Source organism: Sycon ciliatum, chromosome 1 (genome assembly GCF_964019385.1).
Source record: "Sycon ciliatum chromosome 1, ocSycCili1.1, whole genome shotgun sequence".
NCBI lineage: Eukaryota > Metazoa > Porifera > Calcarea > Leucosolenida > Sycettidae > Sycon > Sycon ciliatum.
Window position 1 is genome coordinate 78,546,526 of NC_088643.1, and position 60,948 is coordinate 78,607,473.

A 60,948-nucleotide genomic window follows, 5' to 3' on the forward strand; every position below is an offset into this window, starting at 1 on the left:
CACCGATCAGTATGGCCAGGTATGGCGTCAGGTACCTGGCCTTACCCGGCAGGTTGCCATTGGCAGCTTTCTTGACGACACCCTCCAGCTGTACGCCCAGCACGGATCTGAGCGCCTTGACCATAACCAGCAGTGCCGTGATGAGCATGAATAGTGCTATCAGCAACATAATCACACCGATAGCTCGCTCCGATAACGAAGAATTGAAGAAGGCGTAGTCGCACTTCTGGACAATATTTTCCACGCAGCCTTCAGCGACTGTTTCGTTGACAGTGCAGTTGCCCTCCTGCAGAATGCCACAGTGTTGCTTGAGCAGGTGAATTTCCTCTGTGTGATTGCCTCTGGCATTCTCAATAATGGCTGACCGGTTGAGCTGGACAAAGAGCTCAATGAATGGGTCAGTCAGCACACTGAGAAACTCCTGATTGTCAGCTTCTTCAGTCAAGGACATTGTGTTCACTATGGCTTCAGTCAGATAGAACAAATAGTGACTGACAGCTTCCACAGGCAACAGAACCAAGACAGAGAGGAAGTTGAACATATCGTGTACGGTGGCGCCGGCAAACGCACGCTTGAATTGCTCGCGGTCGCCAATCTGGCCAATCGACACTATGGTGTTGGTAACCGACGTACCGATGTTAGCACCCATCACGATCGGTATGGAGTATTCAACTTTCTGTACTGGAACGACAAAAAGAAAACACCAGCATTCACCATGTCTCAATCTCCTTCTTCGCCACTTCGGTCTTACACTGCCGGCAATCAGCGTGAATATCTCTCCAAAGTTTCGTCATTGGGGATTCACCAGTGTTCATGCGTGGACAACAGAACTGAACAGGGTACAATTACTTGCCACACACTATCATACTGAGCCACAGTAACAAGTCAGCACACACTATCATACTGAGCCACAGTAACAAGTCAGCAGCAATAACCAATTAAAACAAAACACGCCATGTAGAGCCAAGTTCTAATACATGCCGCAGCAGACTAGTTCGATTGATAACTTTGCTGGTTCAATGCAAGCTAACCTCAGCAAAGCTTATTTATATGTACACAGCTTACGTTCGGGCCTGGTTTAAATCTGGCTCTGGAAAATATATATTTTTCATTGCTATCAGGCTCGGCCTCATTTTCTCTGTGCTGTGCTGATGAGTCCGCAAAGGACGAAACAGTTCTGTCCGCGGATTGAGTATGTACACAGCTTATGTACTCAATCTCAATCCCATAATTATAATAATTACTCAAATCTGTGGACAGCAACTGTTTCGCTCTGTTAGAGCTCATCAGCACAGCTCAGAGGACCGAAGCGCAGCTCTTCGCAATGAAATACGTTTCCGTGAAGCAAAGCATTTTTATAAAGAGCTGCAAACCCAGCCAAGAGTGCTCGAAATGCACCAAGAGCAGTGAGCGTTGCACAAGGCGAGTGGCAAGGGTTCACGCTAAGGTAAGAGTGCTCAACCTAACGACATTGCTGACGCTAGGGAGCATAATTATAATAATTATGTATGTACATGTATGTAGATGTTCAACAGTGTTACTTACTAACTCCTGATGCAGTCAGAGCGACAATGATGGAAGTAGTTGTCGATGAGCTCTGCAAGAGCACTGTCGCGATGACCCCAATCATGAGGCCGGCTAGCGGGTTGACAAACAGCGAACTTTCGCCAAGTGCGTCTCCCGCCTCACGCCCGCCAACCAATTGGAACGCATCGGACAGAATGCCCAGCGAGCATATGAAGAAGTACAACGCCGTGATCAGAACTAGAAGCTTGCCGAGGAGAGCTGCAACTGTCCTTGCTTGCTGCTTCTTGCTTTTATCTGCAATCACAACCATAACAAAAGCAAAGTCAGAGAACAGGGTTATAACCAGGAAAAGTGTGTGTGGGGAGGGGGGGGGGGGGGGAAGAAGGGGAAACAAACAGTTGACCCATTTTCCCATGTTCCACTGCTGCCTAGTCACAAACAAGTCATGTACATGTAGTATTGTACTTCAACAACTGCTTTCCTAGAGCACAAAATCTGCAAACTTGAAAGTGATGTCGTCTGCTGCAGATTGATTTGAGTTAGACCGCCAAGCTGCTGTGCCCAAGGGCTAGAAAGTAAAAAAGTAAAAAAATCTGCATACTGGAATGTACTCTCGAACACACAAGATGATTAGGACTATAAATGAACCTCAAAATGACGGTGGTACCGTTTATAATTTTATTCCCATATTGTCGATTTACGTACATTTCCAATTACTCTTTCGTACTTCCTCCATCGGTGCGAGGGACACGCTCCCGGCATCGCTAGGTTTAGCTTGACCAGCTAGCAAAAACTTGTTCTCATCCTTTTCACCTTCAACACTAGCGCCAGTGGCAATGGGATTGCCTGCAGGCTGTGGCCTCACATCCCCCATTGTCGTTGAGGAGATAGGTATTCAATTCAACAGACGCTAGGAGACTCGTCTTGCTGACGCTGGCGATGTCAATGTGACGAACTCTTTACCGATCGGGTAGGTGGAGACATTATTCCTACAGGAACATTAGCTGTATTCACAAATGGGCGGGTATCTGGTTTGGATGCTTTAGTAACAGTTGATCTACTACAGTCCATTCCATAACTGTGCACTCTTTTCCAGTCAAAGCCTGACAAAGGGCCAATACGGCAATAGTAGTGGCAATACGTGTACGTGTGCACTCTTTTCACTGATGATTCAGTCAAAGGGCCATTGACATTGTGTATGCCCCATGCTGCTTCAAGTCAGCACACAAGCCGGATGCCAGCGCCAGCCTGACAGGGGAATACCCCACGTGGATGCACTTGTCACGTGACCCATGAGCGATCCCGCGGGAAAGCTGTCAAAGCCCACGTGGGGTGATTTGCATGATTTGCTTGGATCTGGAGTGCACTGCAGTCAGAAGTGGTTGTTGCTGTAGCAAATTAGTTACTTGACGGGTCCAGAAGTTGAGATGATCAATAAGTGCATGACTTCTTCAAAGACGAAGCAGCGGCGTAAGAAAATGCACGGAAATCAGCCAGCAAAGCGAGCTAAAAAAATCAATTTTCCATTTTCTCTCTCAAATTTGGACAGATTTTGATCTGGTTTTTTTTTAAGGAGCAGCAAGCAAGCGTGCATTCACTCAGAAAAAATTGCCTTGTATTTGTACACAGTCGTATGATGGGAGCATGTAATAACAGTGCACACGTATACGGTTTAGTGAATGGACTGTAGAGTAGTATCTGTTTACAGTTACACTGACTTTCCGACCACTCTATATGATCTACATCATGTCAGTCATGACTCATCAGATCAGACATACCGTAATGCCATTGATTCCTTCGTGACTCGTGAGTCGTGGTCTGTACATGATGTACATGTATACAGACGGTCAGGGTCAGTGCACACATGCAGCGCATGCTACCCTTCGTTCACTGAGGCTGACTATGTAGTGTAGCATGCTAGCAGTAGAGAGAGATTTTTTATTCACTTTATTAATAGCGGGATAGATACAACTACAGTGAAACCTGTTTAAAAAAATGACAATGTCATTGTGTTGTACATGGACAGCTAGCTGTCAAGTAGGTGGTTTGTAAGTTGTAACTCTCAGTCTGTGACAATCCCTGGCATGCAAAGCGACTGTATCACCACAGATCGACCGTAAAACAGGACTCCAGCAGAATGGTGAACTGAGTTACTTCGGCATAGACTGCCGTGTATGGCTGGAACTTACTTGGTCATAATCTGCAGTGTAAAGTCTGTGCAGTATTCTTCGCATTACTTTTACAAACAATGTAACTCAATCTTCAGCCAGCTACATATACATGTAGGTACTAGGTGGCCAGATATTCGGCTCAGGTCTCATCCAGTCAGTGTACAGTGGATATCGGTTATAAAGTCATCGGACATAGTGATAAACCGGCTATATTGATACAAAATGAAAATATCAAAAGCAAAACCAGAAAAAGCCAGTCAAATTATCATTATAACCAATATATCGTATATAGCGATAAATCGGCTATAAGGATACAGAATCACCATTCAAAACACCTCTTTGTGCAGAAAAATTATCGTCTATAGTGATAGCAACACACGAGTGTGAGGCATTGATGTCTCGATTTGGAGCCACATGTGTGTTGTCATAGGGTATTCTGGTCTGGTGCTTCCTGGATGATGCCTTTGGGCCAAGAAGTTCTTCACTCTAGACTGGAGAAGGTGCAGTAGCATCCATCACGTATCAGTACGCTACATTAGCGCGATCGAGTACCCACACGTGTATAATGTGTATGTATGACGCGAGCAGTTGAAAATCGCCTGTAGTGATATACCGGTTATAGTGATAAAATGTGAAAAATCAGAAGGGCACGTTATAACCAGTATCTACTGTACTTAGTCAAGTTAGTGTAGTAGTAGCTGAGAGTGACTGGCCGGCATAATGAAGCCTAGTGAACAACGACCGAGAAATCGATTCAAAGCACAAAGTTTAAGTCAGAGTCACGCAGCTCTGCAATGTAGCTGTGAGAAGGTACTATGATTGTGTACTATGTTGTCCTGTTAGCAATGCTGTTCTAACTAAAATCTTACGAAAAGCAGACCTAGTTATAAGACAAAGACTTAGCGGTGACTTCCAGTGCAAGTAGTATTTAAAATTTATCAGTTTTCATCCTGGCTTATCCTAGGTTACCTGGGATGAGATCCAGGATGACGGAAGACTGACTTAGCAACTGAGTTCATCTTGGCCTGTACAAATGACAAGCAAACAGAAATCACAGTAACGTCAAGGTTGCATTGCAAAGCCGCCTGTGTGTCTCAAAGCTCCAATCGTCATCGTGGTTCCAGGACCTGTTGCCGTTCAACAGCCTGAGGAGAGCCGCTTCGCCGTCCCTGGCAGTCTGCATCTGTTTTTGTTGGTATGTCTATTGACTCTGGGTTCCAGTCACCGGTAAAGTAAAAGTCCGATTTTACTTCAAGGTCCATGTACCTGCCGGAGTGTATCTTATTCTAGGCTATCAAAGCAGAATGAGGTATACTGCCCTGGAAGTTCCCCCAGGAAGTGTAGAGTCTTGGCTGTCCCATTCCGATTTGTACTCCGTGTAGTGTAGACCAGTCAGGTGTGCATCGGGGTCGCCGAGACTCTAAATACGCGGTGTCCGCATTCAGATCTTGCTCCTTACGTTATCGTGCTATAAGAGAACATTAAATTTTGTTTTAATGTACATCTGGTCAAATACATAAAGTGACTCTCCTCCTCCATGCGCTCTAAAGTCGACCATTGCTACCCTAGGTAGCCATTACTCACATCAATAATCTCAAACAACGCCGGAACGGGTCACGGGTAAAACATGTCCTTGTGACCGAGCTGTTTCGCCGCGTAATTTTGCCATGTCAATTACAATATCCAGTACATGTACCACCTTCTCTGAAAGAGCCTTTGATAGGCGAAACAGCTGTCAGAAGGAAATATTTTACCCGTGACCCCTTCGTTGTATGAGGTTATTGGTGTGAGTAGTAATGGCTACCGAGGGTAGCAATGGTCGGCTTTAGAGCGCATGGAGGAGGAGAGTTTGTTGTATTTGAAAAGAAACAGCCGAATGGTACTACCGTGCACAATTCTATTGATATTCGTACATATAGGTATTTGCAATTTTGCGAGCTTCTCTTGCCACATAACAGGCATACATGTACATTGTACATGGTGCATGCTGTGCCACCGGTATGTGCCGAAGTGTGTCACGGCGTGTGTGTTTATATGGCGGTGTATCACGATTCAGTCGTCACTAATCAGGGAACCGGGAAATCACTTACGCCCCTCCCCTAGACTGACTGTGCTCAGCCACCGGGTAAGTTGAATCGGAGCAAACGTGGCATGACCCCATACGGTTCATATGGTCACAAGCTGAGACCGGAGTCACTACCAACCAGTGTCTGGTTGCAGTCAGCCGGGCCACTATTGGAGCGGCTTTCCAGTGCCGGCCCGGTGTCGTCCGCCTTGTCATCATACTCGTACATGTACTCGGAGTAGATCTACTCCCTCCCTGGCCCTGACTCGTCAAGTCAGCATTGTGGCAGTACTGGTGCGGCTTGTGAGAGACTGGTCAGGTCCGGCATATCAAGACTTTGTCAAGGGCACATCATACGGTTACCCCCCCCCCCCGGGTGTTATGTACAAGAGGCTCTTGGTCATATCAATGGGGTTATGTAAAAAAAAAAAAAAGTAAATTATCGTATCCGTTCCCGAAGGGAACTCACGACAGCCGCTAACACCCGATAAACCCGCTAAAACCCGATAAACCCTAGTGGGGTTATGTACTCTTGGTCATATTCATTCAGTGTGTGGAAGTGGTTGGCAATCACCCACTCTCTTTAACATTGGCCGGTGTTTCCACCGAGTCTTGAGATGTTGTAATAAATATATATATATATAAGTGCCGGCTAATCTGGCCCTGCGGGACTCGATGATTAGAGGAAAAAGTTTCGAAAACTTGCGCAAGAAATTGCGGCAGAAAACAACGAAAAGTGCGGAAAGATGCGGAACTTGCCAGGAATCCGCGGAATTATTTGCAGAAAACTGCGGATTTGGGCCAAATCACGAAATTTGTTGCATCTGTAGAATCGCTTTTTGGGCAGTAGATCTACATGTACTCCAGGAAGTCGTCAAATACCAGGGAGTCGTCAAATATGGTATTTGGTGACTCTCACTCTCAGGAGTAGTAAGAGTCTAGTCTATGCAAAAAAATCAACATGATCATGGAAAGCACAGCGGGAAAAGTACAGAAGAATGTTTGAAAAAGTGCAGAAAACAACAACAAAACGCGGGAAATCGCGGATTATGCAGAAAAACGCGGGTTTGGGCCAAAATCGCGAAATTTGTTGCATCTGTGGAATCGCGATTTCCTGGAGGGACAGGCTTATACAGGCGCATAGCACCGCCGTTGGAGGTGATCCGGGGTCTCCCCTGTGAAATTTGAAATTTGGGTGCAAAATCCTGCATTCTGGGCAATTGGTATTCCGCCAAAGCCGGACCGGCTGCTACGCCCCTATAATACTAATAGTATTACCGGTATAGGCTATTCTTCTACACCCCCGCTAGCCTGGGAGTCTCTCGCTCCAAAGCTGTTTTTCTTGTCAACAGTCATGTTGCTGTATCTGCTGCTAGTATGCTAGCTGAATGTCGCATATCAAGAGTACATACATGTACATGTACATGTACATGTACATGTATGTACTCTTGAGCATACAGATACTGCACATAATAATCTATTAGAGTGAGACTAAGGCAGGGCGCGTTCGAATTGTCTTCATCAACTGTTCAAACAAATTTTATAAAGAGATTAGTTGAGGTGTCCCATTAGAACGGTTTCTATCAATGATTTTTAGAGTTTTTCAGTGAAATTGTCATGGCGCCGTGGAGCCCGCCCCTTAAGGCCTTGTAACAGGATTCTCGTGATCCACGTGATTCCGCCAGACATGTTGTATGCATATTCTATTTTATTTTATACTTTGGATGAAGTTTTCCATTTGTCCTATTGGTATTGTTGCTAACAGCTTTTGTTGACGTCACTTCTGTCATTTCATTGTATCGTATTACTCTTCAGACATCAATCCTGAATGGCATAAGCGAAAGTGGCACCCCCGCCGCCTACGCGGACATGCTTTTAATAATAATAATAATACTCAATAATACTGGTCCAACGCAGCGGCATCAACACCAAGCAACGTCACCTCACAATTAACTAGACCACCAGAAAAACAACCGGACAAGACACCTACTGGCGTGGCAGTGACAGGAACCGCATCAACCAGAAGAATGACAAGATCGGCAACGGCGGCGATGGCAGCGACTAAAGCACAGACAGAGGCAACGGCTAGGGTCCACTCGACTAGCCATGTGAAATCGGATATGTCCACCGCACATGCTGATTGTTCTGATGTTAGTTCTGATAAGTATGAGTCGTCCATTGCTAGTCATTTGTTTGAGCATCCTGATTGTCGTGCTGTGTATTCAGATGATTGTTTTTCGATTGTGTCACGCTGAATGTTTTGGAAGCTGTATACATGTACATGTACATCCACACAAAGAAACCCAACCTTTGCAAGCAGAAACAAATCAAATTCACACTCAGTAGGCTGTTAGGTAGGTCGTCAAAACCTCATTAGTTGCATGTATGTCCAGTGGTTGTCTCTTGTTGTCGCACTACATGTCACGCGTATTGAGTTTTCTCGCATTTGCACCTTTGTGTCATTATTGCAATTCTCGCTGTTTACTTTAGCTATCTTCTTTCTTTTTTTGCGCTGTTTTACCACCTTCTTACTGTATTTAATCCACTGTTCCTGTTCCTTTTCCCTTACCTGTATTTCACCTGATGAGAAAGCTTGAAAGTATACTTGTGAAGACAAAAACTTTCAAGATGTTTGTAATGAGCCTGAAGTGTGTCCTTTTTATGAGTATTATCGCATTTTTGTCTCAGAGGAAACTGTTTAATAATAATAATAATAATAATAATAATAATAATAATATTAACTGGTTTGAGGGAAAGAGACAAACGGGAAAAGTCTGAAGAAAAAATTGACTGTCACCACCAGGACTCGAACCAGGGACCCTCGCTTGTAGCCAGCGATGCTCTAACCACTGAGCTATGGTGTAGTCGTCATCCCAGCAGAGGCCGTTCAACATTTTCTTCAGACTTCGTAACTCACACTTCCTGTGAATCCACACAGGCGGGTGGGACGCAGCCCTCACTGTAACCCACACTAATCACACTAATTATTATTAATAATAATAATTCAAACAGTAGTTAAGCCAACTCACCATGTCTCACATTAATATATGTAGTCTCAGAAACAAGGTCCATCACATTCACCATCTCCTGCACCACCATAAGATCCACGTGCTATCAGTGAATGAAACCCACCTAAACAGCAGCATACCCGATTCTAGTGTTCATATACCAGGCTACGATCTATATCGCAAGGATAGAGATCTGCATGGTGGAGGGGTATGCATTTATGTCCATTCTGATATTCACTCTATCAGAATTCCCATCACTGAGCTAGGAGTGGAGTGTGTCTCTGTTCGTCTTCGCCTGTGTACCAAACCTAAGGCTATTGAGCTGGCTGTGTGCAGTATATATCGTCCACCGAGTGCAACTGTCGACTTCTGGAACCTGTGCAGTCAGCATCTTGACGTCATCAGCCGTAAATTTAGCAGAATTATTGTACTAGGGGACTTTAACACTGATGTGCTACAGCAATCATCAAATAACCACCATTACAAGCACCTGTCCAATCTGTGTGAGGAGTTTCACCTCCGCAATGTCGTGACTTCACCAACGCGACTTGCCAAGACATGTCTGGATCTAATACTCGTTTATGCTGCCGCACCACATGTTAAGACAACTGTAGTATCTGTAGACGGCGTGAGCGACCATGATCTCGTTCTGACTAACTTCTCCTACAAAGCCACGCAGCAAGCTAACTCCCGCCTCAAATTCGTGCGCAAACCGCTCCCACATGCAATTGACCCCGCTACACTCTGCGATGATATCGACAGCACTCTGGAGCCTCTCCCCAAGTCAGCTGATGTCAATGCACAAGTCACCCAGCTTTCACACTGTATTACTCGAGTTTTAGACAAACATTCACCGATCTGCCCCGTGGTCTCACCAGCTTTCAGTAAACCGAAGCCTCAGCCATGGGTGACACCTCAGTTGAAACACCTCCTCCAGCAACGAATCCACCTACATAGAAAAGTACGCACTCACCCGTCAGATGAACAGCTTCTGCAGAGGTATCGTGCAATACGGCGAGAAGGCACTCTCCTCAACAGGCAGCTGAAGTCACAGTATTACATTAGAGAGTTCAAAAATCGTCGCCACGACCCACGAGGCCAATGGGCCATTATCAATAGCTTGTCTGGTAGAACAGCAGTGAGGGCTGCCCCAGCAGCCACACTCGCCGATCTGACAACTACCTTCGCCGAGATCGTCCATGACCCTGCCAGACCAGTCGAGCTGCCCCTACCCGTTGCAGACCCCAATAACACTACTCTTTTGGAGTTTGATACCGTCAGCGTCGATACCATCACCAAGTTGCTTGAATCTCTGGTATCCAACAAAGCCACCGGCTCCGATGATATTCCGTCCTGCATCCTGAAATCCTGCAGAGATTCAGTCTCGTATCCGTTAACTGTTATCGTCAACCAGTCTCTTCGCTCTGGCATCTTTCCTGCTGCCTACAAACATGCCCATGTCTGCCCTGTTTACAAATCTGGTGATAAGACCTCAGCCACCAACTACAGGCCAATCTCACTGTTGCCTATCGCGGCCAAGATCCTAGAGAAGGTTGTCCACAAGCAAGTCACTTCGTATTTCACCCAGAATCCAGACCTGTCAGCCATACCAGCTGAACAATTTGCGTACCGCTCACACCATAGCTGTGAGGATGCCCTGACACTTTGCATAGACAGATGGAACAGAGCACTTGACAACGGTGACCAATGCGGAGTAGTCTTTGCGGATATGAGCAAGGCGTTTGACCGTGTGCAGCACACAGGTCTGCTGGGAGAGCTAGCCACCACTGGCTTAGGCGGCACTGTCCTCAAGTGGTTCTCAGACTATCTCACGAACCGCAGCCAGCAGGTTACTGTCAATGGTGAGAAGGGTGACACCAAACCCTGTACAAGAGGGGTCCCCCAGGGGTCTGTTCTTGGGCCTTTGCTTTTCTGCGTCTACATTCGCCGGGTACCCGATATATTTCACCAGAGTGTCGTGCAGCTGTACGCTGATGATATTGCGTTCTACGTATTCGGCTCTGATGTGGCTACAATTATGCTACGCTTGCAGGATAGTATGCGGTTGCTAGAGCAATACCTTGATGAGAAAGGCCTTCTGCTCAACCCCACTAAAACACAGTTCATGTTGATACGGCGTCCTGCCCTGCCTGCACTGAGCCCAGCCCTGTACCTGACCTGTAAAGGCATTGTCATTTCCCCTGTCTCTACTGTGAAATACCTCGGTATACTAATCGATGAGCATCTAACGTTCCGCCCACAAGTAGAAAAGGTGTGTTCAGTGGTCTTCGCTAAACTAGCCTGTTTTGCTCATGGCCGTCGCAATTTATCAGCTACAGCTCGGAGAACTTTCTTCTTGTCAATTATACAGTCTACTCTAGAATATGCAAGTAATGCGTATGTGCACTGTTTGAAAACTACCCTATATAACAGGCTTGTAACGGTCAGCCATATTGCGATGAAGAAGGCATTTGGTTTAGATAGAATGACCCCAACTGCATTAGTTTTACAACGGTGTCATCTGTATTCGTTTGAGCAACGAGTTAATTTGAAACTATACGTTTTGGTCTATCGCTGCTTGTCATCAATTACTAGCCCCCTCCTTCAGTCACTGTTTCTCCTGCGTTCAGTTGGCCCGCACACAAATGCTCGTACTCGTGGCCAGGATACAGCTGCCTTAGTATTACCTACTGTACATATTGGGTATGGACTGCGCTCAGTTTCTTTTCTGGCGGCAGGTCGGTGGAACACTCTTCCTCCAAACTGTCGTCAGGCACAATCTGCTGGTACTTTTGCTCACCTCACAAAGATTCACCTAGGGTTCCCTGTAACAAGGCCATGCCTGTTGGGACTCCCCTAGTCAAATAATAAATACTACTACTACTACTACTAGTAGTTTGGAGGCGGTGGGAAAACAGTTTCGTAATAAGTATTTGCATGCAACGACGCAAATCCACACAATTCAGTAGACACTTCTTTTCTATCAAACGTTTTCTTTCCCTTCTCTTCAGGATAGTACAGGGAATGTTGTAAATTTGAAAAAACACATAACTATTATAGAGAATGAAAGAAAGAAAAAAGTCAACACTTCAACATACATGTAGGTGTCAAAATGATTAAAGTGTTAAAAACTCAAAAACAAACAGCTGCTTGTCGTAAGTTGTATAGTGATGATATCTTTTCGATTTTGACTCGTGGAAGGTCTAAGTTACATCTTGCTGTGTTAGAAGCTCTGTATATTCGTAAACTAGATCCAGAACTATGTGTACAGAAGGAGAATGTGTTATCGTTGCAGTTGTTTGGTGTCACACCTCGTGAAAGCAGTAGTAGTAGTAGTAGTAGTAGAATTTATTATTTTGATAGGGAAGGCCCTACAGACGTTGCCGTCTTGTTACAGGGAACCCTAAGTGCTCTTTACAGAGCGAAACAAAAACGGATAGATGCTCAACCTGACGACACGAGACAGGCAGAGAATTCCACCTATCAGCGCCAAGGAAAGAAATGGAGAACATGCCATATCTAGTGTGACAAGTGTTCCCTGATGTGTTCAATGTGTTTGTCTACAACTTGCAGCTGTTTGTTTTTGAGTTTTTAACACTTTTAAAATCATTTTAACACCTACATGTATGTTGAAGTGTTGACTTTTTTCTTTCTTTCATTCTCTATTATAGTTATGTGTTTTTTCAAATTTACAACATTCCCTGTACTATCCTGAAGAGAAGGGAAAGAAAATGTTTGATAGAAAAGAAGTGTCTACTGAATTGTGTGGATTTGCGTCGTTGCATGCGAATACTTATTACGTATATAATAAATGTAGAGCCGAAGGATTTATTGCAATTACATACCAGTATAAAAACCGAGGTCCCCCGAGGTTTTATAACTGGTATGTACTTGCAATAAATCCTTCGGCTACTACATTTATTATACATATGTTGACCTTCACTTTCCCTAAAAAGGAGTATTTTATAAACAGTATTTATTGGCCTTAGTGGTATTTGGGACAGAGCTTTCGGCCATATTTTCAATTCATTGCATTCCCAAATCATCACAACCACGCGCTCTTCAGCCGAACCATACAGACACCAGCAAGGACACTTCCGTTGAGAGATAATATTGCTCCACGCCTCTAGACAGCTGTTTCGCTCCCTGTCGGAGCTCACTGGTGTCTGTATGGTTCGGCTGAAGAGCGCGTGGTTGTGATGAGTTGGGAATGCAATGAATTAGTGGTATTTTATAAACAGTATTTATTGGCCCAAAAGCCAATAAATACTGTTTATAAAATACCACTAGGCCAATAAATACTGTTTATAAAATACCACTAGGCCAATAAATACTGTTTATAAAATACTCCTTTTTAGGGAAAAGTGCAGTGCTGCATGGAAAAGTACAGTGGTATTTATTGAGTCAACTAATTTATTCGAATTTGATACCGTTGATGGTGTGGTCACTAATGAGTGTGGGTATTTATCAAAGGTCAATACCGTATTTTTCCGGTTGTAAGTCGACCTTTTACGACTAGAAATAGAAGGAGAAAGGGTGGGGGTCGACTTACAACCGGGATTCGACTTATAACAGGGAACTATCAGAATCTTACAAAAAATGACCAGCCCTGCATGCATGAGTGCACCATGTGTACACATGTTTGCCAGTTTATTGGCCTTTTTCAAGGATTGGGACGTTATACCCTCCAATAAGGAATGTTTACATGATTTGTTGATATGTTAGTAGCAGGGAGTGGTTGGTATATAACGGTAGTGCTTCGTTGGGTGAAAACTTTAAAACGCAGAATTGAGACCTCCGGATACGGGGGTCGACCTACATGTATAACCGGGGTCGACCTACATGTATAACCGGGGTCGACTTACAACCGGTAAAATACGGTATATGAAATATTAGAATCAACTCGTAAAAACTCCAAGTCAATCTCCCATTGACACAAACCTCGTTTATTGAACATATTCATATCCTATCCAATAAAAACAGTTCATAAAAACAGTTCATAAAAACAGTTCATAAAAACAGCTTTTTAGGATCGGACCCAATCCGCATAACCAAGAGAGCTAGCTCCCTTGGCTGCTGTTGGAATATGCAAGAATGGGCCTTCCAGATAAGGTCTAACAAGGAGCAGTGGCTATAGTTATGAAATGAACACCGGTAACCATGGAGACAGACCACACTCTCATTATAGATACTGGTTATAAATAGACCGAATAAGGAAAATGATCTGATAGCCTATGAAGACTAAAAGAAATTGAACCAATGACAACAAATACTCGTCCAGCACACGGGTTGTCATAGCAACACAAATAACAGCTGTCCGCTAATTTTGTTGTTGGAGATTGAGTAGGAGTTTTTACTGGTTGATTCTAAATACAATAAATGCTCCGGCCTTGGGTTTATGACCAATAAAAACTAATTATAAAAACCTCGGGGGACCTCGGTTTTTATAATAGTTTTTATTGGTCATAAACCCTCGGCCTCCTCATTTATTGTATACATAATAATAATAATAATTCAAAGGATCAGTCGGGGAAGTGAACTGCCTGAAAAGAGAAAAAAACGCCAGACCCACCAGGACTCGAACCTGGGACCCTGCTTGTCATGAGCAATGCTCTAACCACTGAGCTATGGGACCAGGCTGAACCTAGAAGGCGCTGACAAGTTTTTCACTCCAAAGGCAGCTCACAACACGTGCCACACATACTGATGGCACTTGGCCTTGGGTCTTTTTCCCTCCCCCAGGGGACCAACCACGGTCAGTTTCTGGAAACTACCAGAGGTGAAAGAAAGTGATTAAATGAAACTGACCGTGGTTGGTCGGTCCCCTGGGGGAGGGAAAAAGACCCAAGTGCCATCAGTATGTGTGGCACGTGTTGTGAGCTGCCTTTGGAGTGAAACACTTGTCAGCGCCTTCTAGGTTCAGCCTGGTCCCATAGCTCAGTGGTTAGAGCATTGCTCATGACAAGCAGGGTCCCAGGTTCGAGTCCTGGTGGGTCTGGCGTTTTTTTCTCTTTTCAGGCAGTTCACTTCCCCGACTGATCCTTTGAATTTGAAGTTCTCCCAATCCTTTCCAAAATAATAATAATAATAATAATAATACCGGTAATCCTTCTTGATGAATGCATGATGAAAAAAAACAGAAAAATAATAAGGCACCCATTTTTATAGTCCAGGGTATTCATGGTGCAGTGTACGTAGAGCTAAAAATACGACGTCGTCAGGTTGCTGAGCATCTATCCGTTTTTGTTTCGCTCTGTAAAGAGCTAGGGTTCCCTGTAACCATGGTAACAAGACGGCAACGTCTGTATGGCCTTCCCTATCAAAATAATAAAATTTATTTATTTTTTTAATTTAATTCTACTACTACTCCTGTACTACGACTCTGGTCACGTCTGATGCGCTCGTATACCTGGTATACAATGCCCAATTTCAATGGTAGATCTACACGCGTAGTCGTATTATGCACGAGTTGTAGATCTACTGGCTGTGCTAGCTGTGCGCACGCGCGGGAAAGACTGTGACGTAGGGTGTGGCCATGGCAACAAACACGTTGCAGATATGGCGTGTGTGCGTCAAGGGGTTTCACGTCATCACGGTCGGTGCTACTGCGCTAGCTACGATCTACGTGGATGTACGTGCAGAGATGGTCGATCTCCGTGAAAATCGTGATCCCCACTGAAGATCGCGATGCATGATCAAGACACTTTTTTGAAGGAGAAAAGAAAGAGGAAAGAAAGGAACAGTGTGTGCGTGGGTATTTGGCTTTTGAACGAATGCGTTATTTGCTGCTCTTTGCTGGTCGAGATGAGAAGCTGAATCTAGGAAATTGGAAATGTTGGCCAAATTTGAATCGAAGAGTGCTCGCGTGAAGGGCCTCGCTTTTCATCCGCACCGTCCCTGGGTCTTGTCGAGCCTGCACAATGGAAATATCCAACTTTGGGATTATCGTATGTGCACACTGATTGAGCGGTTTGATGAGCATGACGGACCTGTTCGTGGAGTTGATTTTCACCGCGACCAGCCACTGTTTGTTTCCGGAGGAGACGATTACAAGGTCAAGGTCTGGAATTACAAAGTGAAGAGATGCTTGTTCACTCTCCTCGGTCATTTGGATTATGTGCGAACGACCAAATTCCACCATGAGAGCCCATGGATCCTCAGTGCGTCTGATGACCAGACGATTCGCATCTGGAACTGGCAATCACGCACTTGCGCCTGTGTAATGACTGGGCACAACCACTACGTCATGTGTGCCGATTTCCACCCCAAAGACGACTTGGTGGTGTCCGGCTCTCTTGATCAGACTATTCGCGTGTGGGACATTTCTGGTCTGCGCCGAAAGAACTACTCACCAGGCAGCGGTGTATCTGCCCCATCCGTTCTGTCCAGCAAGCTCCCCACATCGCCTGACCTGTTTGGCGTTACGGACGCGGTGGTGAAGCACGTCTTGGAAGGACACGATCGTGGTGTGAACTGGGTGGCATTCCATCCCACTCTTGCTCTGATTGTGTCCGCAGCAGACGACCGTAATGTGAAGCTGTGGCGAATGAACGATGCAAGGGCATGGGAAGTGGACACGTGCCGTGGACATTTCAACAATGTGTCTTGCTGCCTGTTTCACCCGCGCGAGGAGCTGATTCTGAGTAACTCGGAAGACAAGACAGTGCGTGTCTGGGACATGACCAAGCGCACATGTATGGCAACGTTCCGCCGCGAGAACGAGCGCTTCTGGGTGATGGCCGCTCACCCCACTCTCAACCTGTTCGCAGCAGGTCACGATGGCGGTATGGTTGTTTTCAAGCTGGAGAGAGAACGACCTGCGTATGCTGTGATGGGCAACTCCTTGTTCTATGTCAAGGACAAGCAAATCCGCCACTGTGAGCTCGGCACCAGCAAGGATGCAGTGGCTCTAACCATGCGTCACGTCTCTTCCATTCGGCCTTGCCACCTGTATTCCATGTCCTACAATGCCAAGGAGAACGCCATTCTGGTGTCGTCGCAGCCTGGTAAGGGCGATGCATTCTATGAGCTCTACGCTGTGCCTAAGTCTGATCCCGGAAGTGTCGAGCCGCGTAAGGCGAGTGGCCACAGTGCTGTCTGGGTGGCCCGTAACCGCTTTGCTGTGCTGCGCAACAACGAAATTGTCATCAAGAACTTGAAGAATGAGACGACCAAGAGCCTCCCTGCTCCCGCCGGTACCGTGTCTATGCACTTTGCCGGCACTGGTCAGGTGCTGCTGAGTGACGCCGAGTCGGTTACACTGTACGACGTGCACCAGAAGCAGTCCCTGGCTAATGTCCGTAACAACAGGCTGCGTTATGTAGTCTGGAGTGCCAACATGGCGTATGTTGCCCTGCTGACCAAGCACACCATCACCATCTGCTCGCGCAAGCTGGAGAGCCTGTGCACGGTGCATGAGAACGTGCGCGTCAAGAGCGCTTGCTGGGACGAGAGTGGTGTGCTGGTGTACAACACGTCTAACCACATCAAGTACTCTCTGACCAATGGTGACCATGGCATCATTCGTACTCTGGACGTGCCTATCTATCTGGCCTCCATCAAGGGTACGAACGTCTACTGCCTGGACCGTCAGGGCAAGATTCGCATGCTGAACGTCGATGTCACCGAGTTCAAGTTCAAGACGGCTCTCGTTCAGCGCAAGTACGACGAAGTCCTGCGCATGGTCCGCACGGCCTCACTCGTCGGCCAGTCCATCATCTCGTATCTGCAGAAGAAGGGCTATCCAGAGGTGGCCTTGCATTTCGTGAAGGACCCGCGCACTCGCCTGAACCTGGCGCTGGAGTGTGGCAATCTGGAAGTGGCGCTAGAGGCTGCCAAGACGCTTGATGACAACTCTGCATGGGATCGCCTAGGTGCCATGGCTCTTGCACAGGGTAACCATCAGGTGGTGGAAATGGCCTACCAGCGCACCAAGAACTTTGACCGTCTCGCCTTCCTCTACCTGCTCACCGGCAACCAGGAGAAACTCGGCAAGATGCAGAAGATCGCTGAAGTACGCAAGGACACCAGCGGTCAGTTCCAGTATGCACTATACAGCGGCGATGTGCAGGAACGTATCCGTGTCCTCCGTTCCATTGGTCAAGTTGCGCTAGCGTACATGTCTGCCAAGACGGGTGGTTTCGACGAGGAAGCTGCACAGCTGGAATCTGAGTACCCACACCTGCAGAACCTGTCGGCGTCCGGTGAAGCCTTGGTCCCGGAGCAACCGGTTGGCAGTTGTCCCCCAACATGGCCTCTGTTGACTGTCAGCAAGACCATCTTTGAATCAGCCATGGGTGGTGATATGCCGGCTGTGGACATGGACGAAGATGTTGGTGATGCTTGGGGCGGTGAGGCTGACATCGACCTTGACAATCTCGACGACCCCATGGCTGAGGCTGATGCACCAGAGATGGAGGGCACGGGCGATGGCTGGAATGTGGACGATGACGACTTGGATCTGCCTGAAGATTTTGACGCAGGCCCAGTCGGAGATAGCATCGGTGGCTATGTCCCCCCACAGCCAGCACCAAGCCAAGCCAATGTTTGGGCTCACTCTCGGTTACCTGGTGATCTTGCCTGTGCTGGTGCCCTGGATGCCATGTTTGGAATCCTGAACACTCAGCTTGGTGTGGTCAACTTTGCGCCGCTGAAGCCAGTTGTCATGTCACTGTTTGCACAGTCTCGCACTGCCCTTCAAGGCTTGCCCAACACACCCGGCTTGAAGGGCTTCCCACATCGCAATTGGCAAGAAGCAGGCGCCAGCAAGGGCCTGCCTGCGTACGGCCTGCGTTTGGACCATCTGGCTGGCCGTGTTCAGTCTGCGTACCAGATGACAACCGGTGGCAAGTTCAGCGAGGCAGTCGTTGTCTTCCGGTCTCTGCTTCTATCCGCTGCCATGCTCAGCGTTGACAAGCGCAAGGATGTGGAGGAAGTGCGCCAGCTGATCTCAGTATGCAGGGAGTATGTCCTTGGTCTGATCATGGAGGTCCACCGTAAAGACCTGCCCAAGGGTACTCTGGATGAGCAGAAGCGTCTATGCGAGCTTGCTGCCTATTTCACCCACTTCAACCTTCAGCCCGTACATCTGATCCTGACACTGCGCACGGCTCTCAACCTGTTCTTCCGCCTAAAGAACTTCAAGACGGCAGCATCATTTGGCCGGCGCCTTCTTGAGCTTGGCCCCAAGCCGGATGTCGCTCAGCAGGCTCGCCGCGTCCTGGCCGCGTGCGACAAGAACCTAACTGATGCCCACCAGCTGCGCTACGACGAGCTCAACCCGTTCTCCGTGTGCGGCTACTCTTATGTACCCATCTACCGTGGCAAGGCGCAGGAGAAGTGCCCGCTGTGCCAGGCCGCCTACCTTCCCGAGCACAAGGGTAAGGTCTGCACTGTCTGCGAAGTCGCTGAAATTGGCTGTGATGTGTCGCAATCACACCTCTCTGTATAAACACACCGCTTCATGCCTGCTACCACCCATGCTTCTGAAACTTATTCTGCCCGCTGACTTTCTCACCATTTTCATGTGTCAGTACGTTGTACGTCATGTCGCGCGTGCATCCGTGCTTAGGAACACAAGGCCCTGCATTTTGCCTATTCTCCCTTTTTTTTTAACCAAAACATAATAACATTCATGTAATTTGATCGATGTCATTGTGTTTGTACTTTGTACCATACATACATACATACATACATACATACATACATACATACATATACTGTTGGGTATACAGGTGATGCCAGTATCCAAGATTTTTTGAGAGATTTTCGTACTGAAATTGCGAGTGAATGTGAGTTGGCTTGGAACGCGGGAGACCTACCCAAATTGTAGTAGTGGGTATGGTACTCTGCTTGGAACAGAGAACAAGGACCACACTGTTACAGTGCATGTATCTGGTTATGCTCCAGATGTGCACTGAGTGGTATTCTACCATACTCCCTGATTCAGACGCCCACTGAATTGAAAGAGATAGGGCAGTTGCACTGAAGATTTTGACAATAGAGAGGTTCCGGGGTACGATTTTCCGTGCCAAAATCCGTATGGGCGCTACGGATTTTTTCCAGGCGTGCTCCATACGATTTTTCGGCACGAGAATCCGTGTGGACTGGCTTTCATACGAACCATGCTTCGTATGGAGATTTTGCGTCTTCGGGTGCAGAAAGATTTTTCGCGTACAAATTTGGTACGAGAAACTTTGATTTTTCGCGGGAAGTTTTGATTTCGGTACAAATTTTCAAAATAAAAAGGCATAGCGCGGGAATGTGACGTGTTTGCGAACGTAACCTAGGCAATGACGGCAAACACATAAGTTCCGTACCCCGGAACTTTTCACTGCTCGAAAACGACGTATAAAAAATCCGTAGAGCCTCCACGGATTTTGGCACGAAAAATCGTACTCCGGAACCTCCCTAATGCTTGTTGACCTTCATGCAGAAATCTGTAATGGCAAACAGTATACGTGGGCTACTGATCGTACTGTAGTACTTTCGCATAGAAGGGCGTGCTCCCATGACTAAGTACTTTTCGCATAGAAAGGAATACATGTACTCCCATAACTGGATATTTTTGCATCATGAAATGCAAGCACTGACGACATTTGACTTGCAGTGGCTTTTCCAGCAAAGGCACCTCGCATTTCATCAATAAAATTATAAGCCGGGATTCATTGGATGAGTATCCAGGAAATTTTTCTTTTGAGGTAGTTCGAAATTGTATCACACAACTCAATAAATCGAGGCCTCGTCGATGCATGGCACAGAGTAAGTCAGCATGCCCATGTGCACACGGTGTGCCACAATCTTCAGTGCATGCATACTATCGGTTACTATCGGTTATGTACTCTTGATACTATCTAAGTGTAATAGTCTTCAAAGAGGCCAGCAGTACAGCGATCTGCAACCCGTACACACGAGCAACACATTTACAGAATCTGACGCACTTTTAATTCACAGGAGCACTGGTAGCCCGAATAAAAACAACTTTGGCGGTAAGAATTGAAGAAGTCCGGAGCAGGCAACTTTTTCTGACATAAACAAGCTACAAGCAAAGTAACCACGGGTAAAAGCAAGTAAAACTACCTAAAAAAAAGCACCAGGTGCATATTGAACATTCCCAGCCATTTCGCCATGTGTGTCTTTACATGCATGTGTTATTCGACCATGCAAAAGGCAACTGATAAAATAACGCAGTCTAACTAAGAGAGCTTATACCGTAGTTACCGGTATGTCTAAATCGGATAAGAGAATCCAGGTTACCACTAGAAATAAATATAAATACTGAAGAAGGGTGCGAATAAAATAATGAAATGTCGCACGGTGGAAAGTATAGTTTTCATAATTTTGCAAATCTACAACACCGTACCGAGGAAATTCGTCCTTGGTTAGATGTTGCATGTTGCATTTCCTCGCTATGGTGTTGTGTAGGCGGGCAAGCAGCACAGTGTGGAGTGGTGCAGTGTTTCAAAATGTCTGCAAATCTAGCACCGCAAATTACACATAACGGTGAATTTCTTCCGAATTGGCAATAGAGCCGATGCTGTCGAGCCTTTTCCACCATGTTGTCAGCAGGTTTTTGCCGATCAAGTCAAACCAAGGTGTGACAGGAACGCCAGATGCTTTGCACTTTTCAAGATAGTTTGGGAAATCATCCAGCGACACATACTCGACTTTCCTGACCTACACAAAAAAGAATAGAAAGTATACCAGAGTGAAGCATTAAGGAACAACCAAAACCCACGTGAGAGGTTCAGAGCACACACACACACACACACACACACACACACACACACAAACACACACACTGTACTTGCTCACTGCCAAAACTGGTCACGTGGGTCTCCCCGGGAGAGGAGAAAGACACTCAAAAGGAATCTGGGAAAGATGAGTCAATTGGCTATGAACCGCCCAACGGCTGACACCCCCTTAAATCCCCAAACTCGGCGGACTTAGAAATGATCCCACTCACGGCACACACACACACACACACACACACACACACACACACACACACACACACACACACACACACACACAAAGGGTTCTACAGCAGAGCAACAGTGGTGCATTGATCCACAAAGACAAGACTTCCCATTACCAGGGTATGCACAGCCATTAATAATAATGCAGGTGGAATCCTGATAATTCGAATCTCGAAATGCCAGGAAAAAACTTCTAATTACCCGGACATTCTAATTATCCAAACATGAACCCACAACACAATATGTATATCAAAATGCTCTCATGGTCATGCAGAGTTGCGCTATGGACCTTAGACACAGATTTCACGGATACTGAACTGACCGGCACAGCCTGCTCATGCAAACTGAACTGACCAGTACAGTGTACAGTGAACTTCGAATTACACTTTGCTAACTTTGAATTATCAGCACAAATCCCACATATGTTCGATGTAAGTGGAATCCGTGGAACTTCGAATTAACCGGACATGTCTGGTTCGAGGTTCGAATTATCAGGAAAATTTATGTGGGAATCGTATTAACAGAAATCGGTCCTCGAAAAACTTCTAATTAAGCGGGATGTTCGAATTAAGCCATATTCGAATTATCAGGATTCCACCTGTAATAATAATAATAATAATAACAGCTCGCATGTACCCCATGTGTGAGATCACCCATGGGGCTAACGCATCTGTCGGCAAAAAGAGTTAGAGAAAACGAGAAATACATGACATACACACCTTCTCCATTCTGTTATTGCAGGGAAAAACTACCTCGATTCCACCATGAGCCATTAGAACCCCTAAGTTACCTTTATCCCCCCCCCCCCCCCCATCAAGAATACTTTTTTATGGTATTCAGACTCCACTGCAGCCAAGTAAAGACTACAATGAGAAATCCCTAAATCCGCCACACCGATGCCAGCTCCTCCATGGTTTGCCTGATGGCCATAGCTGTCACGGACGAGTCGGCTATTCTCCCATCAACAAAAGTGAAAACAGGGTTTGCTACTAAGGATGCCCGGCAGCTCAGCAACGGCAAGCAGATTAGCCAATTCCAGTGTCACAACCCGCGCGTCCATTGCAAGGACAGTGTTGTTGCACTAGTACTGAATCAAAAGAAATGCCATCATTGCCATTTCCGCAGCTACCTCCTACTATCTGCCTTGACCCATGCAAGACGGCCCGGAAGATAAAGAGTGTTTGCACTGCTTTTAGCGAGACCATCAGAGGAGAAGGTAGGGTGTTCGTCTGTAAGGATATTCTTCAGGAGTGTGGTGGCTTGCTTCCCGGGCTCTGTCATCCCGCTGCAGCAGTCGGCATATGCTATGTTCGTCCTATCTCTGCGGATGCTGCGGGCATTGGGCAGCTGTTTTGGACAGCATGTATCGCAGGATGAAGGACAAGATTGCTGAGGTGGATTCTGTTGCTTAAGAATAGGATAGCCTTGCCAGCGCAGTACCATGACTGTAAACTATTGTAAAGTCTAAGAAAAGAAAAAGAAAAGAAAAAGGAACGGGCAGGCAGAAGCTCACCTCATTATCGTTTGGCGCCAGGTCTACATCCTTCTGCATGAAGAGTACATAGTCCATCTCATGCTCTCCCCAGTCTCCGCCGGACATTGCTCGGTAGTGGACACGAGCGAGGAAGTTGAATGACTCCAGAGGTAGCTACATCACAAGAACGTGCATGCACGCACACACACATACATACACACACACACACGCGCGCGCGCACACATTGACACATACAAAGAAGGATTGAAAACTGCTCAGCTGAAACTGTGATGTAAAACAGTAAAAGTGATCACCAGACAGCACATTGCACTTCTTTGTAATGTATATATGTAGCGCTCTGTATTATCGTGCTTTGAGTACTCTCTTGAGCTGCCACATCTCACTTGAAGTGAAGATATGTGTACACATTAACGCACTATGACACACCAGGGGCATGTTGAACCTTCCGATTCCACTCGGCAAACCTGGAGGAAAGCACCACTTCCTGCTCAATACACACTGTTTTTCCGGGAATTAACGAATCATCAATTGAGCTTGAGCATGCTAATGAAAAAGCATTACATTTTATAGTGCCCCAGCAGCCCAAACAACATTAGGCAGGCATCGATTTATCCGGGTTCGCATCGCAGTTTGCGAATCAAAATTCACTGGCTGCGATTCGCTTTTCGTTTTTTATCGCCCAAAACCATGAAAACTGCGATGCACTGGCCATGCATACCGGTATGTACAAAGACCATTCTGTACTGATTGTGTGCAGTTTACATGCGACTGTCACTACTGACTAGGGAGTAGTATTTTACTTCTCCAACCAACTGGCCTACCCTGTTTAGTCCGCACGCGGGCGCGGGTCGCGGATCGCGCTCTGTATGATTTTGGACACTGCACTAGCACTGCAGTCTTTGGAAGTTAGTTTTGTACACTACACGGCGGCAACTTTCCCTGAAGTTCTCCTTTCTTCTTTCACTGTCAAGCTCAATTCAGTTTGTTTCTGTTCGACAAGACACAGCTGAAGTGGATGGTTCTTAGTCCCATGTGACCAACATGTCAGTGAATCTGATCACTGTCCAGAAGTGAGAAAAAGAACTGGACGCGCCAGGAATGTTGATTCGTTTCGATGGAGCAAAGCGAAAATTCTGGACACTTTGCACGGAATGTTACGATCGTTTGAGCGCTTTCCTGAGCGTTCTTTGTCGAAGGAATCAGTGGAACTACCCTGTTGAAGGATACTGTGTTGTGACGAACTAACAAGTCGGGTGAACGCTGAACATGTAACAAAACCCTGACGTAAATATTCATGTCGACCGTTCGCTTGGAAAAGCAAATAGCAACAGCAGCTATTGTCCACTTCTGTACAAAATCTTGCTATCGTACAGATATGCATGATTGTACACTTTTGATGAAGGAAAGCTGCTAATCAATACTGGGAGTTGCTAGTCAATTGCAAAACTGTGTAGCAGTGACTGCTATGCAAAAAAATCAAAGTAAATCGATCCCTGTTAGGGATACCATATTACACCGTTTCCAGCACGACAAACATCTCGTGAGGCCCCAGGCAGCAATGTGAATCAATGTTGCTCACGGAGTGGCGAGAAACAGACGCCGAGAGCTATTAGTTGTTCACAAAGCTGTCACCTTTACAAACTAGTTGCATGTCCGCGCAAGGGGGATAACGGAGGTTTAGCAAGACGAATTTAGCGTTCGAGTTTTTTTCGGGTCGCGAACCGGAATGTGAACTTCCGCACATTAGGTCCCTAGCACATTTCACTTGAAAAAGCAGTCAGAACACGAATCCGCTAGTGAGTCATAAAGTTACTACGTTGTACTGTCTGTACACATGTATGACCAGTCCACGCCGTGCAAGCACGAATTTTGTTTGCTAGTCCTTACCACAACGCAAACTCTGTGAGTTCAGCTTTCATTTAAGTGCGAACTTGAACGCGAAATTTGTTTTGCAGAACCTCTGTAATACCAACTTGATGTAGCGACTTCGACAGTAACTTTCGACAAAGTTGGGTGCTCCTACGTGGAGTTCACGCTTCCTGCCGAATTACTTGCCAATGGCCCTCGGTATCTGTTTTTAACTCCTCCACGAGTGACATTGACTAACTCTGCTACCTGGGGCCTTACAAGGTGTTTGTCGTGTTGGAAACGGAGCGTCACTGTAAGTTTGTATCCCTAATGATGTTTCGGCTGCTGGAGCGCTAAAAAAAGTAGCGATTTGGAGCAAAAGGTTCATTAGCCTCTGAAGCTCAACTGAAGAGAGGGTGAATTCCCAAAAAACACTGTGAGCAGGGTGTGGTGCTTTCTTGCAAGTGTGCCAAGTTGACATGCTCCCGGTGGCGGACGGCAGTCGCGAGTCGGTCAAATGTCAAGAAATTTGGCAAGAAGTGCGAGCTCCACATTGGAGCAACCATTGAACCTCATCAAGTATTACCGCCGGGGTCGTTACTTCTAACTTCTAAGTTAAGCTTTCTTAAAATACAGCTGTATTCAAAACTCACTTGATCTAAAGGCACTCCGAGTTCATAGTTAACACGTCTCTGAGCAGCTCTCTTCACACCCAATGCCAACGGCTCATTTATCATTTCGTCTTCAACGTACAGCGGATGACTGCAGCATGTATTGGTTACGTAGCCTGGAAAAGTTACTTTGGAGTCTGCCCTCTCCTGCAGGAGTAATTCGCCTTTGCTGTTGAATAGGAATACACTAAATGCACGATGGAGCATACCATTGGCCTCGATATTCACCCTACGATGGCAGTCCAGCTTCGACGCGTGTCCTACGATTTCGTCATTCTCATCAACAAGTAGACACTGCTCCTGCATCAGTTTTCTCTGGGTTGGATCTGCAATGGTGTCCGCCATCCTCGAGGTTGTTGTCAAAGGTCTTTCCACAATTCTTGAAGGAAAAAACAGATTTCTGCTGAGTGAGCGTGTAACATCAACTGACCTACAAGCACTTGTAAGAACACCAGTGACAGATCGTCTGCATGATGCCAGAGCCATTCTTGCAGTCGAGATAGAACAAAACTCCCCACAGATCTCTGTCACCTACAAAGCGAGAACTCCAAAAAAAATCACTGACAATGGTATGATTTGATCAGCGCTGCAGCGCAGTGCAGAGAAAAAAGCAAGGGCCAGATTTTCAAAAAAATTAATAGGATCAGAACAGCCTGGCACGCATGCCACGCGTGTCGATATGATGGCCAGATGGATGCACGTGATGTGGCTGGATTGTGGCATTTGTCTTTGCAAAGACAAATGTCTTTAGTTTGGCTATTTAGCAGGCAATAGCATCATTGTAACTGCACATGTACATGTTATTGTACACAGCTTAGCGATGCAACGTGCCAGCTTGCAAAATACCTTGCCGGCTTCTATGACATGAGTGATCGAATCATACGAGTAGCGAATGACTGTAGACTACCGGTATGCTCTCGCCATAATCGAAACGACATGCAGTAAGGCCCAAGCTCGATGGTGATCGTGGAGATGAAGCGGTGGTACATGGTGCCACGATCTCTGACAGTTTGTGTCATCAGTTGTCGCACCATAACCCGAAGGTAAAATACTGTAGTACGAGTACATGTACGTGCATGTATTGGGATAAATGAGACCACCAGGAAAACTAAGTTACGGTACTTTGAAGTTTCAAGAAACAGTTTACTGGTTTAAAATGAATTATAACTTAAAGGGGAAGTATACCCTAAAATCAAATTTCACCAGTTGTAGTCTTCGGGGTGCTGAGTCGAATGGTCTTGGTCCGAGGAATAAGAAGCTGAGACGCTCCTTTCCTCCTTTATTCCCAATCGAACTCGCGTACTTCCACCGAAACTGGGTGACTGCGCCCTACTAGATAGGAATTTGTATGGAAAAAGTCACTAAAAAGTAAAAACGCCGTTTCGTTCTTATAAAAGCGCGGATGACCGCGATTGGTCCATATGTTGTAGTCTTTTGGCCGCTGAGTCGACTGGTTTTGGTCCGAAAAGGCCGTTGCGATGCAGCATTCGGCCCTTATTCCCAATCGAACGCGGTTGAGTAAGCGGTCACGTGCTCATTTACAGCCCGTTTGGGCTAGGCCCAGACAGATCCTGCCGGCAATTCTTTCGGTAAAATATCGAAGAATTGAAAGAGCGGAAATTGCCGGCAACATCGGAGCAAAATATCGAGATGTTGGGCAAAATCGATGCCTGATACTTGGATTTCCGTGTTTCTTACCCGTTCAGCAGGGTACACTGCCCAGGACGAGATCATGTCACCGAAATATCACTGGGATTCACTGTGGATCGACATGATTTTGGAAAAACTTAGGGACACGTGCGTGGAAACCCGTGTTGAGAAACCGACCCTGCGATTTTTATGAAACGTACGGGATTGTACGGGAAGTGGATAAAATACACGTTTTCCGGAGCAAAATGGAGCAAAATATCGAGTTTCCTGCGCCAGGCTCGGCAAAATATCGAAGATTTCGCAGCAACATTTTGCGGCGAAATATCGAAGCGAGCGGAGCAGAATCTGTCTGGGCCTACTTTGGGCCCGTTTATGTCACTCGAGTTGAACCTTTGAACCAGGGAGTCGTAAACGCCTCTTACGACTCCCTACTTTGAACCTTTGAGTTGAATCTTGATGTGAAAAATGTACTCTGCAGGCACGTGACCGCTCACTCAACCGTGTTCGATTGGGAATAAGGGCCGAACGCTGCATCGCAGCCTTTTCGGACCAAAACCAGTCGACTCAGCGGCCACAAGACTACAACATATGGACCAATCGCGGTCATCCGTGCTTTTATAAGAACGAAACGGCGTTTTTAGTGACTTTTTCCATACAAATCCCTATCTAGTAGGGCGTAGTCACCCAGTTTCGGTGGAAGTGCGCGAGTTCGATTGGGAATAAAGGAGGAAGGGAGCGTCTCGGCGTCCTCGGACCAAGACCATTCAACTCAGCACCACGAAGACTACAACTGGTGAAAATTTGATTTTAGGGTATACTTCCCCTTTAACCCTTTGGAACTGCACTGATCACACGACGTCAGGAGATAGCTGCAATTGCAAGTATATTCGTTCCAATTTCCATCATAACGCTGGTTCTACTTCACCGATTCTGACGATCTTGGGCTCGTTGGAAAGCTCTTGGAACGAGGATAACAGCGAGCCCAAACTCATCCAGGAGAGCGATTGCTGTCTGCTACCGAATGCCAGGAACGCCAGCTGAATACCAAATCCAAAACGGGAATAGTCCTTGTCTCGCCATTTCACTCGTGCTAGCTCAAAATCATTCAAATTTTTTCTAACAGGCTCACAAAAGCCGGGACAAAAAGCGCTGGGAGTGATGTCACACGCTGCGTGGGCAGGAAGAGGGAAAATCCCACTTTTGAACGAAATTTGCACTTCGCTGACGCATGAGAAATCGAGCGAACTTTCGAGCACTCGCCGCTCTGTTATACTAGCTCGTATCGACCCCGGAGTTTTTCGAGCCGACAGCTTAGATTCTCTGCTACCTCGTAGGTATTTCGATTGTTGAATTCGGTTGAGATTTGACTGAGTTGTGACTCGTTGAGTGCACTTGCACACATGACATTGGCATCGTTCGAATTCGAACGATGAGCTCCAAAGGGTTAATATAAGAGTTTGTGTGCTAGAAACTCTTACAGGTACTTAGCAGCATACATGTACATGTCAGTTCACTACTGTACATCAGTGTAAGGATGCATGTACAATCATGCACATGATCAGATGTGCATTATGACAGTAGTGGTTGTGCGCCTCAACTGACCTAGTAGTATTAGACTACCGTGGACACCGACTTTGCCAGGCCTGGCCATGCCATGCGGCAGGTGGAAATAGCTTTTGCTAAAAGCTGCGCATCGTGACTGGTTACTAGTAGTGTAGTAGTAAGCCATCTAGGCTTTCTAGGCTTTCTAGGCCGCTGTGCCTATGTGGTAGCCTTTCATTGCAAGCCTGAGGAAGTCCAGAGGCCCAAGCATGCAAACGCCCAATACTAGTGACTGCAAACCGACAACGCACGCCAGGGTGAACACCTGCTCTCAGTGACCACCCATGGAACCTGGGCCGTGCAGCCGGCCCAGTGTGGTCTTGAACATAGGTGACGCATGCTGATATCCGAAAGTAGCATCTCCTAATTCAGCTACTAATTGTACATTCACCACATTGAATGGGTGAGTGCAAAAGAAGAAAAAAAAGTGATCATACCGAGACCAAATGCATGGTTGCTAAACCCGGCTTGACGGTCTACCCATGTAGGAAAAAAACGCAACTCACTCCTCATCTTGCCAGTACCCAGTGCCAGTACAGGTACCGTCAGAATTCAGGGAATGGATTGCTATAGTAACAGGATGAAAGACAATGATGAAAAGACAATAAAAGAGAAAGACAATAACATTCACCCACCAATCGTACAGACTACAGATCAGTGTTACTGAGGCGGCATAAAGTGCAGTGAACAACAATGGAAAGCTGTGTTTAGAAGTTGATTATAAGTTGAAATATCAAACTGGAGCGAGATGAGCATGCTATTAAACAGCTGAACTAAAAGTTTCATTGTACTGTAAGGATCGCCAATATAATACTTCGAAGTAGCAAGAGTCATGGAGGGGGAGGGGATTATGGACTCTTGATAATAGACACAAAGCACATGTAGATTCGTGTTATGGAAATCGTTGATCAATATCGGGCCTACGGAGTAATTTGTAATCAAGTTATAATCTGCTGCAGCAAGGCAGTAAAGCCGTACAATGAGTCACCGTGTGTAAACCTGTAGGGTATAGATAGTACCATTGGTCATTGGTCATTCAGTGTGGCAATCATGTTGATGCCATCACAACAGGCTCTTGCTACACTACATCAAGGAATAGAGCGGCCCCACTGACACCAACGTGGGCCTCAACAGATTTTACTTGGCCTGACTGGAAGTAGTAGAGACATCTGGGAAATACGGTAGATCATTAGATGCAGAGATTGTGAGTGTGCGTAGGTGTGCCGAATGTAAGTGAAAGTGGGGCAAGGGGTACCCCGCACGGATAGTTTTGATACTGGTAGTTTCTAATGTAGTAGAATTAGCGTATGATTACGGGAAGTGCCGGCACCCTAGTGCAAGCCATTGTGACATTTTTTAAGTTACCGTACATTAGCCAACCGGCACCATTAAACTATTATTTATCTTTATTATTTATGACATGAGCGAAATGAACTTGTGATAAGCCGGTTGTATAGTGATGAGTGTTACATTCAAGCTCAATTGAAATGATTAGCGCTAACTGAGTAGCAACAGCAATCTGCACTCAAGCCAAGCAGCAGCGGCAGCGGCGGCAGCAGCAGCAGCAGCAGGGAACACTTTGGCAAGCATGAGAGCAACTATACCAGGGTATTCAGCAGCGGGTCTATGTCTTCTTGAGGTTGTTCAACTGTTCTCTCCACAGCCATTTCTGCCGCATTTGCTTCCAACTCGGCATAGACAGGAGCGGGCTTGAAAATGATGTTGGTGGCATCCAGCGCAGTGTTTTCGCCTGTTGGCAGGTGTAGATCTGCAACAGCAGCTTCCAACTCTCGGTAGATCGGAGATGGAACGTCTTTGGGTACAGGTATTTTCTTCAGAGGTTGTGCGTAGATATTGGACATGCCGTACTGCATGTACGGACTTTTCTGCACCGGTGCTGGAGATCGTCGGTCCATAGCCAATGGAAAATGCTGCCGAGACGAGCCGCTGTCTGTGCTGCTGACTCGCATGGCCGGGTTGTGCATCGAGGCACTCCGAGCATGTCGCGGGACAAGGTTCGGTTTCAGCGGGATGACGATGGGAAGGTAGGGCAAGGATTTTGCTGATGATAACGTCGTATTATTGAGGCCAGGAGTCTTACTGTTATCCTCGCTAGTGACTGACACGGTGGGCATGCTCTGACTCGGAGACAGCTCATTGCTTTGCGGCATTTGCAGTGAATGAGACCGAGTATGACGTACCTCCACATGCTGTTTCTCCTCACCAGCAAGCACGGCTTCCTGGGCAGCTTGGACCGGGTCTGGCTTGTCGGCAGAAGATGCCGGCGAGGGGCTTGGCGTTTTGCGAAAGCGATTGAGCAGTCCGCGGCTTCTGTGGCGAGGTGACACCGATCGTGGTCGACTTTGATTCTTGTTGTTGAGCCGTGGCGATGTGTGGGTCTGGGATATCTCTGGCATGTCATCCCAAGATTGGCTTAGGACCTCAACCCTACAATACAGATAGAGGAGCACATCAAGTGGGACAGCAACAAATCGTGGATACGAACAAGGCAACGCCGATACCGTGGAACCCCGTAAAAAAAGTACCTATCTATTTTCAATTGTAGTGGTCACACCCGTACTCACTTCCGGTCATGAACCAATTTCCAGACCTGACTTGCGCATCGTGGAGAAGTCTTTTTTCTCAAGTGCATGCCATAGCATGCACATGTGCATGGCACGATGCTACCTACATTCTGCATGCACCAACCATACCAGTACCGTACTTTCCGGAGTATAAGCCGCACTTTGAACACTCAACCCCCCGCCCCCCCCCCCCAAAGGGGGGGGTACGACTTATACTCCGATGATCAAAGTAATGGCGATAAATTTAATAGGATAGATGTCTGCGTTTTGAGGCAAAAACGAGGGGTGCGGCTTATGCTCCGGAAAATACAGGACGTATTTCGAGCAGTATTTTAATTGGACTAAGCCTGACTTCAACAGACAGAGTCAAATGATGAAAAGTATATTATTTGGACATGTACTTGTTTTTGTTGAGGGGCCCAGGTATTTACTTATTTACGCGCTTTTATAGTACATGTATAGCATCTACAGTAAGTTACATTGCTGCTGTGCTTGGTGCAAAAGCCGAACATTTCAGAATTTTCAGTATCGTATCATCATCACGTAGTATAGGGTCAACACAGAAATCGAAGGGAACAATCTCGTATCATATTATCATGTTACCATCCCAACGTAGTAATTGACAGTCCATGCAGTGCGATCTTATGGAAGAGTAACAAGTAAGTCATTACATGTAACATGTAGCTGTTAGATCCAAAGTTTCTACACGCTCTTCAGTTTAATCAGTACATGATTTTGACTTCGGGTGAGCGCGGCTCGATGGAAGATTGGTTCCAACCGACCGGTTCTTTGACCAAACCGTTCATCCCTAACTAAAGTGCACGCTTGGAAGTTGGAACATAGGAAGCAAGGTGGATTTGTGGCTGGCTTTTCACAAACACAAAGCCCAACAAATACCCTAGAAAATACGGTGCCGCCTGGCTTACTTTGGTGGTGTTGATGCATTGCTTGGAGGGCCATCGGCATCAAGGACCAGAGTGGTCGGCCGGTCCTTGCGAAATGTAGGACACGAGCCGTGTCTCTGCTTGCCGTCATTCGATGGCAATGTGGCTGACCTGTCGCTCCCCTCGGTCGTTATCGGAAAGTAGACCGCGCCACGACTGTCACGAACGCGAGCCCTGCATACACAAACCAGACACGAAACCAAAAAAAGAGTCACAATCGAGTACAGGGCACGTCCCAAGTTGTCACCGATGCTGCTAGCATGTTGTAAACTTGTAAAACTTTAAACCAGTTAGCTTTAGCAGTGTTCGATGGTATGCACACGATGAAGAATCCATCACGTCTACTCACAATGCAGTACTCTGCCGTGGCCAAGTCCTTGCTTCCTTGACCGCCTCCAAGTCTTCATAAATATCTGAGACCTGCTTAGCATCACTAAAGTACACAGTGGGAGAAGAGAGAGAGAGAGAGAGAGAGAGAGAGAGAGAGAGAGAGAGAGAGAGAGAGAGAGAGAGAGAGAGAGAGAGAGAGAGAGAGAGAGAGAGAGAGAGAGAGAGAGAGAGAGAGAGAGAGAGAGAGAGAGTAAGCTACATTTATAAAGACAGGTAAGTCTAACAAATGAGGACTGAGATCTCTACAACAGGGTCTTTACGCCTGAAAGCAGGTGCATGATTTAACAAGCAGGTTGTCAGTCTAGATTAAGAGAGAGAAAGAGAGAGAGAGAGAGAGAGAGAGAGAGAGAGAGAGAGAGAGAGAGAGAGAGAGAGACAGAGAGACAGAGAGACAGAGAGACAGAGAGACAGAGAGACAGAGAGACAGAGAGACAGAGAGAGAGAGAGAGAGAGAGAGAGAGAGAGAGAGAGAGAGAGAGAGAGAGAGAGAGAGAGAGAGAGAGAGAGAGAGAGAGAGAGAGAGAGAGAGAGAGAGAGAGAGAGAGAGAGAGAGAGAGAGAGAGAGAGAGAGAGAGAGACAGACAGACAGACAGACAGACAGAGAGACAGAGAGACAGAGAGACAGAGAGACAGAGAGACAGAGAGACAGAGAGACAGAGAGACAGAGAGACAGAGAGACAGAGAGACAGAGAGACAGAGAGAGAGAGAGAGAGAGAGAGAGAGAGAGAGAGAGAGAGAGAGAGAGAGAGAGAGAGAGAGAGAGAGAGAGAGAGAGAGAGAGAGAGAGAGAGAGAGAGAGAGAGAGAGAGAGAGACAGAGACAGAGAGAGAGAGAGAGAGAGACAGAGAGAGACAGAAAGAGAGAGAAAGAGAGAGAAAGAGAGAGAAAGAGAGAGAAAGAGAGACAGAGAGACAGAGGGTGAGGGAGACAGAAAGAAGCGCTTACAAAGGATCAACATGGCACGATGTGTACTAAATCAGTGCTAACGCTGTCCAGGCCGTGGCAGCAACAAGTAGCACATCCGATTGCGATGGTTATACACATGTTAGTGTACTGGTATTGCAAACATAGACCAATTTGCTCGAATAACAGAGTTTCTGCTTAAGCAACATACCATTTCACATCTGGATGCTGCTCAAGGGATTTCTCCAGAGCCTCGTACATTGTCTTCTGTCGTTTTCCTGGCTGATTGTCGGTGACGGTGGTGGCTGCGATTGTTATTCTGGCATCGTCCTCATCGGCCATAATGTCCGCAATCTCCGCATCACTTTCATGTCCTGAAGACGGCGGCGGGGGAGTCGTCTCCTTCTTGTTCTTCAAATCCTCCATCTTGATTTCCAGCAGACGTGCGAGGAACAGGCGCCGCACACCCTCGTAGCCCTCCAGATCGCTGAGACGTCGGTACGCCGGCATGCGCCGCAGTACCTGGTAAACAGGATGCCAGCGCGTCTGGAACTGCTGCGTCAGGTCCATCACAGCACCGGACAGTTCTCGTTGCAGCTCACGGATTTCCGTGTGACGTGCCGCGTGTGCTTCCTGGTAGGACGACACGCCAACGGACGGGTCACTACCCGTGCCGATTTCTACTCCAAGCGCTCTTGAAGCTAGCAGCATGAACAGCAGGTCCACGTTGACCCCGATCTCGGCCGAAACGTGCACGACGGGAAACGCACGATTGCGCTGCTGAAGGCACCGTGCTAGCTCCTCGTGTTCCTGGGCAAGCCGGTCGAGTTGACCACCGGCAAGAGAGTCACATTTGGTGATCGCAAGTATGATTGGTAGATCACGAGGCAGTCTCTCGACCAGCTTTGCCAGCAGTGTAAGCTGCTGCTGCTTTCGGTCGTCGCGTGCGGTCGGATCGTACACGAGAACGTAGCCGGAGAGACCTTTGCTGGACAGGGCTGTTGGTAGAGGCTTTGCACCCGATGCCATGCCCGCACCAATGTTACCCCGTCGTGTATAAGCAATCTTGCCTGGTGACTGCAGATATCTCATGGTGGCACGTTGCAGGTACGTGCCAGGTGTTGGATACGCTGTGTGGCCAACTGATACCTCGTCCAGAAACTCTGTCTGCTCCACGACGTGAATCACAGCGGTCGTGTTGCCTGACAGCCTCCGCGCTGAACTGCCATAGTAGAGGAAGTGTTCCTGGTTGATCTCCGGTTCGACGAAGTCCATCCATGCCAGAACCGACTCGTCCACGTCCGGCTTCACTGCGTTGTAAGCATCCAGGCCCGGATTGACGAAGCGCGCACACAGCGCCGACTTTCCAACGCCAGTTTGTGATTCCGAGCGCGGTCCACTGCACCCCAGCACGGCAACGTAGCATGACCTCGGTGGACCACTGCGCGGTACTGGATCCGCACTGGTCCGCTGTGACGATGCTCTCCGCCTCATTGTCAACGGAGAAGAAAGCATGTTTCTCGTCCGAAACGGCCCGCTTTGAAGGCCCTAAACTAGCAAGTTGGTAGGTTCTAACTGGGACACGGCTCACGAGTCACGGCTCGTTGACCCAGGAGCTCCGATCCGGACCAAAGCTCAGCGAGCGGTGGAGACAGAGCAACACCAGGAATGCGGCTGTCGGCGGCGGCCAACACCTGTTTCACGACTGCAGACTGCTAGCCTGGTGATCCGTGCACCGTGCGCAGCAGTAGGGACCATACGGCAGGTCTGTCACTGCAGGATCTAGGAGTTGACGACAATGACGCGTGGTTTAGCAGAGCGTTACAACCTCATCCGGGTGATTGTCGTTACTCGAGTCGAAGTAACACTAACAGTAAACAATGTAGTTAGTTAGACACCCTCGACCTCACCCACGGCCACGCGCTCTGCAGAAAACACAATGATGATGCCTGATGGCATGCACAGCTGGGCCAACGACGTTTGTAGTACACGCTGCGAATAGAAATGAAAGGGCAGGTCAATCTTCCAACGTACAGTGTAGTAAAATAATACGAACTGAAAAGCAGTTTAGTCACAGCAAACGTCGGCTTTGCACGGCATAGCTAGTATTATAGATCGGCATCTTTTGTTACTGTTAGTCCCACTCCCAGGCCAGGAAATGAATGCTGGTGACCGGATCCGCGGACGCACTGCGCGTGTGACGTAGATCATGACTACTCGATCCAGGCCATGCGCAAGGAGACATACTGTCTGTACTGTATCAGTGTACAGTATGGTATCATAATCATTGTACTAAATTATTGTAGGAAGCCGGGTGCATGCACGCGCCACGCGATCAATATTGAGGCTATTTTTCTAGTATTTGAGCGTTCATATCATGGACAGAAGAACAGAACATCCTTCGAGCCGTTCGACATCTTTTTTAGGTCAGCCACTGATTCATTGGCCCGAGTACTATTGCAAGTGAGCCCAGAGAAGGCTGTGTGCTTCGCGAAAATGAAGGGCGATTCTAGGTTTAATAGCGTTGAATAGCAGGCGCTGGGCTTCTTTCGGTTTCGAGTCTTTCGACCTTTCATCGGGATGAATCACGCGAACAGAGACTGTAACTGCGTCGATCTACGCATTTCCTTATACTAGCTAAGTTTTGTAGATCTATCACTGAGCCACAGTATACTAGTCAGTTTTGAGTACAGTCAGTACAGTCAGTAGACAGTACTAGCACAAGTCATTGCGACTCATAATCAACTGAGAGTGAGAGCTGGCTGGTGAATGAATTCCAAAGACCAAAGGTGTGAGGCGAGTGCTGAGGCTGCTGACTCGGGGTAGACTTTACCATGCCACAAACATGCAGTCATCAACGTGTTTGGAATACTTTCTGAAAAGACTGGGGGGCTTTGTTTCGGAGTGCGGTCACATAGTCAATGGATCATCATGATCATGCCTTCATGGAGTGTACTGGCAGTGTGTGTACGTGGACCTATTAAATTTTACTAGTGCTACTGCCAGTGCCCCGTGGAGGTGGCGAAAGCGGAACGACTTGTGGTCAAGTGCCTTCACGGCACCCTGCAGCTTGAGTTGAGGCAACTGTCACAAACATCCTTGTATGTGTGGCACCCCCACCCCGGCCCCGTACGCAATGCCATACCGATATACCGCCTGCTGCAGTGCTGGCTTTGCCGGTGTTTCCTCCACTACTGCACTAGAGACCAGTTACCAGTTGGCGGCTGGCAAGGACTTAGGCCTGTAGAATCTGAAATCATGTACTAACTATTACTTACTGTTCCTGAGGACCTCTTATACTGTGTGTGTGTGTGTGTGTGTGTGTGTGTGTGTGTGTGTGTGTGCGTGCGTGTGTGCGTGTGTGCGTGTGCGTGCGCGTCTCTCTCTCTCTCTCTCTCTCTCTCTCTCTCTCTCTCTCTCTCTCTCTCTCTCTCTCTCTCTCTCTCTCTCTCTCTCCCATGCCTCACCACGCACAGTCGCACTCCCTATGCAGCCTTTGTCCAGGCAGTAGGGTGGCGCGCCACTGTATGTACTGGAACATTAGACCAGTCACCTACCACTAGTCACTCACGCCTGCCACGCGTGGCCACAGTGTGGTGAAAGAATGAGTCAGCCATTTGTGGCCCCATAATGATGCACTTCCAAAGGGAGGTATTTCCCACCCTTCCGAAATATTTTGAAGGTTTTTTTCTGAGTGTTCTGACACTTGAGTGCATGCTGTGCAGTGCAGTGTACGATTATTCTGTGTTTATTTGTTTGCCTGGCCGGCCCACTGCCTGAACATCACGACATGATCATGTCAAGTAACTGTTACTTAGTTGTCAACCACTCACACTCACAAGGACAGCGCTAGCGCTAGGGTTACAGTGTCGGAACTGAACTGGAATAAGACATGTTGTGAACAGGACACGCCTCCGTAATGGCGGCCAGGCCATTCTGTGTAATAGTAATACAATCACCTCGGTACTAATAATGCCAGTAATGGCCAATGAGCTCCTTTTCCATTCAGGGCCATTGTTCCCATGCCCACCCTCATGGAGTTACATGTATGCCGTCACGGAGTCGGTGTAATACCGGTACATGTTGTGCTTGCTGTACATGATAACACTACACCTGGTCACGCGGCATAATACCGGTACAACATCTCAAATGAAGCACATTGAATATTGGCCAGAAAAAAGTGAAGAGATTGGCTGTTGGCCAAGCACGGCGGTGAAAGGAAGGGCATGGCTGTGGCAAAGACTGAGACTACATGTAGTACGAGTAAGAGTGGCAATCACAAAGAACTATTACTAGATCGGGTTGTTTCCAGCAACTGTGTTTTGGACTTGCCCCGATTTCCTGAAGCCTCAAGGCCCCTCCAAACTTGGACCAAAGCAATGACATGGTGTCACCGGGGTTGCCAGAGGCTTCATGGCGAGCACTGAGCGTGAGCAGCGTGTGTTTTCTTATTTTCGTGCTATGCATCTAGCTACTTCTTGCAACATACTCGTACATGTACATGTACACGTGAAAACACCCAAATGGTCAGTCCTTATTATTAGCCTATTGTGTGGTGTGTGGACGTGATAGATGATGGTGCATTGAAGAGCCGGGGCCGCGCTGACCACAAACATTCGGGGATTCGTGGGACGAGGAGAAGAAGGGTGCGAGCCGACAGAACGCATTGCTCTAACGTTGACGTTCCTAGCATTTCAGGCTGGACGTTCTTGGGCTCCACGACCACAAACATTCGGGGATTCGTGGGACGAGGAGAAGAAGGGTGCGAGCCGACAGAACGCATTGCTCTAACGTTGACGTTCCTAGCATTTCAGGCTGGACGTTCTTGGGCTCCACGTTCTTCAGCGCCCGACTCTTATCTACTGTAACCAAGATTACATAACCAGTACTCTTGCTGTAACGTAATGAAATGCGCTACATGTACATGTATATGGTGGCTCACACCAGTTCTGTATATGGAGTAATGTTCAATGCCTATTGTGCTATGTCCAGTCCTGGCTACAGTACTGAAGTACAGTCAGACCTCACTTAATTAATTAACCGCAAACATCCGTTTTCCACAAAAATATCCGGATAGGCGAGGGAACCGGATTATCGAACACTAGGTACATACTGTATGTATGCATGCCATGTGGGCCTCTTCGACTTGCAAACACGTAAGGAGGTGGATACGATCTCGAGTGTTCGATGTATAAAAAAAGGCCCTCGCTCCGGTGGGTAATGATTATTGTTACTGTATGAACGGATACTACAGTACTTAGTTAGTAACTTAGTAGTCTTTGCGATGTCATCTGCTGGAGATGAAACAGTTTTACTTTCTGAAAGGAGCACAGCTGTCAGTCACGAGGTCAAGGAAGTACAATGATTATGCAGTTATATCAATCATGACTTCTGAAGTAAGAGTATTTATTACACTTGTAATTTATTACTGTTCACTATCATCTGATCATGCCGTGGACTGTATCGCACTGCTACGGTACCACTACGGCACTAGTCACTTACGGAATTACCTGCAGGGCATGACACACCTGCAATAATGACCGTCACATCAAATGACCGTGATCCGACATCTATTTATTCAAAGTACTACCGGCAATAGAATCTGATGATTTCCTAAGAACTCTCCAACTTACTTCACTGCATCATTTTCTTTCAACTTGCAAATACCTCCATCCCGAACATGTTCACAGTTGCAAAACATAAAGAAAATTTACTGCCAATATTTCGCCCATTGGGCATCAGGCACCAGCGAGCCTGTTAGGGATGGGCGTATTACATTTTTATATTTGCAAGTACAACTACAAATTAGTTTTGTTTCATGCACATGTCACCACAACTCTAAACGTACTAGCAAGCAGGGAGTCGTAAAATACCGGTATTTTACGACTCCCTGCTAGCAAGAGTCCACAACCCCATGCAGGGGTTATGGACTCTTGGTACAGTCAGACCTCGCTTATCCGGTCCTCTTTTATCCGGATCCCTCGCCATCTGGAAGAAAATCCTTGGTTACCAATTTACAGCATACAATATGCCATGCACACATACAGTTTGTGTGTTCGATTATCCGCTTCCCTCGCCTATTCGGATATGTTTCTGGAAAACGGATGTGTACGGTCATACGAGGTCTGACTGTACTATACGTACTAGTGCAAGCAAGATGATTGTACTGTACCACGTGATGCTGTTCTTCTATTCAACATGCAAGAGGGTCTATACAGGATACGTCAACCATACTGTACATGCACGTGTTATACATCATGATGTAATCGTAAAGGGACTGACTACTCAGTAGAGTCAGTAGAGTGAGTAACATTACTAAGTCTTGTACTTGTACTTGTACTTGATAATCTCCAAATGTCCACCCTTGTGCCATTGTGGCTTTATGAGGGAGTTTAAGAAAATAAAGCTAACTCAGTTGTAGTATAAGAACGATTACTGTGAAGTAAGGTTGCATTGTAGTGGATCTACTACATGTAGTACTGAGAAGCCAGCAGCATAACCTCGCATACCAGGATGCCACAGCACTGAAGGCTGGCCGTATCTCAGAATCGTACGGACATGTACATGACATAGTACATATAGTACATGTATCACGGAAATACACCACGGGGGGGGGGGGGGGGCATTATGGATATCATATGACACATCAGTTTTTCCAAGTTGGGTTCACTGAACCAATATCGATAACATTCACACGCACACACCCATACACAATAGGATTTGAGGGTTATGACCATTAGTGTTATGATGGCCGAAATGACAAGGAAAGCATTTTCAAGATTTGACTGCTGGTACAGTACCTTGCGCATAAAAGCGTAGTCGGGATAGTAGAGGTTCTTGAAAAGCCAAAATTGAATTTCAACCATTGCACAAAATGTGGCCATTGGGCTACTAATATTCTTGTACCACATGTACAATACAATACAATACAATACAATACAATACAATACAATACAATACAATACAATACAAGGGTCCGATGATTGCCGCTACCAGGCTGCGATGGTCTCTTGTAAAGTCATTCCCACCCCCAGGCTGCAAACACGAAGCCTGATGCATCATAAGTTACAAGCTATGACCAAGTTGCTGGCCGAGTTTCACGTCTGCGTGGTCATACATCATGTGAGTGTACTCATACTCTCTCATAGTGTTACCCATAGAACGCAAAGAAGGGCTTCTGTCCCCAAAAAATATTAATTTTTTTCGGCAAGTTCAGAAATCCTGGAATAACATACAGTTCAGTGTACGTATACTTCTGTAGTCACTGAGTATTAACTTTTCTAAGCAGAGAAGAGTGTTTACAGTAAATGAAAGATCTAACCGTGCCAATGCAGGCCTGGATTCAACGTTCTTATACGGTTACATAATGCAGAAATACTAGAAACGGGCGTGAAACTATGCCACTAACACTGCCACATGTGCTACACAGGATCATGACCTCAATCAGTGGTGAGACACACCCAAAGCTGCTGAGCGGCTCATGCTGCTGTTGTTACGTCTACAGCAGGGGAAAAACAGACTTGCCTGCCGAAATACTGGCAAACATTTCATATAAAAGAGACTCACATGCAATATGTTGTAATCAAGTTTACGCACGGCAAAGTTTGGCAAGTATGGACTCGGGGGTAGTGCAGAACGAAGTAGTCAAAAGGGGCACTTACTGTTCAGAGTCCGAACAGGTCATGTTTCACGGAATTCTTTAAATAGAAGTCACCACTTCAACGCCGCTGGGCTGTTGAATGCTGTGGAGAAAAATAGCTGGAGAATTAGATGGGTACCGGGTTATAGAATTGGCACAGTGACTGGCGGCCAATTTCAAAGTGGAGTCGTATTGGGCTGATGTACTCGTAGGTATTCCACTGATGATGGAAGCTCTGCGTCGCTTTGTCTGCCAACAACAGAACTCCGTGTGCTTCTGGGCGCAGCTACTGGCATTACAGGCGCGGGCGCCGCACCCTGTGGCCCAACGATGACGATGGGCGTCATCGGCCCCTCGGTCACGCTATGCCGGTGCATATTCAACACCGGTCCCGGATAGGGATTGTCCTCATAATCTGTCTTTACATCGGCATCGGGATTGTCATACACAGAGGTGTGGGGATGATGACCATTGGTCCTGGTCTCGGTCATGAACCGTCTTGACGATCTGGATGAACACATCAAGCAAACAAGCGGGGAACAGTACAGGGAACAGTACAAAAACATTTCGTCCATGTTTGTCACGTGCTACAGTGTTTCCCCAAACATAGCGATCCCTTGGTAGTCCATGGCAGAATTTTTCCTTGACATCCCTGTTTTCAACGGTGGCCACGTCACGGGCTGCACACTGATGCCATCATGCGTAGCTAGTGATGAAAAAATGCAAAGAACTTGCGAGTGTCCGCTACAGCTGCTGAAATAGACCTAGAGATAGTGGATTCATGCGTCTTAGATCTGATGAGCTACACCGCAGCGTACATTCCCAGCCTGAACGCATGGGAAAGGTCTCCGCATCTGATCGTACTCCCACTAACATGATGCAGTAGAAACATTCCGCCGGGCTGAGACTGTTCCCAGCTCCAGAGAACTCTATAGGTGTTGCACACTATGCTCCAGAGAACTCTATAGGTGTTGCACACTACGCACACTGTACAGTGCCCAAGTTATGCTTTTTACCGTGTTGGTTTTGGCTACTCTTCTTTGCACTGCTGTTGATATCACATCTCTACCGTATAAAATACATAGTTGCCCAATGTCTCTTGCTCAATGTTGGTTATGGAACTCCTGATATCATGCTAGTGTCTAATGTTCTCCACCTGTGGGGTGATGCCATGTGTAGATAGAGAATAGCTGAAGTTTGGAGATCACAATTTACAGACTGTGTGTTGCTCTCTACCAGTTTGTGCTCCCCACACACAATTTCTCAAGTATTGCCAAAGTCGATACAAGCCTCTTCTTCAAACATTTGTTTACACTTTAGAGGGACTACCTGGCTCCCAAGCATACTGTGAACCAGTCTGGCTACATCGATCCCTGCAATGCAGCTCAATAGTGCGATTGGCTGCTGTGGAATACATCATAGGGTGATTCGGTACAACAGACATGCTTGATCTGTCTAGACTGACATACGGTAGGGTGATTCGGTACTACAGATATGCTTGATCTGTCTAGACTGACATACATCGTGTGTATGTTTTGGCGTGTACTCTACGCAACCGCCGCCTGGTGATAGCTACATTTCTATTCTATTGTCAGCGGTCTTGGTACTTCAGAGCATGCTTCCAAAGGGAGCCCAGAAAAGGAATGCATTCTTTTGTGCAAGGTTGGTCATGCTTCCATTGTGTGACAACTTCATAAGCAGTGATAGACTAGGCGACTGCACCGTGATTCCAAGGTCTCACCTCTGACGTGTCTTCGCAGAGGGATACTTGACCCGTCTCTGCTTGGCACGCAGTCTCAGAACAAACATGAATACTGCCACAAGGAGCATGAGGACAAACAGGGCAATGGCGAGTGGCAGTTCGAACGCCAAGAGGTCTGAACTGATGCTGCTCATCTCCAGCGGTGGCAAAGCGGTGTCTGTCCCTATTACGGACGATGGTGATGATGATGGCGACAATGATGTTGTTGTTGATGATGGTGAGGAGGATGATGGACGTGTTGGCTCTTCGCCTAGAATCTCCCTCTAACAAACGGACAACAGACAAGCAGAATAGCACCGTGGGTTGTGGTAGCACACAATGCTGCGCAATATGCACCCAGTGCTTTGCGATTGGCAGATAAACTCATAATCTCAGGAGAAGTGTTTGCAATTTTTCGAGTGCAATCTACCAGCGAACCTTTCCTACTGCACTACCGATGCTGAATGCACTAGGATACCCAGCAGGGAGTCGTAAATAGGTATTTTACGATTCCCTGATACCCAGGATCAAACACACCAAGATGCTCAGGATGCTCAGGCTCTCCAGCCGGCAGACATGCAATGTGTCAATCAACAACGGAGTCTACTCGCAGGAGTTTTGAACTGTTACGGCCGTTGCTGTCGTTGTTCAAGTATCCCGCACCCTGCACAGCACTGGCTGCATAGCTCAGGCTATAGACCGTGCACCTGTCTACTTGCCGGCTGTAAGCCACCTGTACATGCATACTATACTGGCTGACATTGAGCAGTAACGTCGTCTGTGCCACCAATACCCTATACAACCGCCCGGGGGTGGTTGTGTAGGGTGTTGCACAGTGCATTACTGATCCCAGTGTACTCAAGCACTCCTTTTCAGATGCCCCCCCCCCAAAAAAAACCCAAAACCTTTCTGATGCATAACAGGTGCCAGTATACACCATAATTATTCACTCGATTAGAATCGAGGGGGGGGGGGGGGTCAATTTTTTCAATGCCCATCTTCAGGAAGCTTCTATTCAAGAGGGACTGACTAGATCAATCCACACCGGCATTAACGTTATCTCTGTATCTATCTGTGTATGCACAAGCAAGAGAATGGCACAGTACCATCATGCAGTAGTCACGTTACAAACAGCAGTGCGGAGAGAAAATCGCCCTCGGGTTTGTTCACAAGCACTGGCTGCGTTGACCTGGTCATGCGCTGGTATGTATGTGGTATGTACATACATGTACATACATGAGATGTTTTGTACGTGTGTATACCACACAGTATATGGTCCTGGAACTGCTTTGTCACCCGGGCCATGCTTTGTGGATAGTGGTGGTCTGCGCTTCTATTCGAGAGGGACTTGCATTATTTTGAACGTTCGTGGCAAGGGGGGGGGGGGGGGATTATTCGAGAGGGGATTCTAATCGAGTGAGTTCGGTAATGTGTTTGTTGTTGTCTGCTCATTGCCCTTTGGCTTTTTTGCACGTTGTCCGCAGCTTATATTAAATGTTTTTGTCATCTTCATAATTGTATCGAAACGGTATAGTGGGCAAAGGAAGCTTGGCCAGTGGTGTGTAACTGCAATGAATGATCATTGGCTCAGCCCTCAAGGTATATCATAGTGCGCCTCTGGTGTGTGCGTGTGTGTAAGTACACCATGTCATGATAACATCTCTGCTGTAATGCATGGCCAAACCTCTTCAGGCTTACTGGTGTGAAATGCATGACTACCACCAGCACCAAGCTGCAAGGGACCAACAGACTTTTAAAATACTCAATAACAGTGTGAGTTCTTATCCATTGTTCATGACCAGCAAGCATACAGTGCCAAGAAAGTTGCAAATACTAGGTCTTCTTTTTTCGTCTTATCTACGTACGTCTTAAGTTATTAACGGGGTTCCATAGCACAGATTTTCGAAGGAAAGAGAAACTGCCTAGCGTTAACTTACATAAAGCTCAGGTGAGACAGGCCGCACATCATGGATGGTGACTCGTAGCTACAGCAGAAAGCAACAGAGAGTGCACATTATTAGTCAACATAATACTACAAGAATTGTGTGTTGCTCCCTACGTGGGAGCTTGCGCTATTCCTGTCGACATGAATTCTCATTTGACTAACTCACGGCTGCCATCCAGAGCACACGAGAAGTCGCACCAACCTCTTCTTCATAGTACTTCAAGTAATATTTTTTTATTACGCACACTCGGTAATCCCAGGGGTATACTTGCTACCGGTAAGACGTGTTACTATAACGAGTTGCTAAATTGACGATTGTCCAGAATCCATATAAGTAGGCAAATGAGAGGATAATTATCATGTTAACAATCTTGCAGTCTTCAGACATAGCCGCACATGACACAACAATGATTACTGTAAAACCGGAAAGTCTAACGTTTTAACGACCAATTGTTTTTCGGTATTTGAAAAAAACCTTATTTCTAGTTGTCTGAGTAAAGATGCGCATACAGATGGGTGGCCAGGTAGCCATCGTTAAACTTTCTGCACGTAATCATGCCAGAATTACAAGAACGTTAAACTTTTTGGTCATTAGACTTTCCAGTTTAACAGTGTGATGCCTTACAGCTTCAACAGAACTTATTACAATAATTATAACCGAGAAATGTCACTCGTTAAAACGTTAGATTTACTTCCTCGTTATAATTGCAATTCTTACAGTATGTCTTTTCAAAGTTCCATTGTAGGTCAATACAGTCACCTGTATGGCATACTTGTAGATCAGAAGTGAAGCTCTAGTCAATTGCCAAACAAACTTTATGCTGTCAGGCCACGGTACAATTCCAGTCAACTTGAAGGCCACAAGTGAAGCTCAAGCTCAACATTGACGTGGCACTCCCTGTCAGCTAGGAGTTTGTTCAGCTTGAGCCTCACTTCTGGGATATTATAAGCCAGCTAATTGTAATAGAGACAGTCGTTGATTGCCATTTCACTGGAATTGTTAAGAGTTAAGACTTCATTTCTGGCATATTCCCATAATTGGAGCTGGGGACTGGACAGCCAGTTCGGTGCAACCCACAAATATAGAGAGAAACATCCATGGCATACATATTTGTGTTCTCAATAATCACACTCGTTCATGATCAGAAGATTTCAATGTTATCATACGGTCTTCTTCACTTGGATTGTGCGGTGTCCGCAATCAATGCACCGAGCAATGTGCATCCGGCGATTAAGATTAGAGGGCGTGTGTGTTGGTCGTAAAACTAGTGAAGTTATCAATTCGGTCTTGCAAACACTTCCTACTTGATAGTGGTCCTCAGGCTAATAAGATACTCAGATACTCAGTACATGGTCTAAGGCCTCTGCAACACATCGTTACCCAATCAAACAGGGTCCAAAGAAAACAGCACTGGCCATCTGTCGACCGATATATAAGTATAGCAGGCTCCCACCTTCGATCTAGGCAATTCAATTCGGTACCCAGAATACAAGTTCGGCCCATAGACTACATGTCCTTCAACGTGGCTCTCACCAATTTTGGTTCCATTTTTTATTGGCTTCCATGGCTTGCTTCATTGGGTTTTGTCATTTTTTTTAAATTTGAAATTGCAGTGTGACACAAACCTAAGCCATGATGGCGATACAATGTCGTCGTCAGGGTGACCTCTGAGAGGTCACAGCAAGGACTAATTAACAGTCATGTTCAATGAAACGCGGACCTGTGGGCAATCTGCTAGTGCATTGCTCCAGTTCATGGCCCAGTATTTTGCAGAGCTGGACCCCACGACAACGGCTAGCGCGAACAAAATTCGTAAGGCCCAGGTTTCATTGTACTTCCGAAACCTATTGTACGTGAAAAATAGAGGTACAGTGAAGATTGTGCATCAACAGTCCGGCCTTCGAGAGATCAAACACAAAACAAATACAGTCCCGGGGCTATATTTGATCTGTCACTACATATAAACCTGATCTTTGGAAAGGACTTGCTACAGGATTTGGGCAACAGTAATTATTTGTTAGAAGAAAAAGGTTGGTGCAACTTCGGTGATACTTGGGGAATTGTGTGTTGTTCCCTTTCGTGGAAGCTCGTGCTTTTCCTGCAGACTTGAATTCTCACTTGATTGACTCACGAGTCACGACTGCCATCCAGAGCACACGAGAAGTCCATCGAACCTTCCACTCGGCAAACCTGCAAGTTTCCTGCTCAATACACAGTGTTTCAGGGAATTCACCCCTCATCAGTTGAGCTTGAGTAGGCTGAGGAAGATTGTGCCTGAAGAGCACCACTTCTATAGTGCGGCTCTCCAGACCAAACCATCACCAGGGATATAAACTTACAGAGACGCTCTGTTTCCAGCGCGACAAACACCTCGTGAACACCAGCTAACAGCGAGAGTCATTGTCGTTCTTGGAGGTGCTGAACAAACGCTGAGGACCGTTGGCCATTCTAATTACTATGAGTTAACGAGTCAATTAGCTATGCACAAAAGCTTATTCACGTAGTTAATTAACTAGTTTAAAATAAATTGCGTCGGTGCTGACACTTCTTTCGAAATTGGATACGCCTCCAATTTATTCCTTAGAATTAATTAATCTGAGGAAAAAGATGCGAACGGGAAACGTCTGAAGAAAAATTGACTGTCACCACCAGGACTCGAACCAGGGACCTTCGCTCGAGGCCAGCGTTAATTAGTAACTACCTTTTGAAGTACAGTGCTGGCAACTGAACCCCCCCCCCCCCTAGCGGTGCGCTAGCCGCGTTAGCGATTCGTAGTACGAGACGCTAGGGGGGTCGGATTTCAGTTGCCAGCACTGTAGTAATTAGTAATATCTTGAGATTTGTAGTTTCTCTGTCCCTGATAAGCGTCCTGTCTCCAAGAAAGTTTAGTAGCAATCAGTTATAAAACTCAATTTTGCACTATGCGCAAGCTCATCATATTATCTAATCTCCATACATCACATTGCACCGGCAGTGTAACTCACCCGATCCTGAATCATGCGCCGAACAGGCAGTACCCAGTTCAGCACGATCGGAAACTGAGAATTGTTCACGAGCGTCCCGTTGAAGCGCACGTAGAAGGCCATCTCGATTCCCTCGCGCTCGTCGCTCATGTTGTGCAGGAACGGAGTGCGGTTGACTATCTCCACAGTGCTGCTGTTTTGCAGAAGCCGTGCCTCGTCAGTCTCGCCATGATAGAGGTAGCTCTGCCAGATAAGGCCCAACTGTGATCTGCACACAAGAAGTAAGTATATGCCATAAGGCCAAAACAAATAATGACCTTGTTTCCGGTCGCCCGACCGGGCCACTTTTTCCCAAATTCTGAAACTTTTTTTTGGTCCCAAATGTATACAAACGGTGGCCAACGAGTCATAACTCAGTCAAATCTCAACCGAATTCCACAATCGAAACACCCACAAGGTAGCAAAGATTCTCAGTTGTCGGCTCGAAAACCTCCGGGGTCAATACGAGCTAGAATAACGGAGCTGGAAGGACTCGAACTGTTTGCTTGATTTCTCAGGATGTACGAAAACAGGAATACACCACATGCTGTACAAGAACAGTGAGTCAGTCAACTCTGACATTGATCCTTGCCATGATATATCTACAATGTACATGTGCAGGTGCTATTGTCCATCAATACCAGGAACCAAAAAAAGTATCCAAAAAAGGTTTCATTCCGGCCGACCGAGTCTCCTTTTTGAGGGGTTGCCGACCGGAAACAAGCCTATTTTTTGTTTTGGCCTAACGCCTATGCGCTTAATACAGTCATCATCATTCGACTCGTTTCGAATGGAATGGCATGAGTACTAACACGAGTTTGCCACTGCATTCCAAGCACGTCACGTGCGATGATCAGCCATGTGCAGATTACACTGTAGTGTAGGCTGGTGAGTCAATAGGTGGTGTGCGCACATGTGTACGTGACTACATCTCGATATTATAGGGCAGGAGACTGGAGTAAAAGTAAAGTAAATTAATCAGCGTTCTAGCCAAAGGGGGGTAGGGGGAGCAGCCCCCCCCCCCTCCTACTCTGTTTGCGCAATCCCCCCTGTGAAGAAGTGCCCCCTACTCATTTTCCGATTTTTGTGTTTTTCATGCAATTCAACGAAAATGCAGTCAATAGTCAGTACTACAGGTGTAGAGGGTTCATGAAGGCACATTTGTCTGGGGTGAAGTCAGGTGTTTGCCCCATTTTCAGTTATTTTGAAAAGGGGAAAAATGAGTTACGGGGTAACTGTCCCCCCCCCCCCCCCCCTACTATTTTGACCTGGTTAGAACCCTGTTGATGCACATGTAAAAGCTAAATATCCCGGCCAAACACATGCACGGTGAATCACATAGAATCATTCATCAACAAAGTCCATCGACTACAACATGAATACTTCAAACAATGTGCAGTGAGGGATCCTAAACCCTGCGGTAGCGTCCAGAGGATAACCAAACTCTATCTGAACGGCCAACTGAGACACTACTGCTGATGGGACCTGTCTTTTTGGCTTTCACAACTTACTGAAAGTTTTCCATCCATCTACTGGTGTTGATGAAGCTGACGTTGCTGTCAACAAATATGTAAGAAATCGACCCATCAAGTAGTTGTCGATCCACGGCATCCGGTGGTTGTGCCGCCGGCACAGTTGACGGCGTAGGAAAAGTCGGCTGGTCCGTACTCCGGTTACTTGCTGGTGTTGTCTGGTTCAGTTCGGTTGTTGTTGCTGATATGTTAGTACTTGTTTGGCTTGACGGGGTCGTTGCGGTAGATGGTATTGTCGTTCCTCCCGGGTTTGTTGGAGGAGACGTTGGAGGGGACTGCATTGTTCCTCCTTGCGTTGGAGGGGACGTGGTGGACGACGGAAATGTTCGAGTTGGAGGGGACGTTGCAAGGGACTGCATTGTTCCTCCTGCAGTTGGGGGGGATGTCATGGACGACGACATTGTTCCTCTTGGAGCTGTCGGAGACGTTGTGGATAGTGTCGTTCCTCTCGGATTTGAGGGAACAATTGTTGATAACGTGTCATTTTCTTCGTCCGTTGTTGTTGTCGGTAGTAAGCTGGGAGACGATGTGCTAGTGTTCATCTGTAGCGTACCTGTTCCTGTCGTGTTGGAGGTGTTCATGGTAGTCATGGAGACCGATGGGGATGGGCTGCTTACTCCACTCGAATCGACAAAGCTTACTGATGATGTAATCTGCTCAGCAAGCGTTGTCATGCCGACAGTCGGCTGCTGAGGACCTACTGTTGTTGTTGGCGTTTGTGTGCTGCTGTGGCTGTTGTTTGAGCTGCTTGAGTTGGGAGTTACAGACTGGAGCATTGGTGTTGTACTGCCTGGAAGCATTGAGCTGGATGCTGTCTCCTCCGTCTGTACTACTGATTCCGTCGGAACCGATTCCGTCGCATTGAAAATGTCTGTTGAATTGTCAGCATCGATATCTTGACTGCTGTTGATGCTCAGTAAGCGACGGTTCACCGATCGACTACTAACACGTGCATACTCAACAGCAGCGGCACTACCGATGACTCCGTCGCCTGTTCCAACAGAAGCACGCCGCTGTGGCGGACGCCCTGAAACTCCTGTTGCACACCTCTCGTCGTAATCAATGCAGCAAACACCCTCAGTTCTACATGACTCCACGCACGAGCATCCACGAGCGGAGTTCAGTTCCACATTCCTCGCGTCGCTCTTCCCGTTCCCGACCACATCCTCGGTTGTTTTGTCGACCGACAGAACTTCCGAGACGCCACACATGCCCTCACAGGAGCCCCACAAGACCTCGAGTCTCGTACTTGAGCTCGGCACGACCGACAAACAAAGACGTACCTCTCCAAGGCAAAGCGACATGAAGAGGATTACAATCGGAAGTCTCAAACCTTCCATTACCCGCTAAGCACTTGCAGCACCATCGCAATCAATCACGGCTTCTAGTCGTTTATCAATATTGCCGGATAAACTATGACGGGCACTGTCTAACACTGGTGATAGAGTATTGAGGCAGAGGAGAGGAGGCACATTTCACCGCAGGGTAGCCGCGTGCGTCTTGCAGTGTCGGAAATGCTCGCGTTCTCCCATTGCCAAACTTACTTTCGACTTTCGTTTTTAGAACGCTGAGGAAACTGACGGCTGTCAGCTGTATTTTCTGCAGCTCGTGGCTAGACAAGGGATAACGGGCCAGTTACGATCACCTCAGCTCCCCACGCTCACCCTCTCTTACTTTCGCTACTGAGCCTGTGCCGTGCCAGTTACTGTTTGAACGTTACCGACTAGCGCCAGCACATGCTTGGCCTTGCACGCGATGGAGCTTGGAGCTAGCCGTAATGATGGATGACCGAACTGCCTTCACTTCAGACAGCTCAGTTCCCGTTGTCCACGTCCTAACGCCACAACTGTCTACACTGCCGGCCACACTACAAAAATGTTGTATCCTACACTACTGATCTGAGCTGAGTACTGTAGCAGCAGTAAGGCTAGCTGGCTGTACAGGTACTAGGTGTTGCCACTCATTAGAAGTAGGACCTAGGAAAAGTCTCGACTGTAGTCTGACAGGATCATGTCACTATCAGTTCTACTATCTTGTTTTAGCCGTCCGGATCGTGGAATCCGCGCAGAGACTGACAGAGTACAGAGTACACAGGGGGGTAAATCATCTCCAGGTGCAGGTGGCGCGCGGTCATCGCGGGCGCTGCAGCCTGAGTGCAGGGCTGATTGCCAAGTCAGATTAGGCTCGAGGTGGCTTGCAGGTTTGTAGATCTCCCAGTACCTTTTTGACATTATGAATATGAGTTATCTGGCTAGGGATTTTCTATGTCACTGTCATCCGATCGTATCATACTAGAGAGGTTCTGCAAAACGAAAATGTGTACAAACTTTAGTAGTATGTGAGAGTGGTCGTGCTGACGCGTCGACGATCAGTGACTTGAGTGAGTGCTCTGTATCGCTCTCTTTCTCTCTCTCTCTCTCTCTCTCACTCTCTCTCTCTCTCTCTCTCTCTCTCTCTCTCTCTCTCTCTCTCTCTCTCTCTCTCTCTCTCTCTCTCTCTCTCTCTCTCTCTCTCTCTCTCTCTCTTCTCTCTCTCTCTCTCTCTCTCTCACACACACACACACACACACACACACACACACACACACACACACACACACACACACACACACACACACACACACACACACACACACACACACACACACACACACACACACACACACACACACACACACACACACACACACACACACACACACACACACACACACACACACACACACACACACACACACACACACACACACACACACACACACACACACACACACACACACACACACACACACACACACACACACACACACACACACACACACACACACACACACACACACACACACACACACACACACACACACACACACACACACACACACACACACACACACACACACACACACACACACACACACACACACACACACACACACACACACACACACACACACACACACACACACACACACACACACACACCACACACACACAACACACACACACACACACACACACCACACACACACACACACACACACACACACACACACACACACACACACACACACACACACACACACACACACACACACACACACACACACACACACACACACACACACACACACACACACACCACACACACACACACACACACACACACACACACACACACACACACACACACACACACACACACACACACACACACACACACACACACACACACACACACACACACACACACACACACACACACACACACACACACACACACACACAACACACACACACACACACACACACACACACACACACACACACACACACACACACACACACACACACACACACACACACACACACACACACACACACACACACACACACACACACACACACACACACACACACACACACACACACACACACACACCACACACACACACACACACACACACACACACACACACACACACCGTGAACCTTGAACGTGCCCATTGCCGATGGCAATGATAGCGAAGGGACAATCTGCTAGCTTTGTATTGCAGTAGATCTACGGAGCGTGGCGCTTGAGATCCTCGGGACTACGGCAGACCTTTCCACACGCGCAGCGGAAGCCAGAGTCAGGATCAGGGGGAGCACGGGCGGGAGGACGACGATGAGCAATCTGCCTCCAGGCAGAGCGGTCCTGGGCAGCATCAAACCAGCAGTCAGAAGGCACAGAGGGCACACACACACACACACACACACACACACACACACACACACACACACACACACACACACACACACACCACACACACACACACACACACACACACACACACACACACACACACACACACACACACACACACACACACACACACACACACACACACACACACACACACACACACACACACACACACACACACACACACACACACACACACACACACACACACACACACACACACACACACACACACACACACACACACACACACACACACACACACACACACACACACACACACACACACACACACACACACACACACACACACACACACACACACACACACACACACACACACACACACACACACACACACACACACACACACACACACACACACACACACACACACACACACACACACACACACACACACACACACACACACACACACACACCACACACACACACACACACACACACACACACACACACACACACACACACACACACACACACACACACACACACACACACACACACACACACACACACACACACACACACACACACACACACACACACACACACACACACACACACACACACACACACACACACACACACACACACACACACACACACACACACACACACACACACACACACACAACACACACACACACACACACACACACACACACACACACACACACACACACACACACACACACACACACACACACACACACACACACACACACACACACACACACACACACACACACACACACACACACACACACACACACACACACACACACACACACACACACACACACACACACACCACACACACACACACACACACACACACACACACACACACACACACACACACACACACACACACACACACACACACACACACACACACACACACACACACACACACACACACACACACACACACACACACACACACACACACACACACACACACACACACACACACACACACACACACACACACACACACACACACACACACACACACACACACACACACACACACACACACACACACACACACACACACACACACACACACACACACACACACACACACACACACACACACACACACACACACACACACACACACACACACACACACACACACACACACACACACACACACACACACACACACACACACACACACACACACAACACACACACACACACACACACACACACACACACACACACACACACACACACACACACACACACACACACACACACACACACACACACACACACACACACACACACACACACACACACACACACACACACACACACACACACACACACACACACACACACACACACACACACACACACACACACACACACACACACACACACACACACACACACACACACACACACACACACACACACACACACACACACACACACACACACACACACACACACACACACACACACACACACACACACACACACACACACACACACACACACACACACACACACACACACACACACACACACACACACACACACACACACACACACACACACACACACACACACACACACACACACACACACACACACACACACACACACACACACACACACACACACACACACACACACACACACACACACACACACACACACACACACACACACACACACACACACACACACACACACACACACACACACACACACACACACACACACACACACACACACACACACACACACACACACACACACACACACACACACACACACACACACACACACACACACACACACACACACACACACACACACACACACACACACACACACACACACACACACACACACACACACACACACACACACACACACACACACACACACACACACACACACACACACACACACACACACACACACACACACACACACACACACACACACACACACACACACACACACACACACACACACACACACACACACACACACACACACACACACACACACACACACACACACACACACACACACACACACACACACACACACACACACACACACACACACACACACACACACACACACACACACACACACACACACACACACACACACACACACACACACACACACACACACACACACACACACACACACACACACACACACACACACACACACACACACACACACACACACACACACACACACACACACACACACACACACACACACACACACACACACACACACACACACACACACACACACACACACACACACACACACACACACACACACACACACACACACACACACACACACACACACACACACACACACACACACACACACACACACACACACACACACACACACACACACACACACACACACACACACACACACACACACACACACACACACACACACACACACACACACACACACACACACACACACACACACACACACACACACACACACACACACACACACACACACACACACACACACACACACACACACACACACACACACACACACACACACACACACACACACACACACACACACACACACACACACACACACACACACACACACACACACACACACACACACACACACACACACACACACACACACACACACACACACACACACACACACACACACACACACACACACACACACACACACACACACACACACACACACACACACACACACACACACACACACACACACACACACACACACACACACACACACACACACACACACACACACACACACACACACACACACACACACACACACACACACACACACACACACACACACACACACACACACACACACACACACACACACACACACACACACACACACACACACACACACACACACACACACACACACACACACACACACACACACACACACACACACACACACACACACACACACACACACACACACACACACACACACACACACACACACACACACACACACACACACACACACACACACACACACACACACACACACACACACACACACACACACACACACACACACACACCAGGGCCGCCGGAACCGGTCCGGCTGGTCCGGCCATGGCCGGACCACTTTTCCCAGCTGGGTGGTCCACCTGATTCATGCAAAACCGGTGTAAAAAATTTTAGAGGGTCAGGACTTGGACTTGTGACAAGGATCGTTCAATGCACGACCTCACCTTCCATCAAAGCACTGCAGCATCGGTCACTCCTCCATCCTATCGAAAAATACATACGCGAGTCAACATAATTGGAAACGAGCGAAAAGCACGAGATCGAGCGTCGATCCGGGTCGAGAGACATCTACGTGAATGCTGTACGAGGAAGCCGAAAAAATGATTGGTCTTTCGACAAAATGTGCGCACACGTAGATGTCTACACTGCATGCATGCATGTTAGAAATATCTACATACCGGTACACCCTAGCCCTGGCCGTGTCAGGCCGTCAAGCGTAGCATACACGTAGATCTACGTACATGAGCTCACGATCTAATCGGGGTCCCGGGAGTCGGTTGAGGAGTCAATGAGGACAGGATGGAAGTCGACGTGAGGTCATACCGGTATAGTATACCATGTACATGTAGATCTAGTACTAGTAGACCCAGGTGCTCGAAGTCCGTACACTTTCACAGTGTGTGTTTGCCGAGCTGAAACTCACACTAGCAATGATCACTTGCCAGAATCCTCCTCATGGATGGAAGGTATCTTGTCCAAGTTTGTTCTGAGGCCAGGCTCGATTGAACCAGGCCATCTTTCGATCCGATCTGTTTCTCTGGAGTTCGCTGATTTTTCATATCAAATTTTGGTGTCGCAGAGGGTACTCTAAGTCCGTACTGATCTGAGGTGACTCGAAATACACACATATTTCTGCTAATTGCTAACTTGCAATCCCTCGGTTACGACGAAAGCACCGAAGGGATATGTTTGGCATGTGCCTCCACCAGTATTTCTTGCAAAAGCGTAGTTTGTTGCCGAAATGCAAGCTGTTTTAGTCGGCTCAGAGAAGAAGCAGCTGCGCTGTGAAAACCGCGGGAAAACAGTGGTGGAGATGCCAGGAGTGTCAACCTTTCTGCAAGGATTGGTGGTTCTCTGTAAATTCTTCTCCTCTGGCCATTGTCAGCTCTAAGCTGGCTCTTGATGATTGAGTGAAGGTCCGTTTGACGCTGTGTCCGTTCGAAATCGGTCTTGGCAAAGTTGATTTTTGCATGAAATGTAACCCAATTTGTATTTCGTAAGGACACTCGAAAACCCACTCGCGTGGTATGGGACTTCTGCTTATCGTAGATCCCTAAAAATTGGTACGCGAGGAGAACATACCACACTGTCCCCTCCATAAAATATTTGAGTCGAATACAATAACAGAACATGAAATTATGGGCGTACGAACTTAGGATACCATGTACGGACTTCGAGCACCTGGGTCTACTAGTAGTAGATTCTACGCACCACCAAAACGATGCACGTCTTGACCCCAGATTTGGCTTGCCTTCGTGATCCGTGGTCAACTACTTTGGGATACTTGGGATCGTGTTTGGGCCGGAAGACTGGCCGTTGGCACGTGTAGCGTGTACACAGGTCTGCTGAGGGCAACGGAAACGTTACTTCTTGTATTAATATATTGTAGGAGTAGTTTACAGCCGCGTGGGCAACTAACTTACTTCCTGTAGACTTTAGTTGATCTACGCGTATACGGTCTACAGGATCTAGGACTGCAATTATATCATGTCATGACACTTGCACGATACATCTGACTCAAGTCGTTCCAGCACTACGAGTGCGAGTAGTTGCAATTACAGTTCGTGTTCCGTTATCCTGATGGCGTTATGGCGTTGTCAAAACATGCCGGACCGAGCTTGAGTGCTCAGTTGGAGCGGGTTCTAGTTGTGGAGGACAAACCCTTTCAACCGCGTGACCTTACGTTCCCTCTTGTCGCATTTGGTGTGAAGAATGTTGTGTGCCGCTCCTTTCAGCCGAGTTGGTTCTCCTCTTGGGAATGGCTACATTGGGATTCAAAGAGCGAGCGTGCGTTTTGCCATACCTGCTGCTTGGCTGTTTCGAAGAAACTTTTGATCGCTAGCTGTGCTGATGGTGCGTTTCTGATGAAGGGGTTCCAGAACTGGAAGGATGCGACAACAAGCTTCAGGAGGCACGAGTCGTCCGAGTGCCACCGCGAAGCTGTAGAACGATTGCTAACAGTACCTGCCACCACGAAAGACGTGGGTGAACTCTTGTCGTCCAAACTTGCGGAGGACAAAAGGGCTGCCCGGGAGTCCTTCCTGAAGATTCTGTCTGCTCTTCGATTCCTCGCTAGACAAGGACTTCCCATGCGTGGTGATGGTCCGCAGGAAGAAGATGGCAATTTCAGTCAGCTTCTAAAGCTCACCAGCTCCAGTGACCCAGCTTTTGCAGAGTGGTTGCAACGCAAAAGCAGCAAATACACTGGCCATGATATGCAAAATGAGATCCTGCAGGTCATGGCTCACAGGATCCTGCGTGGAATTATCGAGGAAATGCAGGGTCAGTTCTTCACAGTCATGGTGGACGAAACTACCGACTCTAGCACTATTGAGCAGATGACTGCCGTATTTCGTTGGGTGGATGACCAGCTGGAACCACACAAGGAATTTATTGGCATGTATGCGCTGGAGAAAGCTGATGCAGCCACGATTTTTGGCATGATCAAGGACGTGTGCACAAGACTTAACCTACCATTAGAGTTCTGCCGTGGACAATGTTATGACGGGGCATCTGTCATGAGAGGGCATCGAAATGGAGTCGCAGCACAGCTACTACAGATAAACCCCAGAGCGTTATACACTCATTGCTACGGGCATGCCTTAAATTTAGCTTGCCAGGATATGGTTCGAGACATCAAGTGTATCAAGGATTGTCTTAACACCGTGTTTGAGTTGTCAAAACTTCTGAAATATTCCGCGAAGCGCAATGCCACATATCAAAGGCTCAAGGATGACATGGCTCCTGACCAAGCAGGATTTCGAACGCTATGCCCCACAAGATGGACCACTCGCTCAGCCTCCCTCGCTAGCATTGTTAGCAACTACTCCGTCCTGCAAGCCAGCCTTACCGAGTTTGAGTCAATGGCTACGTATGATGCCGAGATGTCAGCTCGTGTCAGTGGAATTGCACACCAGTTCTCGCTGTTCAGTTTCCTATTTGGAGTTATGCTGGGACGCAAAATTCTTGGCCTTGCCGAGAACCTGAGCAAGACGTTGCAGAAGAAGGATATTTCTGCTGCGGAAGGTCAAGCAGCAGCAACCGTCACTCTGCGATCCCTGACAAGCCTTCGGAATGATACATCCTTTGACATGTTTTGGGCGGACGTTGTCAAAGTGCAGTCAGCCAATGACGTGGATGAGCCGGTTCTAGCGAGGAAGCGGAAGACACCAGCTCGCTTTGCTGTCGGCACCGGCCAGGGTCACTATCCTGAAAGCCCTGCTGACCATTACAAGCCCATCTACTTTGCCGCCATTGATACTGTGATGGCATGCATCAAAGAGCGATTTGATCAGCCAGGGTACAAAGTGTACAGCTGCCTGGAGGGAGTTGTCCTGAAGGCTGCCAATGGAGATGATTGCAGTGCTGAGCTGGCACGGGTTGAGGACATGTACGCCACGGACATCAATGTTCCACTGTTGCAAACACAACTGCCGCTGCTCAAGTCCTTGTGCACAGGAGGTGGAAACATCTCAATTGGCACGATCAAGACAGCCCTCCTCAACCTTGGTAGAGGTAGGGAACTACTGTCGGAGATATTTGCCATCATGAAGCTTATCCTCGTCATGCCTGCAAGCAATGCCACCAGCGAGAGGTCATTTTCAGCTCTTCGACGACTGAAAACCTATCTCCGCACCACAATGGCCCAGGCTCGCCTTAATGCTTTGCTTCTCTGCGTGTGGATGCTGCAGACCTATGTCCCTCGACTACCCACCGCCATCTAGGAATCACCCTGGATCCCCGCCTGTCTTTCCAGACCCACATCAATAGTGTCACCTCCAACTTTCGTCGTCGCGTTGTTCTGCTATCCTACATGTCACCCAATCTGACCCCTGCTCTCATTGCCCGCCTCTACAAAGGATACGTCCGTCCCTCCATTGAGTATGCTTCACCTCTGTGGAATAACAAACTGACCGCAGGAAATATTGACACTTTGGAACGATTGCAAGCACGCGTGGCCAGGCAGTATTTACACCGTCGGAAAGTGCCCATTCCTCATGGCATGGAGAACGTGTTTGAAGCTGCTGAATGGGAAAGTCTTGCGTGGCGGCGGCATATACATTGCCTCAAACTGTTTTACCATTTCACCCGCCAATACCCGGAAACCCTCAATAATCTCAACATAGTTCTATCCAAGAGTGCACGACGTCCCCACTT

At 47.4% G+C, this 60,948-nt stretch overlaps 7 protein-coding genes across 7 annotated transcripts in view; 3 read left to right on the top strand and 4 right to left on the bottom strand.

Moving 5' to 3' along the window:
* The window catches only part of LOC135805639 (sodium-dependent phosphate transport protein 2B-like), a 5,305-nt gene extending 2,687 nt beyond the window's left edge, over positions 1-2,618 (bottom strand). The window contains exons 1-3 of the mRNA XM_065319711.1: positions 2,233-2,618; positions 1,546-1,821; positions 1-681 (exon numbers count right to left, since the gene is read on the bottom strand). The exon at positions 1-681 is cut by the window's left edge and continues 194 nt beyond it. Of these exons, the coding sequence (XP_065175783.1) occupies positions 1-681; positions 1,546-1,821; positions 2,233-2,401 (1,126 nt within the window). The 5' untranslated portion in view covers positions 2,402-2,618. The remainder of the gene's footprint in view (positions 682-1,545; positions 1,822-2,232) is intronic.
* Positions 2,619-4,895: 2,277 nt separating this feature from the next.
* Positions 4,896-10,829, top strand: LOC135807697 (uncharacterized). The gene is made up of 3 exons (XM_065321248.1): positions 4,896-4,925; positions 9,085-10,633; positions 10,825-10,829. The coding sequence occupies exons 1-3, from the start codon at positions 4,896-4,898 to the stop codon at positions 10,827-10,829; spliced, it is 1,584 nt and encodes a 527-aa protein (XP_065177320.1).
* Positions 10,830-15,486: 4,657 nt separating this feature from the next.
* On the top strand, positions 15,487-19,565 carry LOC135805645 (coatomer subunit alpha-like). The gene has a single exon (XM_065319717.1). The coding sequence runs from the start codon at positions 15,604-15,606 to the stop codon at positions 19,219-19,221; it is 3,618 nt and encodes a 1,205-aa protein (XP_065175789.1). The 5' UTR covers positions 15,487-15,603; the 3' UTR covers positions 19,222-19,565.
* A 1,126-nt stretch (positions 19,566-20,691) lies between these two features.
* On the bottom strand, positions 20,692-26,344 carry LOC135805646 (isopentenyl-diphosphate Delta-isomerase 1-like). The gene is made up of 3 exons (XM_065319719.1): positions 25,745-26,344; positions 23,262-23,396; positions 20,692-21,446 (listed from the first exon to the last, which is right to left on the bottom strand). The coding sequence occupies exons 1-3, from the start codon at positions 26,246-26,248 to the stop codon at positions 21,261-21,263; spliced, it is 825 nt and encodes a 274-aa protein (XP_065175791.1). The 5' UTR covers positions 26,249-26,344; the 3' UTR covers positions 20,692-21,260.
* Positions 26,345-29,358: 3,014 nt separating this feature from the next.
* LOC135805647 (uncharacterized) lies at positions 29,359-36,028 on the bottom strand. The gene is made up of 4 exons (XM_065319720.1): positions 34,048-36,028; positions 32,893-32,976; positions 32,526-32,717; positions 29,359-31,462 (listed from the first exon to the last, which is right to left on the bottom strand). The coding sequence occupies exons 1-4, from the start codon at positions 35,349-35,351 to the stop codon at positions 30,613-30,615; spliced, it is 2,430 nt and encodes an 809-aa protein (XP_065175792.1). The 5' UTR covers positions 35,352-36,028; the 3' UTR covers positions 29,359-30,612.
* Positions 36,029-40,995: 4,967 nt separating this feature from the next.
* Positions 40,996-51,792, bottom strand: LOC135805648 (mucin-5AC-like). Its single transcript, XM_065319721.1, has 5 exons — positions 49,676-51,792; positions 48,147-48,393; positions 45,154-45,201; positions 43,217-43,500; positions 40,996-41,982 (listed from the first exon to the last, which is right to left on the bottom strand). Exons 1-5 carry the CDS (start codon positions 51,034-51,036, stop codon positions 41,652-41,654), a joined length of 2,271 nt encoding a protein of 756 aa, XP_065175793.1. The 5' UTR covers positions 51,037-51,792; the 3' UTR covers positions 40,996-41,651.
* Positions 51,793-58,379: 6,587 nt separating this feature from the next.
* On the top strand, positions 58,380-60,515 carry LOC135807713 (zinc finger MYM-type protein 1-like). Its single transcript, XM_065321250.1, has one exon. It carries the CDS (start codon positions 58,380-58,382, stop codon positions 60,513-60,515), a length of 2,136 nt encoding a protein of 711 aa, XP_065177322.1.
* Positions 60,516-60,948: the final 433 nt, after the last annotated feature.

What these genes read in the sequence shown, in the direction of transcription:
- LOC135807697 (XM_065321248.1), top strand. Translation starts at nt 4,896, where the DNA reads ATGTCTATTGACTCTGGGTTCCAGTCACCG. An exon ending in ACTCTGGGTTCCAGTCACCG is followed by an intron (nt 4,926 to 9,084) that starts GTAAAGTAAAAG and finishes ACCAAACCTAAG; the next exon opens with GCTATTGAGCTGGCTGTGTG.
- LOC135805645 (XM_065319717.1), top strand. Translation starts at nt 15,604, where the DNA reads ATGTTGGCCAAATTTGAATCGAAGAGTGCTCGCGTGAAGGGCCTCGCT.
- LOC135805646 (XM_065319719.1), bottom strand. Translation starts at nt 26,248, where the DNA reads ATGGCTCTGGCATCATGCAGACGATCTGTCACTGGTGTTCTTACAAGT. An exon ending in TCGGAGTGCCTTTAGATCAA is followed by an intron (nt 23,397 to 25,744) that starts GTGAGTTTTGAA and finishes CTTGTGATGTAG; the next exon opens with CTACCTCTGGAGTCATTCAA. An exon ending in TGGCGCCAAACGATAATGAG is followed by an intron (nt 21,447 to 23,261) that starts GTGAGCTTCTGC and finishes TTTTTTGTGTAG; the next exon opens with GTCAGGAAAGTCGAGTATGT.
- LOC135805647 (XM_065319720.1), bottom strand. Translation starts at nt 35,351, where the DNA reads ATGCTTTCTTCTCCGTTGACAATGAGGCGGAGAGCATCGTCACAGCGG. An exon ending in CAGCATCCAGATGTGAAATG is followed by an intron (nt 32,977 to 34,047) that starts GTATGTTGCTTA and finishes TGTGTACTTTAG; the next exon opens with TGATGCTAAGCAGGTCTCAG. An exon ending in AATGCATCAACACCACCAAA is followed by an intron (nt 31,463 to 32,525) that starts GTAAGCCAGGCG and finishes TCTGTATTGTAG; the next exon opens with GGTTGAGGTCCTAAGCCAAT.
- LOC135805648 (XM_065319721.1), bottom strand. Translation starts at nt 51,036, where the DNA reads ATGGAAGGTTTGAGACTTCCGATTGTAATCCTCTTCATGTCGCTTTGC. An exon ending in GGCGCATGATTCAGGATCGG is followed by an intron (nt 45,202 to 48,146) that starts GTGAGTTACACT and finishes TTTCTGCTGTAG; the next exon opens with CTACGAGTCACCATCCATGA. An exon ending in CTGTCTCACCTGAGCTTTAT is followed by an intron (nt 43,501 to 45,153) that starts GTAAGTTAACGC and finishes TCCGTTTGTTAG; the next exon opens with AGGGAGATTCTAGGCGAAGA.
- LOC135807713 (XM_065321250.1), top strand. Translation starts at nt 58,380, where the DNA reads ATGGCGTTGTCAAAACATGCCGGACCGAGCTTGAGTGCTCAGTTGGAG.